Here is a 60,948-nt window from a genome sequence, read left to right as displayed (position 1 = left end):
AACGGCTGATTAGGCGTCGTATTCCACAGATACAACTGATACACATACGTCGAACTGCTAAGGGCAATATAGTAATTCCTACTCGCCGTTGTATTCGTAAACCCGCAATACAGCTTATCATCCGCAGCCGTAGGATCACCATAGCAGTAATTATTCGTAATAGAATACAACTGCCCCAGATTCGTGACGAAGTGGTCTCGGGGCTTAGGGAATTAATATTCGAGGTAATATCCGAAACTTGCACCGTCGGTGAGTTTATTGAGCTCTCGTCTGTGTTACCTGGCAATGTAGTGGTCTCTATCACAAACGAACATCCTTCCACCGGCTGGCTACTCGATTCTAAATTTGTTCCGGTATTCAGATTTGTGTCCGAAGTGTCTTGCATGCTTTCCGTTGTCGATTCAGCTGGGCTACTGGTCTTGAGAATTGAGATCATTTCCTGTTCGGATGTCGTGATGAGTTCGCTCAAGGGTGAAATTAACCCCGTTGTAGACGTTATTGCCATATTGCTAGATTGTGTGGTTTCCATAAGTCTAGTACTTTCGCCCCGGATTCTGTAGTATCCGTGCTCACAGATGACACGAAAGTTGTAGTACTTTCATTTTGCCCGTAAGAGCTTTCGTCTGAATCTTGTGATGAAGAAGTGCCACTAGACTCATTCACAGGACTCAATTCTATTGGTAAGCTGTTTTGTTCAACAGTCGTAATGCCGGAAGTGATAACAATAATTGACGACGTAGAATCGATATCGCTGGTACTAGAAGACTCCATCTCGTTGTCCGTAGTGGGAACCTCGCTCAGATTCCTTGATGTCAAAGATTCCGTGGCCAGAGAGGTCCCAGACAAGATAATTTCAGGGGACGTCGTACTTGAAACGGGAGAGATCTCACGATCCTAGCTTGTATTGTGATTAACTAGATTTATATATGCATGTAGGTACAAGAGACACATATTTGATTTCATACAAATCCCCCCTTGTCCCCAAACTTCAGTCTACAACCCGCCGGTTACCGAAGAAATCCCTCAAAAATTGGAATTCCAACTCCGTCTCCCCCCTCTCAACACCCCCCTTCACCCTTCGAACATTCTCCTCTTCATTTTTCATATCTAGACCGGGAAAAACGATCTAAACGGCACCGAATAGTTGTTTGTGATGTAGAAGCATGTAGGAGTCTGTATGTGGGCGAAAGTCGGAAGGTCTTGAGGCTGGACCAAGAATTGTATATGTGTGAGAGTTCGAAAGAGTGGTTTTTGAAAGTTCGCGAGGGAATGATCTGATAGTATTTTCTACCTTCGGCAATGGGATGTGGAAATGTATTTTTGGGAGTCTGTGAGGGGTCCGTCTGGCGGTCCTGCGCTCACGGGATGCGAAAGTGGTTCGTCTTTTGGGAGTCTCTGAGGGGATATAGTCTCATTACCTCTCACACCTCGTTTCATCGCTTCTTCCATCTCTATCCCCGCCGCCTTACGGTCTCTTCAACCTGCACTTATGACATATGAATATGAAATTTGTCTAGTTCCGTATGCCAGCTTCCACGGAGTGGTCGTACTTTGGCTGGGCCTTTGGGAGCCTGTGAGGAAGAAAACTTGTGAAGTAGAGGTAGCCCGTCGGAGCTTTCTTAACTAGACTGATGGGATGTGAAAAAAATGGTTTTTTGGAAGTCCACGGAGGAATCGCTGATGGGTCTCCTTTCCCTAGGCCGATGGGATGTGAAAGCGAGTCTTGTCTGATGTCGTGCCCCCGACCCTCACGAAACAGCGGGCCTTGGAATTGGGATGCCTGCTGTGGTTGGGATGGGCTGGATTTCTCGCTGTCGTTCTGGGCTTGGGAGCTCCCGTCCCAGAGCTGTTCCTAATGGGCATTATGTTTTCGCAATCCGTGGAAGGTAGATGTTGAGGTTGGCTCCATTGTGGATATGGTGGTAGTGCATCGGGCCTTATGTTAGACTAGTCTTTCGTTCTTGTATCCGGGCCCCCGCCGCCAGGAAGTTCCCATCCTCCTCAGACGTTCGCGAGCTATTCTTGGTAGCATCCCAGCCACCGAGCGGATTCCGTTCCGCCTGACTTCTTCTCCAAGTTTTCTCGGGAACTCCTCCTCCTCTTCCTCCTCTCCACGAACTTCTGTACCCCAAGTTCGAACCCCCTTACCCCACCACTATATCCCTAGATTTGTTTTTGAGCTTCCTGAACTAACTGCACCCCCATCACTCTTAAAAATGCCACCTAACCAATCCATCATTGGGGTCCTTGCGGATGGTTCCCCTCCGGATATCTCCCCACACGTCTATCCTCCCCAAGCAGACTAAACACCTCCAGCCCGCCATGCGAACTACTGCACCCCTAGTTCGTAGCAAACTTATGCGCCCCCGGTTTACTAACTCCCTCCTGCCGCAGGCTTATGCACTCGCGAACTATGCACCCCCAGTTCGCAAAACATGAACGCCAGCGTGAACCTTAACTTGAGCAGGATCATCCCTAAATATTATCGGTCATATCATCAGAAGTTCTAGCTAACTCATGTGGCTCTTACTTACCACCGACGCCTCTAGACTAGTTCCGCCACCGTAAACCCCTTCCTCAGCTGGGATCCCGTAGGTCCTGTACCTATAGGGTGATTAACAAGAAGGTCAGATACCTCGCAGAGGCTATCGATGACCGGCAGCTTCACCGAGGAGACGCTTTTGCAATGCTTCCAATGCTTCACGTCGTTCCTTGGTCTCAAACTGAAGCTTACCGGCTCCCTGCACTATGCCTCGTTGATGAACGATCTTCCCATCAACGCCTAATTTTTCCGTTGGAGCCTTCGCTTTCTTCTGCTTCTTCCTCGCGGGAGTCGCAGGTGCGTCCTTCTCGCCATTATCACCGCGGCTCTTCCTTTTTCGCGACTGGGTGCCAGACGCGGCAACAGGTGCTTGGCTTCGACGGCGGCCCCCTCCTCCCGGCGCTACATTGCTTCCACCATTGTGTGCACATCCTTGCACATCCGAAAATACAGATGACCGTAGAACTTCTTCCTCTCTGAATCCATCAGACGGCCGTAGTACTCCGAACCCAACTTCTCCCGCATCCGGTCGCACAGCGGCTGTGCGAACCGGATAAGCCTCTTAGCACTACCAGCAGGATCCGTCTTCCACAGTAATCCCATAAGATAAGTCAAGTTGGAGGCATTGTCTTCCCATTCTTGCCGCCACCACTTGACCATCTTCTCCGCCTCCTCGACAGAGTCCACCGGTAAATGTTCCTGGGAGAATTTAGCACTCTCGATCTTCACTCCGAGGTACCGGTCCCAGGGAAACCCTGCCGGCTGGGGGAATACTAGGCAGAACTTATCCTTCGGCATCAGCGGAGGTGCCTGCACACGTTGTTGCTTCGGAGCGACCTCAATAACCTCCACCTCCGGCTCGTCATTTTCCTCCTCTTGCCTCTCCTTACGAGAGCGCTTTCTAATGCGCGAGGCAGCCCCCGGAGGGCGTTCCAAATCAGCGTCAGGCCTAACAGCGCCCAACTGTGGCCTCGCCACGGGTGTGTACATTATGGTCCCGTTGGGAAAGACCGTCACTGAATACCCGTCCTCGGCAGGACAGGTGGTATTCCTCGTTCCCTCATCGTTACCGACAAGGGTTGACCTAGGTGTGTCGATATCACCCCCGCCCACCGTCGCAGGGGCATGATCTGGGTCTGCATCGTCCTCTGTGTTGGCCCATCTATAGAGTTATTGAGTAATTTGTGTTAGAATAAATAGGAGGATGTTGGTAACTTACCCAGTTAGAATCTCATCTGGGCTGGCTCCGGAGTCTCGAAGCTCAGGCTCAGGCGAGCCGAAAAACTCGCCGAGCTGGCGTTCGAAATCCTCCGAGTCATATGCCAGAGTGAGATCTTCTGGTGGTGAGTGGCGGGGTGCACCCTCGCACAAGGACGGCAGCTCTTTGCTGCTGAGGGAGAGTTCAGCTTCGGCCTCGGCAGTAGCCGCCTAGGCTGCTTCGGTGGTGAACTCCCCTTCCCCTGCCGTGGGTATGCCATCATCCACAAGCGCAGGGAATGGGGGCTCCGGGTGATCCCCAACGTTCTTCCCCCACACCGTCGGGTCGCCAGTAGTGGTTACGGGACCGGTGAGTCCGACGGCTGGTCCAGTCAGTCGGGGGCCCCGGGTGCCACCGCACAAGGCAGATGGACTTCGAGCATCGTCATTAGATGGGGAGCTCGTGCGACTTGATGTCAAAGACATCGGGGCTGTAAACTGTTAGAATATGCCTCTTGAATGATCGAAGAGTGATTAGAAGGATGATGAATGAGAAGAAGATGTGGATGAGAAGACGGAATGGATGAGTGGTTAAGCGAAGAAGAAGCTTACTCGACTTTCTGGAGGAAGAAGAATCGGTACCCATTGGGACTTTTTAAATTTTTAAATGTTCTATGAGGGGTAGGAAGCTGTAGTAGATGTGAAAGTTAGAACAGATCTCGTTGCAAGAGCGAGAACAGCGAGAACAACAAAGATGGGGAGAGCAAGGACAGGGAGGTCAATAAGGAAAGATTGAGGAGGTAGTTGCCAATGTGCAAGGGGATTGAATATATAGTGGGGTGGGAGAGGCATACAAGAAGATTGTTGGATGGAAGATCCGTTGCAGACGGAAAGAGGAGAAGAAGGGAAGAAAAAGAAGAAGAAGAGAGGAAGGGAGGGAAGGGAAGGAAGGGAAAGAGGAAGGGAGCGAAAGAAAGGAAAAAAGGGAAAGAGAATGAGCAACAACCAAAAGACGTTGCAGAGCACCCTCGAATGCATGTGTTGCCCTGTTAAACAGATCGATCTCACGATTGCAGTGTACTACGCAACCGCCGTGCTAGAATCCATTCAAAGATGGAATAAATTGAGAAAAACAAAAATTTACGGAAAGCAAATGCATATACTCTAACGAGATGCTACAAAGATCGCGAAAAGTGATGGGTCACGAAAATCCGTTGCAGAATGCCGAATTCTAGAATCAACCCTTTGCAACGGCTTCTCGGCGCGAATTTGATGATATGGTGAAGATGCAGACGGAAAGATGAATGCCATGATAGGATTGAAGAACTCACAGTGGTTGGTTAGCATTCCCAGACACTCTGTGTTGACCTTTTTTTTTTTTTTTTTTTGAGAAACCCGTCTATAAAAGAATCCTCCCTCTTTCTCCCGCTCCTGTGCTCCTCCCTTCCCTCTTTTCTTTTGTTCTCTCTTCAGCATGCATTCTCATCTACAGCTGCTCTTCCGCGTACTATAATATTTCACGCATTCAAACCACGTCATGGAGTGAAGCATTAGGAGGCCCCCACGGAGAATTCTTGATTTTGTAATAATTCATGCTAACAACCGAAATAGTATATCTAGATACAAACCGATTCCCCCCCCCCAACTCAAACAGTTTCCAACGGAACCTCATTGGCAGCAGCAGCACCGGCCCTATTAGCTCCTTCCTTCTGACGAACCCTAGCGCGAATATTCTCCTTCCGCCAGAGACTCTAAAGTACCAAGCATACGGTATGAAGGATTACATTTACAACATTTCAGAGCGGAGCATACTAGAATGATGGTTCGGACTGGGATTATCGTGAAAACAGCAATCGTGGAGTTGAGGACAGAGGTGTGATGGTTATAATTTTTATTCAACTCAATCTGCGTCTACTCTACCTAAACTACCTAGTACTAATTTCCAATTCCTATCGCAAGACATGGCTGTGATGTTGAAGGCGCGCTGGAATCACTACCGTAGCGCCATTAGGGCTGTTCAGGGTATCACGAGAATCGCGTTGAAGTTGTTACAATTCTACTTTCGTAAATTGCCGCTTTAGGAAATCCCACGCTTTCAACACATTTATGGGGGATGGTGACCCTTTAGATATATCTACACACTTATAATATCTATCAGTAACTACATTCGCGAGTCCATCTAGTCCCATGAGCCCACTGCAGGAAGCCCTACAGTGACCCTAGTGCTGATTTTTTTTAGTTTATCCGTTCGTTGTAGAGTGTTTAGATGCCTAGAGGTATCGTTTAAGCCCTATCGATGGGCTCTTTCGTATTCCTCAGGAGCTAGGTTAGCTCTATGTTATTGCAGATTCATGGACATTTAGTAGATATTGCATCGGTTACAAGATTGGATGTTGCATATATATTGGCTGTATGGATATATTTTTAGGCCATGGTAACTGCTGCGAAGACAGCCTCGAATCCTACGGCGAAGATACCGATAGATTAGGCACGGGACTATCAGTAGGGTAGTATAACCAGCCGATTTAACTTCTATTGTATACGTAGATATACATACTGTAGAACGTACCTAGGTTTGGGAAATGCCCCAGTTTACGTGGAATCAGCTGGGATCGAATGTAGATCCATATAATTAACGGTTGTCTCGTTCGCATGCAAAGGTCGTATATACATCGTAAAAGTAGACCGAAACGCCATCCCTAATTCAAACATGAACGAAATCCTAGGCGAGAAACGAGTTAAAGGAAATGAAAAAATGAAGGAAACGCTAAAGTAAAAGAACAAAAAAATAGAGAAGCGAACAGACTGGAAAGACTAGGGAAATGGTGAGATATTGGGAACTGAAGACCATTACGAGGAGCAGGGAACATCGCGAATGAATGAAGCGAGAAATATAGTTCGGGGAAGGGAAATGTAGTGTATCAAAATGCTCTAGTGCAGTTGACGGTAGAAGCTAGACGTAGAATCGAGCTTTATCGTAGATGCAATAGCTGTTCGTGATTGAATTGGAGTCTAAGGGTCTTAATAATAAATCTGTTAGCCACTGGCCATTTGTCAAGGGTGGGAATGTTTCAGCTCACCTGATACCGGTTATTCATAAGTATTTCCCATAGTGATATCTTCGTCTCCAGTCTGCTCTGATCCCTCATCCCTGAACTTCAACTTGACCCGACGTGGTTTGGAAGTATGCTTGGTGGGTTTGCCGGGAACGACATCTTTAGCATCGATGAGACCAGCCTCGATAGCACGACGCTCCACGATGATCTCTTTCAACAACTCCTCTCCAATCTTGTAGAGGAAATATCCAGAAATCCTGTAACTCCCCATCTTGTAGATCTTGGCAGACAACTCCTCCATAGCTTCATACTGTTGCATCTTGCTTTCCAACTTGTGAGGAGGAACTTGACCATCACGAAGGAGTTGATTGAGCGTAGTCGCATAATTTCGAAACGTAATGTTGATCTCATCAGTAAGGCGATTTTTGTCATCTGGGCGACGAAAGTCGATGCTCGGGGTTCGGCTGTGATGGATGTAACGCCAATGGAGAACCTTCTTTAGAACGTGGGTAACCCATGGTTGGACGCCTAGGATGTTGGCATAGGAAATGACGGGATCTCCCCTCGCGACCATCTTCATGTATCCATCTGGGTCAGCCTCGCGTGGTGGGACCTCGTTGGTGGCAAACCATTGGGGGACTTTGGCAAATCGCTCCGCTGGTGAGAGGTGGGACAACGAGGATGGACCTTCCGGTTGCCCTTCGAAGGCCGCGAGTTTCTTGTCAGCGCCTCGTTTGCTGGGAGGCCTGATACCTAACCCGCCAAATTTATCGCGAGACATCTTGATGTTAATATTCGGGATTCGATAGAGTGGGGGTGGGAGTAGCGGTGAGAGAGAGTCTTTTGCGTGAAAGAGTGAGGAACTGTTGGCGACGAAGGTACGAGGGAAATGGGATGTTTGTTAGGTATATAGAATGGGAGGAAAATAAAATATACTCGCCGAGATATGTGAGAATATAAGCTGTGGGAGTAAAGCCCATATATCGCCACCACCTTCACCTTGTCACAGAAAACAACAGAACAACCAACGACCGTACGAAACAGCAAAGCAAACAGAACGGAACAGCAAATGGGACTAAACGTCTAGACATTGGACTGAAAGGGACGGAGAGGGGAATAGAATTGATTCAGATATTGTGACAAGCGGCGGCCCTGTTGGCAGCGAATAAGGCTCTGAAGGTAGGCGATAGTCTCCCTAAGAAATATTAAAATAACCGCTAACTAAAGGTCCTCAAAGTCCAGAAGCCACTCCGTAAAAACTTCTTCCTCCAAGTCCCCAAACCGGACGGATTTTCTCTCCTTCTTCTCCTTCGGAGCCGTGTTGCCAGCGCTGGGAAGCATGGTACCCAGCGGCATGAAGATTTGCTGGAAGTCTACATTGGCTAGGTCCTTCCGGCTCCCAAGGACAATACGGCTCCTTCGATGCCCTCTGACGAAGGCCCCGGGGCCGCCAAACTGGGTTGGGATTTGGGAGGCTTGGTGTGGTTGGGGTGGGCGGGTTTGCTCAGTGTGGTTCTGGGCTCCGGCCCCAGAGCGGTCCTCGATGGGCATGGTATCCTCGCTATCATGGCGGAGAGGTGTCGGAGTTTGCTCCATCGTGTCTGTGATATACGGCAAGAGAGTTCCGAGCCCCACCGAAGTTAGTACTCTTTTCACCATACTATCAAACAGCACAAATACTTCAACGGGAAACTTACTTGAGAGGTTGATCTAGATAAATTGTTCCCTACCAACACGCAAGCGGGCACCAGCCTCCCCAAAGTTAGTGTCCTTTTCACGATATTATCAAAGGGTACGAAGGCTTGGATGGGAAATTTACGTGAGGGTTGATGTAGCTCGAATTTCTGACGGTACGCAAGTGGGCTCCGGCCCCCCTCAGGTTAGTACTCTTTGCACCGATGCTATACCAAAAAAACAAAGATTTTGATGGGAAATTTACGTGAGAACTTGATGCAGCTCGAGCAGTTGGCCCAAGTGGTCTTGTGTGTAGAGTGGAACAGCGGGGATTGTCTACACGTCCCCAAAACCACTCATCAGAGGACCGCCAGCCACCCTAACAGTTGTATATACTTACCGCTCGATGAAGACTTTTGGGATCTGAGGTTTTGGAGATGCAGGGTGCTGGAAGGAGGTGCAGTTGTGATAACACAAGTGTAGGTTTGATGAGGGAATGGTTGATGGATGGCAGCTAAGTTTTTTGATATAAGGCAACAGAAAACATCACAAGCGGCCTTCACGCTTTGGTTTATGCGGCTTGGAAAGACCCGCTTTCCAGGAATTCTTCGGTGGTCATGAGTAGGAGACGTCTACAATCCTTTCCGTGTGGCCGTGCGTCAGAAACATGACAAACTAAAAGCACGACCTTATTGCATGTTATCAATCACTAGGACATGCCACCTGCCTAGGTAGATACCTATGGCTTACGAAATACAGTTTGGAAATAACTTATTAAATGTTGGGGAGAATTTAGAAATTTATTGGAGCGACGACTATGCCAAGGACTACAATCCTAGGTATGCCCTGCCGTAGGTGAAGACTTCAGCCCGAGATGATGGTCTCACCGTGGGAGGTAGTCTAGCTAGATACAAGGATGAGGGGGTTACGACATGTGGGAAGAGGATGAAAAGGTATGTAACGTGATTCAATTCAATCGCCAGGTAACAGGATCTTGGGCAAAAGTTGAGACAAAGCTCTAATCCGGTATGACTCTAGTACGACGTCTTCTCGAGAAATATAAAACAGATGGCGAGAGGACCGTTCGATATCTGAACCCAACTCACCATTTCAAGAATAGTGTAATCGCAAGCGCGAATACCACAAGAAACAAGAGGAACATGATCCACATCCCGATCTTGATAGCCATCATGGCGGTTTTAAGAAGCTCTTCGGAATCAGTCTTCTGATCGTTAGCCGTAGAAAGTTCGGGCTGTTGTTTTTTGACGGTACTCGCCTCGCGGGGTTTCTCGACGGCACGTTCTTTATTGGTGGTGACGCCAGAGCCAGCGACGGGACCGATATCGAGAAAACTATCGCCAGCATTAGCCTTTTTGGCAAGACTAACTCTCTTTCTAGTCTTCCCAGGAGTCAAATGCGCATGAATTCTGAAAGAATCTTCCTCATTTTTGGCGCCTCCCTTTCCAAAAAGAGAGTTCTTGAAAACCGGACCCCCAAACAGGCCTCCGCGGCCGGGAGTCCCGTACTGAAAAGATTTGGTAGAGAACATCGTGGCTTCACTCTCATCACCCTCACCGTCCTCACCGTTTTCAACAAAAACCACCTTCTTCTTCGGTAAAGCATGGATATGATTCAAGCGTCCACGATTAGCATACTGCTGTGGCCACTTGTAGAGCAAATACCCTGCGTCGGCGCTTTAAGCGGACAATTTCGCGAGGACATTCTTGTGGGTGTTCGATTTCAGGTGGTTTGTGAGGATGGCGCTCCATTGTGGTTTTGGCATCCTATCGGCTTTCCCCAGAGTTGAGGATTGAGTGAAAACGCCTCTTTGATAACAGCAATGATGTGGTCGAACTCGGCTTTTGTGAGGTTTAGACGGGTGGCGATGAAGCCGTTGTTGTAGTGGGTTTCGACGGGGAGTAAAGCGGGTCGTCGGCGGTTTAAGGAGAAAGTCGAGGGGCCATCTGAGGGGAGGGTTTCGAACGGTCCGGAGGCGTTGCCAACGGATACATCTTCTCCGGAAGCGAGGTCGGCAAATCCGGAATTGGACGCCTCTTTTTGTTGCTTGATCTTGATACGACTGCTGGATTTTGTGGTCGACATTTTTAGAATTGAGGTTGTTCGAGGTTGTTGAGAGAGTGGTTAGGATTGATAGAGGGAGGGAAGCGAGAGATTTGACTTCACGGGTACCCTGAGAGAATACTTTAGATTGATAGGAATAAGGGAAGAAAGGGATGGGATAAAAAGCCTTTGAGGCTTTCGACAAGCCGGCGGATGTTGAAGAGTGTAAATATTTGTGAAAGAGTGAGAGCAGTTGCTACATGAGTAAATAATTATTTTACATGGCGGAAATACATCACGAACTATGGTAGGGCTAAGGCAACGGCCTTTACGAAACGGTCTACGAATATTCAGTGCTGAGAATCGCATCGGTGTGGCCTTGCGCCTTCAATGCGACGGTTGAATATGGGAGTTGAGAAGTGTCATAGCTTGTGGAGCGCAAGTTTAGCTTCGCTCACTATATATCAATGCTAGAAAACTTTTTAGATGTTACCTATTCAACTTTATTCCAGTACTTCAGCGTAATACAGTTTTGAGATCAAAATTTTCGACTTCCCGGGACTCGCGAATAGTCATCTTCGGGGATGGCTGTTGTTTCAAGTGGGTCTTGACGTCAAGTTACGCGTCGTACAAAGATTGAGGAAGAACCCTGAGCGGCTGGGAACAATTCCAGGAACTTTACGGCAGGCCTTCTTGGAAGGAACGATACCAGATCTTAAGCCCTTTCATCACAATATTATCTCTAACCAAGACACAGTAATTCTGCAGACAAGAGATAATGACGAGCATCAAACGAATGACGCAGTTGAAGCCGACTTTGATTTAATGTTCGACAATGAGTCAAACCCTCACGACGTCTCTGGCTCCCAAAGCTCCTAGGAAAACTCGCACCGACGCATAGTAATCTCAGTCTGTTGTGCCATTTTGGTCTTTGTGATGGTGTTCATTAGGGTCGGGGAGAAGGGGAGCGGAAGTAACTCGAGCATGTAATTCCTGAAGCCCTTGACGATGCCGTAAGCCAAGGCTAATCTCACGCCTATAGGGATAATCTATGATAGAATGACATGAGGCGGTGAATTTTATTACTTCTACCTAGAAATATTACTACACTCGATTGGACTTTCGGCCACCGTTGGACTAGATATCCATGCCCTTGTCTTATCGCCGGACACAGGCCCTCATCGCAAGGCCAGGAGATCGATGACTGGACCCTCGCCTAACTCTTGCAGCACTTTTCAAATGCTGATAACGTTGAGCTCTCTCTTGAAAATTCCTTTTACCTTCTCTGCTATGCTGTCCTATTACCGATATGTTCTGGTATCTCTTCGGTCCCTGGCAGTTTGTGGTGAAATCTGCCTTTGCCGTTTGTTTTCTTGAAGTCATATGTATTTCCCCGGTATTTGCCAGCCGTACAATTTCTCTCCTTCGTGGACCTCCCCCATTTCTAGAGGGAAAATACGATTGTCCACCTCTTTTCCGACTCTCTTTTCTTATACTGTTACATGTGAAGCCTGGATGTGAAGCTCTGAAGTCATTCAGTTTCTAGAAACAATACATGTCATGAGCGCACTCATCAAAACAAATGTTTTGTAGATTTGGAAACGCATCATGACGTCATGGTCAGGTTACACAGGCTCTTGGCGGTCCCCCTTGTCTCGTATACGGTCCCAAGCCACTTTTTCGATCGGCTGAGGAAAGCTTAGATGCACGTGCCAATTGCATGCCCATGAATAGAACTAGGCCTTGCAAAAGATATGCTGACGTCGTTTTATAGATTACTGATCTGGAACCAACAGATTCGACCCCGCAATTGAGACGGAATATCCCGGGATATTCGTGAGGGGGTCTGTGAAGAACTTCATAAAAACCTAGTCCCAATTTACAAACTTTGATAGATAAAGTGTAAATTATATCTCCTAGGGAGTCCACTTCAACTTTCAACAATTGATCCTAAATCAACAACAAATACGTATGCTTCCCCGCCTCAAAATGTCCCCCAAACACTACAAATTCATAATCCTCGGCTCCGGCCAATCCGCTCCACCCCTCGCCACATCCCTAACCACCAACTATGGCAAAGGCTCCACCCTCATAATCGAAAAATCCCTAATCGGCGGAACATGCATAAACTACGGTTGCACACCCACAAAAACCATGATCTCGAGTGGACGTGTAGCATACCTTTCTTCCCGTGGGAAGGATTATGGAATTTCCACCGCTGTTACTGAGAAGGGTGGTATTAGCGGGCTGGTGGATATGGAGAAAGTAAGGCAGAGGAAGAGGGATATTGTTAGTTCTTTTAGAGGGGGGAGTGAACGCCGGTTGCGGGAGGCGGGGGTGGTGGTTAAGTACGGGGTTGGGAGGTTTATTGGGCCGAAAGGGATTGCGGTGAAGGATAGGGATGGAGGCCAGGAAGAGGAGTATACCGCTGATACGATATTTATAAATACGGGGTGCAGACCTGCGGAACCTAGCCTTCCCGGTGTGCAAACGGTTGATAAGCAGAGGTTGCTGGATTCTACGTCTATCATGGAGCTGGATGAAGTTCCAAAGAAGTTGATTGTGGTTGGAGCTGGATACGTGGGATTGGAATTCGCACAGCTGTTCAGAAGACTTGGTGCGGAGGTTACGATTGTTGGAAGGGGGAAGCAGGTTTTAGCGAGGGAGGATGGGGATGTTGCGGAGGAGATGGGGAGGATATTGGTCCAAGATGGGATTGAACTTGAACTTGGGATGGATACGGTGAGGCTGGAGGGTGTGGATGAAGATGGGATGAAGGTTAGACTGGCGTACAGACCGGTCGGTGGAGGGGAGGAAAAGAGTGTTTCGGGGTCGCATGTTCTTTGGTCGGCTGGGAGGGTGCCGAATACGGATATGTTGGATGCTGAGAAAGGTGGTGTGAGAATTGACGGGAGGGGGTTTGTAGAGTGTGATGAGTACTTAAGGACTGATGCGGAGGGGGTTTATGTCTTGGGGGATGTGAAGGGGGGCCGGCGTTTACGCATATATCGTACGACGATGTCAGTATCACCCCTAATATCTATTTTATTATCTAGGTCTAGGATAGCTGCTAACTTTGTCTATCTAGTTCCGCATCCTCAAAAATAACCTCATATCCCCCACCTCCCCCAAACTCTCCACAAAAGACAGAATGGTCCCCTACACCGTCTACACCGACCCCCAACTCGGACACATCGGCTTCCACGAACACGAAGCCCGAAAACTCTTTCCAAACCGCAACATCAAAATTGCAAAAATGCCAATGACATGGGTAGCAAGAGCGTTAGAAACGGATGAAACTAGGGGAATGATGAAAGCCGTTGTTGATGGCGATACGGAGGAGATTTTGGGGTATACTTGTTTGGGGATCGAAGGTGGAGAGGTTATGAGTATGGTGCAGATTGCGATGATGGGAGGGGTTGGGTATGGGAGGATGAGGGATGCGACTTTTGCACATCCGACGTTGGCGGAGAGTTTGAATAATCTTTGGGGGAACTTGGAGTAAGACAGTATGGGATTTATATGGCTGAGGGATTTTAGGGGTATTGAAGGTTTTACGGTGATAGTATTGGGGCTTTAATAGTGAAATTTTCTTTGTGGGGATAAGTAATATCAATTTTATATGACAGAGGCCTTTATATTGCGTTCCAACCTGCTGCTCCCTCACATATCTCAATATCGCATAACCACGCTACCTTGACGGTATCACCATCCATCCACCCGACCAATCCTCCTTCCATCAAACTAAAGCTCTACGTTTAAAAGAATACGGAATCTTCTCTCGTAGCCTCTCACAACTTTTACTATTTACTATTAACCAATCTCAATCTAGGTACGTGAATATACACGCTCCTTGTTTAACGGGAAGCTGACGGTAAGTCATCACCAAGTACGCCACGGACCTAAAATCCAAGCAAAAGAAGCACGCAGCCAACCACAGACTGGCAAGCCAGCTCCTGCACGGCAATACCGTCCATTACAACACCTTCATTCCCAACAGGACTTCCAACAGATGGCTCTCTCATCTCCCAGGGCAAGGAGGCTCCAATCATGCCAAAGACCAAAACCCTAAACTCAAGGTCACCACAGGCCCAGGGACTACCCCCAGATTCTTCATCAACATCAACCGCCCAGCCGTCCAACGTGAAGATCCATTCTGCTCCACCCGTGCGGAAGCCGGAGACATCTCCACCCGGAAGAAGACCCACCACTTACACAAAAACTCCAAATACCTGGTCTATTCCCACAAAACAGCAGGAGTTCCATCAAAGCCGAGGATGGCTCTGATGAAGAATTTGAAAACAGTATTGCCTTTGGAGATACCTTGTCGATGATGATGATGATGATGATATGTCATCGAGCGACTGTGATTGCTGCGAGTGTGCAGGATGTCAACATGATGTCTTCCCTGTCAGTCGTCGACAGAGACTTCGACAGAGACCTCTCGGGATGGATCAGGAGGAAGAGATTAATGTTGGACCAGCTGTTGTTGCTCGTACGGAGGTTGAAGATCGTAGCAGTATAATAGATGCTATTTTGATCCATGCTTGCATCTCTATGGTTATTTTCATCTTGAAATCTATGCCGGGGTTCTTTTCTACGCTTTTTGGGTGGGATGGTTGGACGGGGGGATGATGTTGGTATTGGGGATGGGGCTACCGAATAGATTTTATTCTGCTGATAGACTTTTATTGTTATTATCCTGGGTTAGGAGAGCTTGTATTTTAGTCTGGATTTAGGTATAGGCTTGTGTAGGCTCGTGAAGGTAATATTAGTTATTTTGTGATCTTCAAATTCCAGTCTTTCAAGGATGGTGTGAGGACACCCATCCTAGAAATTCGATTTCGACGGGAATTCATTTGCTCATTCAATACTGGTCTCTCAAGGTTTAAGACCTAATTCAGACCCTTATATGTATTTGATATGATGTTAGCTTTTTGGCCGCGTTTCCAGGTGATTTTTGTTAGGGAGCTTGATACCGCAGTAGTTCGGACCTCGAAGGTCCTGTAGATTTCGTTTCCTTGGTACAATTTATATCCTCACTCGAATACATGATTCTGTCCGATTACGATACAACATCTATCCTCGAGCTATAAGATATATCGATAATAGATTCTCATAGATGTCCCCGGAAGTATACTAGTATCGGGGAATCGAATCTAGTCTACGTACAAGGTAATATTTTCTTTAGTAGCAAACGCGCTAGCGATAGATGTTAATCCTTCAATGCTTCGAAGTTCCTCCTGGCAAGATAGTTCAATTATATATACGCTGCGATTGACACTAGATGGTGTATTATTCTATGAATGCTATTATCTAGAGTGATAATATGCACAAAACCTATATAGATAGCGAGTCGTGGTATTGTAACGAGGAATGAACCCTTAACATCAGGGATTTCCAGGTGAATTCAGATATACCCAGACTACCTTACAGATGCATGGATTTATATAGTTAGTATTCTCCACATATATCTGTAGTGAATGAATCATATGAGAAGTCCTACAGTGAAGAAGTTGCAGTTGTCGGCGTGGCCCCAAAGTTGAGTCGACGCTACCCGACGATATAATATTAGTGCAGGCACAAAACCCACTATCTCAACCTAATCTCTTCAACTTCACTTCCAAAGCTAGCTTCGCCAACCCTATCCCTTCAATTCAATACTTCGAATCTTCATCATCACCAGTTTGTCGACTCCCATCCCATTGTCGATTTCAATCTATCTTTGAAGCCAGTGACTAAAAGATTCGGGTTGAACTAGATACCGACCACCCTTATGTGTAACTAAAATGACCTTCTCACGATCAACCACAGGTGGATGTCATGTCACACGCAACAACAGCAGCAAACTCAATAACCCGTCTCCCGCCAATCCCAATACCCCCTCCCAGAGACCCACTTCAAGCTATGATCAGATTGGAGGAGCCAAAATTATGCACTGCAGGGTCCCACCTCCTCCTTCCGATTCCAGACTCAGATTGATCCATGAGCGTCCCGAGACTGTCCCTCGCTGTTACGTCACCAGCTATCAGATACAGCAATACTTTCTCGAGGACTGCGGAGTTAGCACAATTTACTTCTGCCACATCGTTGAAGCTCTTGAGAAAGCTCTTGAGAATGCCCCTTGTCCCGCAAGCTTTGGTATCAAACTAGACCGTCTATGTCGTCTAGAGGCCAAATGGTGTCAACAGGTCTCACACGTTCTACGCCAGAACATTCATCCAAAGGTTTTGGAATTCCTTGAAGACAGGTTCACGAAGGAGCTTGGTTACTATCTCTTCTGCCTTGCCCAGAATTGTTCGGATACTATCTCAGAGGGGCCAGCTAAGAAGTCAACCACCAACACAGAGAGCCAAAGCTCTGCGACTCTTGAAGACTACGTCGTTCTTAACAGCGATGGTACTCTAAGCTCTGGTGGCAACAGAAACGCTCAAACCAATACCCCCACTCGAGAACCACGCATTACTTCATCTTGTGGTCGATCTCGTGCCTACTTCGAAATCCCAGCCCCTCGTTCTGAGAAAGCTCTAATCAGAACATTACAGGACTGCAGCTGCTCCCCTCCAATTACCACAAGCACGGAAACTGAAGATGACAACAACCATGTCAACAGAGAAGTTTTAGTTGATAGAAATCGTCAAAGGGAGCAAGGCCAGAAAAGCCTTCATCATGGATTCACTGAATCGCAGGGGTGGATTCTTATTTGCATTCTTGCTGGGTTGGTTCTGGGATACTTTTGTGACTTTCGGCCGAAGTAACGGGGTATCTATTCTTCGGAGGGGCGACTTTGCGTCAACTTGTTGGCAGGTTGGATAGGATGGATAGAATATTGCTTTGGGATCGCTTTAAGATATGTTTACATTCATGTTATTAGCTGTTTTCTTTCATAACGAGTCGACAAAATCCTCCACGATCGCTTGTGAAATCGCGTACTCCTTATGCTATACGCTTTTTCGAATTCTCGTAACTTACCAATACTATCACCATTCTACCAACAAAACATAGCGATACCCGCGTTAAAAACAGCTTAACGATCAAAGTGATGCTTCTCAACTTCGTGAACTCATAATACTATTATTTAGATAATATACATAAAATACACCTCCATCCCCAATTAATTCTTAAGATAATAATCAATCGGATACCCCAACCAAGCACACTGCTCCACATCCACAAACGCACTCGCCTTCGGCGGATAGTCAATCAACAAAATCGGTCCATTCTTCCCTCTAACCTCACTCCACCTCCCACTCTTCTCCAACGCAGTAACCGTATCATCATAACCCCTAGCCACCAAATACCTCTTAGCAACATTCGGCGTCCCCTTTTTAATAAACTCCGCGAACAATCCGGAGGAAACTTGGATAGTCTTCAGATCGTTCTCGTCTCTCAAGGCCTCGATGTTTGCGAATACATTAGGCATGTCGGAACCGTGAATGCGGTAGTATGGAAGATTGGGGTTGCCGTTGGGGTATCCTGGTGTTACGGCGGGGCCACCGAGGTTGTTTGGGTCGTAACCACTGTAGGTTCTATCCATTTGGTAGTAGTGGACTGATTTAAACGCGTTTGTGGCGTCGCCGGCAAAGCTGGTGGCTTGGTCCACGCAGCGGAATTGAAGATCTGTGGCGATACGACTGCTGATGTTATAACTATCCTTCGTGAAGTCTCCGGTATTAGGAGATGGGAAGAGGCCAGAGTCGATAACCTTTTGGGCGTTTGCGGCGGTAATACCGAGGCCTACTTGTAGACCCTCTGAGATGCTGTTTACGGGGGTTGTTGGATATGTATTGAATGATGCGCCGTCGTCACGGGTGATTCCCATTATTACGTCGACATTGGCGACTGCACCGCCGTGTTTACCGGCTACGTCTAGGATTGGGGTGTCGACGTAGTAGCCGTCTTGGACGATGTACCGCGCTACTGTGCTGGCGGTTACGATGGCGAGGGGGTCTTTGGTTTTTAGACAGACGATTTGGTCTTCCAATGCTGGTTGGGTACAGCCGAGGTCGGTGAAAATTTGTTGACCGGCCATGTCATATGAGCCTTCGATGGTGGGGTAATCGCTATAAGTACCCGCATAACTATATCCGATACCCAAGGCATATCCGAATCCCAAGTTTGACATGGAGATAGCGCCCTGGAAGTATTCGATCGCCGGACGAGATCCGAGAAGCACTCTTGTCGAACATCCACCCGCTGATTCTCCGTTTATAACAATTCTATTTGGATCACCTCCAAACGCTGCGATGTTATCAACCGTCCATTTTAGAGCAGCGATCATGTCGCTAACCGCGAAGTTGCCTTTAATGTCCGTTCCTGGAATAGCCAGGAATCCCAAAGTCGATAATCGATAGTTGATATTAACGGTTACAATATCTTCACGAGACGCCAAGTTACCGCCATCGCTGCCTGGATCGTTTCCAGTACCCCCCGTGTAACCACCACCGTGGATCCAGAAATGAACTGGACGGAGCCGTGTGGTTGATCCAGCCTTGGGAATATGCGGCGTTTGTATATTAACAAACAAACAATCCTCAGCAGTCGTCCCCTCCGCCTGCCACGGTTGAGAACACTGCTTGCGATACTGCGTAGCATCCACAACCCCACCGGGTGCAGACGGATACTTTGAGTACTTAAACCTCCCCGGAAACGCAACGTACGGAATCCCCAAAAATCTAAAACTCTTTTGATTTCTATAACCTATAAAGGTGTTTGCTCCGGATTTTATAGTGATTTTGTTGGAGGCTGTGGCGGGAGAGTAAACACTATTACTGTTTGAGGATTGGGTGCAGAGGACTGGGAGGGCGATGTCACGGCTCGGTTGGGTAGTTAGCTGGAGGGATCCGGATTCTTGGGTAGCCGAGATTACGGCGTTGGAAATGTAGTAGCGTTGGATCGGTTTTGCGTTACCGATAAAGGATTGGTAGGATAATTGGCGTTCGAAGTCGTAGCGGTGCGATTCGAGGGTTTCCCAAGAGATTAAAGACTCTCCAATTGCAGCGCAGGCGAGTCCGGCCTTTGCGTACGGTAGCTCGTCTAGTAGGATTGCACCGACGTGGTTGATGTCGTCCGTAGCATTGAGATTATTCTGATACAGTAGAGTTAGAGAGGTAGCATCGTTTGTAACAGCGATGTCGGTTGGTAAGGCGGCGACGTTTTTGTTGAAGAGTGTGGCGAGGGTGGTGGCCACTATTGCGGCGGAGGCTACGAGGACAGGCATTAGGGCGACGCTGCCGAAGAGGTAGCTGGTGTATCCCCGTGATGATAAAGTTGGAACCTGCTTGACTGGGAGGGAAAATCCGAAGAATTTCATCCTCTCTTTTTTCCAAGACTGGAACTTTATACAAGTTTTCTGGAATCTCTTGGCTTTGCTTTTGGGGATTGATTTTTCCGGGGGCACTACGTAGCAAAGTTAATATTGCTATAGCTATAGTGATCGTGATTGTAAATCGTTGAACCAGCGGTCCAATTTTGCAATTGTCGAGGTATGTCGGCTAAACCCGTAGCCGGGTAGGCTATTTGGAGCCTGGAGATGCTTGGGGTATCGGATGTCGAGAGTCGCAATTGGAGATATATAACTATCTGATATACGTATTATGTCCGTTCGCAATTGACACAGACGACCCTAGAAGTATTTCCGGGCTCTTCCTCGTATATCGCGACTCAAGATATTCCTGATCCTGGAGTTTGTATTCTTGGTAATGGAAATAGAGCGGTTGCGACCAATACCTATAACAAAAATATTTTCTTTCCAGAAAACTATCCCATGATCATTTGCCGGGATAACCTCGATGCCCACGAGTTTAATTCTATGGATCGGAATCAAGCTTTACCCAGACCGCTCATTGTCACAGAAAATTGTGGCCGATCATGGTCCAATAAGGCTATATCAACCGGTTTTTAAAACGCATGCACGATCGGGTGGCTTGAATTTAGCCGGCATAAATGGGAAATGCGGGGGACAACCTTGAGCCGGAGAAACAATCCTGGTCTTGTGGAGAATAATTCACCGGCTATTTTGAGGGTTATAGGCTGATGTACTGGAACTATTTTCTTTGAACAATTTGAATGACTTATTCTGCCAGTTTGGAAGCTCGGATCAACGGGAACGGAACTAGGTGTCGTCGACATGTCTTCTACAGGTGCAGAGAGATGGGTACCATGGTAGGGTTGGAGCGGTTTTTGTGTTGTCGTGTTGGGAGCTTGTTGGAGTTTTAGGCGGTTTAATTGGCTGTTGGATTGGGCGTGGTCCTAACAGTGAACGCAGGATCTTGGGCTTTGGTGGTGGTGGTTCTGGTAAAAGCAGTGGTGGTGAACGTGTAATTTTTATATATTTTTTTAATTTTTTTTGGGAGAGGGTGTTGGACGCAGAGTTTTGTCCTAGTACTGTAGAATAGGTTCTGATAGAGTTCGAGGGGCTACTCCAGTAATTAATATACGAAATTGGTTTGCAACGGTTCGTTGTTATTCACTTAATCTATGCTAACGTATAGTGTGCAGTTCGCTCGAGCTCGGGAAGAATATAATATTTTAGACGAAGACATGTGTTTGGTATACGTTATACTTGAGCTTGAGCTTCCTTGTCACCTTTTCTTTTGTTGATTTTCGATTCAGCGTACGAGACCAATTAGGCGAACAGCGGCAATAATTTATTACCAAAGACAAGGGGGTAAGCTTGATGTCGGCAAGTTAGGTAGCATCTAAGGGTATGCCTGATGCATAATGGAGCTCAAGGTTCGCGGACTTTAGCATTTCTCCATCTCCAACCATCGATTTCCTCAAGTCGCTTGAAACGGCTAAAAGAGGCTTAGTATACAACACAAAATGGAGGAAAGATAGGGGTTCAAAAAAAATTTTGGTAATTTATCGCAGACAAGTCGAATAGTTACAAACGACTTTTGCATCCGAATCACCGTCAATGCAATGCAATGAAAGGTAGAAGGTCTGGTGGAGCCGCCAATCGGGAACCGAATGTTGCAGCCCGACATACATATACGGCTTCACTGCGGTCATGTGACCGCAACACATCTTGATTCCCCTCGCATTCTGTTCCTGTCTATTTAAAGAAGACTTCCATCGTGTAGCTAGTATCCATCCACAGAGACACAATCCAATTTACAATTCACTTCTCCAAAATAAGGAAATTCTCCATTCCAATAATTTCACAAAAACAACCACGGAGCAATTAGGCTCTCACACCGAATTAGGCGGCAATCTACCACAATACACAACACATTCAGCGGTAGGGTCAATTATTCATCGACATGCTTGCGCCGCCAAATCCTCAAACTGATGCTGATAGGACCTACATTTTATCCCTATCACTTTTATTCAGAAAATGGCCGGAGAACTTCCAGTTCCCCTTGGTCGCCATACCCGGCTATAAACCACCGTCAAACACATTGTATTCAATCATCATTTCTTTTATTGTGGTTTCGATTACGGCCGCCATTATTATTGCGCGGTTTTGGATTCGAAGGAGATCTCTTGGGGCTTGTGGTATGGATGATTGGGTTATGTCACCAACTTTTGTCGGGACGGGCTTTGGATTTTACTTTTACGACTTGTCACTAAAACGTATCAGAGGTAACCTTCTTGTAGGCTGAACTCTTCCATCCCGCCGCTCAAGTCGAAGCCATGATTAACATCATTAAATAGGTAACATACCTACACGTAATATTTTCCTTCGCGGCACTCCACCTCTGCAGAATATCAATCCAGCACCTTCTCCTACGTCTAACACCACCAACCTGGAGGACAAGGCGATGGTACCTCTACACCCTCCTAGCTCTATCCTACCTCTTCGGTATAGCCGCCGTCGTTACTCAAATATTCCAATGCAGCTTGCCTCTATTTAACGTGCTTGGTCTCAGAAAGGCATTCGACGGCACCTGTGTCAGTCTATATTCGACTACGGTTTATGGCGTTTTCATGAGCGGTTACATCCTGTTGGACGCCTTGACACTATTCCCACCGATTTACATCCTCATCAAACTTCTGACTATGTCAAAAGCGAACAAATATAACCTCATTTTCCTGCTGCTACTAGGAGCTATTATGATGGTTCTTAGCGCCCTCAAACCCTTTGTTTTCTATAGAAGAATGATGGACTTGTATGACATTACATGAACCTCAACACACTTTGGATTCATTGGAATTATAGAACTGAGTTTCGCACTTATCGTCGCGTCTTTACTAGCACTTAACCGACATATCATGAGGTTCAAGAAGAAGTAGTTCGGGAACGGTGATGAAGTGTCCAGATTTTCGACTCTTTCAATGAAGTTCGGAGTAATCCGATTCACATGTAAAGAAAAAACACGCAGAAGTCCTCTAAAGTCGCTGAGTTATACAACCACTAGTGCAACTCTGGCAACCAATAAGGATGTTATGCACAGCTATTTAGAACTTGGGGATATGAGATCCGAAGAGCAGCTACGATGTCCATCTACGGAGGATATCGAGCAAGGGATTGCAGTTGCGAGGGATTTCCAAGTTACTTCGCAGAGGATATCAACAACCCAAGAGGAATGTGTAGACCTGCGACAACCAATTAGAAGTGCGAGTATGTCATCCACGACCTCGGAAGTATCAGTCATCGCTCCACCACCTAAGGCTCGGCTCTCAAGCAGCAACCAGTAATGACAGCGGATAGGCATCAGTAACTTAAAATGGCGCGATATCGTACAAAATACTGTCTTTAATATTTATTTTGCTGCTTTTTTCAAGATATACATTTCTATACATATGACTGACACATTTATATATCTCCTGCATGTTCATGCCGACGGTTATGAAGGATTTCCGGCCATTCAAATCAAGTCGTTGAGCTGCAATGCAAAATGTATTTTATCCCTTAGCATGCAAATATATAAGGGTAATTAATTAATAACGGAGTATGCTACCGAGGGTTATGTTTGTGACACAGTTTTCAAGGATTGGATATCGAAATATCTCGGATAAAGTCGAAAAAGGCTCACGAAAAGTTGATAGCTTTTTATCTCGCCAAAAAATTAAGCTTAAATAGTGGCCTCTAATCGATTAATCCCTTGTGGAGTATAGCACATGCACCCGTGCATATGCACTATCTGGCCGTTGTAATCGTAGCACAACCTGAGTCAAGCTTGATGGCTGATTCAAGAAAGCGAGATCGAGATAGTTGAACCAATTTAGTATCTGCGACGAGAATGGCAACCTGCAGGAGCCTTCTTTATGCATGGCTTTCAAACGCTTTTTCTTTTTAGCGCATAGTGCATGTGTTGTGTCGCTGGCTTGAAGATCAAAAGTCAACTACGCGTTAAACTACAACCAAGAATGATATGAGATTACCAAGAACCGAGATTGGTAGTGATAGCAAAGAAGGAGTAGCATCAAATTAAAAGTAGAGAGGTGGACCGAATCTCTAGGGTAAGGACGATGCAATGACCTAGCGTGCCTTAGTTGAAGCTACTGCAGCCTATTGGTGTGGCCAAACCATCTACAACCTTGCTTGCATAACGATAACGCTCCTTCCAATATGCAACAGCTTCAACTGCTACAGAGCCCCAAGGGACATGGCAGCTTGGCAACCCAACGAAATAGTTTAATCCGACCTCTTTCTAGAAACAAAACCCCAGAATCCATTATTTCGCAAAATCAATCCCATTGTAGTTTAATCCCAGAAATAGCAAGCTAACGCAGACGTCGGAAAGATTGGCCTTGAAGGTTTCCTCGACAAGCGCTATGAGCTGTTACGGTAACGACAGCCGGCTTGGCGTACACAGGCGAAGTGTTTCGTTTTATCGCAAAGCCAATCGATAGCTCCACCCATGTAAGGCTATCGGTCTGAGCCTTCCCGTTGTTGATACGATCCGGTTTAATGGTACTAGTTCCGTCCATGGTATACGGTCGCCACTCGTTTGGCCGTTGTGAAGGTGGCATTCGATTACGCATTTACGTTTTCGGAACTGAGCTCGCTTTGGAAGCTATTATTCTTAAGTTAGCATTTGGGGTAATACTTGTGTGGTTCTTCGGGGTATAAAATGGACGGCCCGTTCGACTTGGGACGAATTTTTTCCTCTAGAGCCTCAGTTCACCAGCTCGCAATCAGGTCACTCCTTCAGATTGGTTCGAGATTCATTCCTTTCCCCGACGATATCTTTATACTTTAAGTATATAAATACATTCTTTTAACGAACTACAAAATGCGTTTCCAACTCGCTCTTGTTGCTGGATTGTTGAGCACGTAGGTTCTATCCCCGCCGACGATGGTCTAGCTTTTTACAGTAATACTAATCACTGTTAAAACACATAGCTCTGCTCTTGCTTATGGCGATGAGGACTGGGGTAACAGAGCACCCAAGGCTAAGACTGTTACCAAGGTTATTACCAAGACATACACCAAGACCTATACCAAGACTTGCACCGTCACCAAACTTAAGAATGTGATAAAGACTCGGACTGAGGTCAAGACCGTAACTGTCACTGCCGCTGCCGGCAAAGATGGCGAAGACGCTGTCACCAAGGAGGATGAGCCAAACAAGGATTACGAAAAAGAAGAAAAGCCTGCCAAGGCTGCGGAGAAACCCGCAAAGACTGAAGATGAGGAAGGCGACAAGGAGGAAGGCGACAAGGAGGAGGGCGACAAGGAGGAGGGCGACAAGGAGGAGGGCGACAAGGAGGAGCCAGGTGAGTTGATATAATCCCATTTCGCGTCTCCACTAACAATACTGGTGCTAACTCTCTAAACAGCTGCCGATGAGGCCAAGCCAGCCCCCAAGACCCACATCATTAAGGCTAAGACTGATGATGACGGAAACGACGTCTTCGAGCCAGCCACCTTGAAGGCCGCCACGGGCGACACCGTCGTCTTCGAGTTCCACCCATCCACCCACTCCGTTGCTCGTGGTACTTTTGATAAGCCATGCCAGCCACTTGAAAAGGGCGGTTTCTACTCTGGCTTCTTGCGGGTTTCGGGTGACGCTAAGGTACGTTGGAATATCCGGCCTCAGCTAATTGAATTTAATACAATGGACACTAACTTTTATAAACAGAGCCCCACTTTCACCATTAAGGTCGAGGATAGCAACCCTATCTGGTACTACTGCACTGTCGGAAAACACTGCCAAGGTGGCATGGTTGGTGTTATCAACCCAGGTCCAAAGGATGACCTTAAGGCCTATATCGCGGCCTCCAAGAAAGCCGATTCCAACGTCTCTCCTAAGGAGGTTAACGGTGGCACCGTTGCTAACCCAAAGTTTAGGCGCATCATCCGCGCTTAGATTCTCCGATCATAGAAAAATAATACGCCAATGATCTTGTAACTGTATAAATCTTGTTGTGGATTTAGTCGAAAGACAATTCCTAGATTGATTTCTGACAAGTTTGTAGTTAGTAGCGATACTAACGATTAGCTGATCGAAATATCTATACGCTTCGAAGGCGCATATATATACACATATTTGATAAAACTTTTTCGTAAAATTGTTTCAACTAAGTTAAATACGCCATTGGCTGTGAGAACCACGTCGACTTATCGACTGCTCTTTAATCAACACATGCCCTCCGGTTGTTACACCAGTCGCCTACCCCCCAAAAAGGGCAACAACTTTGTGGTAACACAAACCTAAACGGGGTAACCCTGTCTTTGATCTTGGGGTCTCGACACTCAAAACCACCTCCTATACGGGCTTCCGATGTATAAATGAAGATAGCTCCTACTTCGTATCAACCCTCTCGATGTTTAAACTCCTATCCCATTGCCCAATGCCCTTTCCCTCCGGACAGGTGTTTTCCCGAATCCCAGGTGTTTAATGTTTGTTGGAGGACGAGCCAAGATCTTGGCGATATCGGCTGCCCAAGAAGAGAATGGCATCGTGACAATCACTGCCTGGTCGGAATCATGCACTTCAGCCACGCCTTCGCGCCCTCACGAAAGGACCCTAAAATGCATGTGGTGAATGCGATCACAGGGCTGAAAAACAGGACAATAAAATGGCAAGCTGGTCCAGAGTTTGCGATCCGATCGGCCTTTGCCACCGATTTCTTAATAATACCGATCTTGGAGGCGTTTGTCTCAGAGTGGTATACAAAGTCAACATGAAGAGAGCCATCATTTAGTATTCATGATGAGGAATTCGGTATTTTATTCATTACTTCTCGCTGGTATCGCGTACGCGACTCCATTGGACCTTGTAGAACTAACAGGTATGTTATTAATATTACATCCCTAATTCCCCCAACTAACGCCATCATTACATAACTATTCCTAACATAACCAAGGTGCCGGAGGATGCAATGCGAACAACTGCCTCCGCGCAATCCGAGGCGCTACTTCAATCGGCCTTGCCTACTGCTCTTCATATTTCGATATCCGGCCTGAGGTATCAATCGTTTATGAAACCATTTTCACTATCACATTCGGTAAAACTACCGAATATCTGTCTACATTCACGGATACGGTCACGATCACAACTGGCACCGCTGAAACAACGATTACTGCTGCCCAGCTCCCGTGATCAAGCGTGATGAGATTTCTGAGAAGGCGGTTTCGAATATTGAGAATAAATGTTCTTCGGATGGGTTCAAAATCACGAGTGCGTGTAATTGTCTTTTGTCCGGGAGGCCGAAAAGTACTACGACTTATGCAGGCTATCCTTGGGCGTCGGAAACGGTTCCTACTTTGGTATGTTGTCCTAATTCTTTTTACTCATCTTATACGTGGGGGCATGCGGGGACAGTCGAAAGCGTGCTAACATGTTACACAGACCCAGGAGTTATATACCGTCGTAACAGAATATGCTGAAGCGAAAGTCGCATATCTCCCACTCATCAAAAACGCAAGTTTTGACGACCCAACCGATCTATTCTGCGACTAAGCAACCCTCGGAAATAACACTAATTCTGATGCCTGTACCTACGAAGTCGCTTCAAATCAAGGTAGCTCTACTTCTCCGAACGCTCTAAAGGTCAACTAGATTAGAGAAAGGAGCGTATTCATGTTCCAACAAGGGATACTACTCGGGGTCGGAAAGGGGTACAGAGTTAAGTTCCAATACAAGATTGATAGCTCTTCCAGAGATACTGCTTGGATTCCGTTTCCTTTGGGTTCACCTCGAAAATGGTAATGGGGGCGACGAATGAATGGCAAACTGCCAAGTCTTTCACCGATGGGGTTTTTGAATTTGATACCACGGCGATTAAAGTATCGCTGTACTTGACTCGACTCAAGCTGAACCTGAGGATACTGAGACCTTTTACTTTGATAATTTTCAGTTTTGGGAAGTGGATGAATAGGTGACTAGATGACAACAGATGCAATTTCCTTGTTATTAATGGCATTATACAGAGATAGATTGGAGAGGAAATACCATGATATTAACATCAAATGTACTAGTTAGCAGCTAGAGACAAGCCAGCTATAATATAATTAATGATATTAAACTTGTCAATTGCAATTTCACGATCTTCGACATCACGTGGAACCCTCCAAAACCTCAATACTATGGCTTATAAGTATAACTATCCGTGCCTTTCATTTCTGAATGTGTATGATACATCTTTTACCAAAATACACACATATACGATATATATTGTTCCCCTATCTTCCGATTTGAAGACTACTCGTTCCCTACCACCTTTCCTTAGGCATTCCAGTTACCGCATGGTCCCCAATTAGAAGCAGCACAGGAGGCCCTAGCACCATATCTGCAGCAACTTCCACCCTTACCACACTGATAAGCATCGGTAGACTTTCCACCAGTTCCGAAGGTATAAACCTGAAAGCATTTCCCGCAGTATACACCAGCCACATAACTGGTTCCGATATTCTTGCTGCAGGTACACCCGTTGTAGACGCAGGCACGCTTGTCGAGGGTGTTGTCCATGGCGACGTCAGCGAGAGCTTCTGAGACCGGTTGAGCTTCAGCGACGGCTTCAGGGGCGGGTTGTGGGATAGCAGAGGAGAGGGCAGTGGCGATGAAGCCGAGAGCGAGAGTCAAGGTTGTGAAGCGCATTGTAGGTGCTGCATGGCAGGGTGTTAGAGTTTTTAAGTATTAATAGTAGGCTTTGAGGTCTAAATATATACCTGTTTATCGGAAATTATACTATTATATTCTATAAAACTTTCTTGATTTCTGTATGTCGTGATTATAGTGAAGAATTGCGAAGCAAGGAGGAGGGCTTTATATAGACGAGGTCTTCAATGCTTTGTAGGAAGAAGGTATGTTGACAATGGCATTGATACGTAGTGAGATAAATTCGATACACACCAAACATTCAGAGCCCCCAGACCCTTCTCCCAATATTGCCTGTATACATGTGAATCCTATAACAATTTATTATTGGAAAGCGGATGTCGAGTTTCCAATGCCACCTACAAGGATGAACCTTAGTAACATGCATATGTAACATAAAATATCCTCTGTGACAGATGTCATACCCTTGAGACAGTCGGGACATATTCGGCATTGAGCTATCTCTATGTGCGTTCCAGGGGCCCTGGAGATATTCAGTCCGGCGATATATCGATAACAGCTCGTAGGTATATATAGCCTCCGGATATTAAGCAAGAGAAACTTCTGCGGGGCCATAAAAGTTAACTACCTCTTGCAGCTCCGGCTTGGCAATTGGAGGCTGCGTTGAGGTCTTGACATGACAAAGATCTTGAGGTCTATAGACACATGATGTTTCGAAAACCGCTCTTTGAGATAAGGTCTCTACGGAAAGAATTCAATTTCTTTCTTTTTGTTGAAGTCACCTCTTAGTCTCGCGACGCGTGACCCTTAGTTTTTGTCGCTAGTACTTTCCAAGATATCCGATTCTGTGGCAATTGTCAATTATCTTTTGAGAGTGGTAGACAAGGAATTCTCCGCATAATACAGCCAGGTTTCTTGGATATTAGTAACTATCAGACAACCATCTGGCGATCACACTCCACTAACCTTGTCCATGATTTCAAGACAGATTTATCCTAAATTTTATAACGTTACGTTATAAAACAACCTAGTTGGCCGAAATATGCGTTGGCCCAAGCTTCCGTCAAACAAAACCCCCGTACCCTGTCGGTAACGTTAGTCTGGTCGATACATCTATCGACAGTTTAGAAGTCTCATCATGTTCGGGCCGGTCGGGTGTTATGCATGCGTCTGGTGGGGCAGGGACAAGGAAGTTTAAATAGACCAACGTACTTAGTGAGTTGTCACTCTTGAAAGAGTGGACTGGGATGTATAAATAGCTATAGCATATATATCCCCTTACACCTGATCGACTCGCCTCCGGTAAACTGTTGCACAAAGATTTCAAATAACTTAACTTGGTCAGAAATAGTATTCCGAAAAGTCACGACATCAGTTTTTAATATTGAGACTATGGCGTTCTTATGGTTATCGAGGATATTCCCTTGTTCTTGGTTTTGTTGGGTACTCGTCAATTGCGAATTTACGGGCGGAATGAGATTTAAAATGTTTAATCCGCTCGACTGTTCAAGGTTGTGATGCTACGATAAAATCTTGTCTGTTGGGTCACTCGAATGCCCAACCGGCACCTCTGGTCCCTTTGCACTTCTATAGCTTTAGGGATCCACATAGTTTTATTCTGATGTAACTATTATTCATTAGGGTCCAGTCCTCCGATCGATGGTAGCGTGACCCTCGGCTTCCCGGTCGCCTAGATCATGATATCATTGCTCTCTCATACAGAATGAAGCTGTCATATCATACCTAATATTCTAAAGAATCGTTTTCAGTGGCAGAAAACGATTTTTCTAGATCCAGATTCCAATAGGAAGTCTCTATATCACTATTAGCCGAGATTCGCAGAGTCTAAAGGCGGGGATGATGGTTGGGGTAATAGTCCTTCTTCGATTTCGTTCGCCATAACAGAGCTGGGCATGGCTATTTAAATATCACATAAAACAACAAGAAATGGTATACAGGGCCCCGTGGCACGTTATCTGAATTATTTTCTTGCCTTCTATGAGTTTTAGATAAATTTATAATTTGGCTTCTAAAGACGATAGGGAGTGGAGTGAGTGAAAATATGCCGTCATGTGTAAGCCACAAAAATAAAAATTGTCCCCCAACCCCCAATCAAGTTATGCTCATATCGGAACTTATAATGTTAGATTTATTGTGGATATTCTCATGCTGTTCGTTGAATCGATGCTAACGACTCACCGAATCTAGGACGTCGTTTGCTTTTCGAGCGAGTAGACTCGCCGAGGTGTTGAAATTGTGGTATTTCAGGATTGTGGTTTCTCTGTCCACAACATACAAGGGGTCATACCTTTGTTCCACTCGAAAACTGTGAGAAGTATATTGAAGCCATAATACTGATGAAGTACAAGTTTGGTACTGTTGGCCACTATTTTGCACTTTCTGACATAAATCACACAGTCTGCTCACCGACCTGCAACCTCGCCATTCTCATGAAATTTACAATATAAATAGTTTGCATATAAGTTAATCTGTTAATCTACCTCCTGCTACGATTACATGGCCTTAATTATAAAATGTAATCTATTTATATATGAATAAATAATATAATTCCCCTCACTCTGGGAATTCCCTTTTTTGTGTTGAAGCTGTTACAATATTGGATTTTTCGATTTTTGAGTTTTCGAGTGGAACAAAGGCATGTCCCTATGACCCCTCGTAACAACACGACAAGAGTTTGTACTAGTACCTTTATCCACATTGAAAATACTGTGATAGAAATGTTGACATACATAGAGAGGAAGCCAGAAGGCTGTGAAGAATCACCGTACATCAATGTGAGAGAGCGGGGTTTGAACCAATGACACGTACTCTATCGCGATTGGCGTGATATGATCTCGGACTCCCGAAGCATTAAACATCTGTCCTTCAAATTTTTTTAATTTTTTTTTTAATGAGTTCTAGCCTATCCATCACAGTCAATATCGACATCCACGAAACTCGAAAGTCCGGACAAATCTAGTTTTGGACTACTCGAAGGCTAGCGCGTGCGTACGTACGACTTTACTCAAAATCGGCGTCCAGGGCGGCCAGTGGTCATAAACTCAAAACAAATGGATCCAACTCCTGGTACTTTCCACAATACGGAGGGAAAAATCGCGGTTCAGGCAGCCGCTCTGAATAACAGCGGGTAAGTTAGTCATTGGCTAAATCTATCATGCATCGATTATTGGTCTGCTAACCGTATCCTAGGGTTATTAATATCAACAGTGCCGATGCTGGTATGTGAAAATCGTGCTGAATACGTTCGAAATCATGATATGAGCTTGGCTGAAGGTACCCCGATCGAAAGCTAACTATATTGAATGCGCATGAAATAGCTCCGTCGCAAGAAGCCAAAAAAATCAAGATCCTTAGTGCCTTGTATAAATCGACAGAGAAAAACCGAAAAGATCGAAACCCTGACCGAGTTCCCGGAACATGCGAATGGTTCACAAACCACCAAACCTTTCAGGACTGGAAAGCTAGTCCGACGTCGAAAATGCTTTGGGTATCGGCCGACCCTGGAAGCGGGAAGTCAGTCCTGGCGAAATATTTGGTTGATTCCATCCTTCCAACCACCGAATCAAGAACGACATGCTACTTCTTCTTTAAAGACGATTTCGAGGGGCAAGGAAGTGCTATCACCGCTTTGTGTTGTATTTTATTTCAACTGTTTGAGCGAAACAGACTACTACTCTCCGAAGATATCATCGAGCGCTTTGAAATAGCTGGGGAAGGGTTTTCTAGTTCATTTAATGAGCTCTGGAACGGTTTCCTAGCAGCTGCAAAGAAGCACAATGCTGGAGAGATTGTTTGCGTCCTTGATGCACTTGACGAATGTAAAAAGGATGAGCGGTGCCTACTCATCGAGAAACTGCAACAACTTTACAGGGGAGGAACCGAATTCAACCTTAAGTTTCTAGTGACAAGTCGCCCGATCCTCGAAATCCGGCATGGCTTTCACCAACAAGAGATTCCAGAGTCGTCCCTCATCCATTTGAGTGGGGAAAGCGAAGCCGAGATGAATAAAATTTCTCAGGAGATTGGAATCTTTATCGAAGCTAGAGTTAAAGGCATCGGAAAGAAATTTGGTCTCACAAGCAAAGAAAGGCATATTTTGTTGGAAAAACTTACGAGCGTCCCAAATAGGACGTATTTATGGGTTTACCTTACTCTCAATCTAATCGAGAGCGACTCAAGCACAATGTTCAACGTTAGTGAATATAGAATACTCAAGATTACTTCACGCCTCCCGACGACAATTAACGAAGCCTACGAGAGGATTCTTTCCACTAGCAGCGATGTGGAGCAAGCAAGACTGCTACTAAAGATTTTAGTTGCTGCGGCACGGCCTTTGCGGCTACGCGAGATGAGTCTGGCGATGCAATTGGCCCTTCAACATGACCATCATTCTTACAAAGGACTTCAGATAAGCTCGGAACAGTCGGAGCAGTTAGAGAAGCGGATTAGTGACTATATCAGAGATCTTTGTGGCCTCTTTGTCGTCGTCATAGAATCGGGTGTGTATTTCATCCATCAGACTGCAAAGGAATTCTTAGTTGAAAACCAAGAGGTGGATGAAGATGAAGAGAAGGCCACTCAGGCCACTGGCGAAAGTGTCCAGTGGAGAAATTCGCTGCGGGTGTTTGATTGCCACAAAGTTTTATTCGATGCTTGTGTTCGACATCTATTCTTTGTTGAGTTTGAAGCAGATCCACTTACCGCGGAGCAATCGGTCTCAAAATATGCAGAAAAGTATACCTTTCTCGACTACTCCGCTAATCACTGGGTGGCCCACCTCAAAAGCGCACAGATCGGCCTTAATGAGAGAGAAGTCAAGCGGATCTTGGGGCTGTGCGAGGCAGCTTCAAATCGGTGCCGAACTTGGTTTAGAGTTTATTGGGCAAGCACAAATGAAGACTTCCCCGAGGGGGTAACCACTCTGATTATAGCGTCATATTTCGGACTTCAAATTGTTGTCAAACTTCTCTTTGTGTCGCGATTAGGGAACGCCGTTAACATAAATGCAACAGACGGTAGATACGATCGGTCGGCGCTATCTTGGGCTGCAGAACGTGGATTTAACGGCGTTGTTAAGGAGTTGTTGAAGGTCCCCCGTTGGAAAGGGATTCCGTCAATGCTTAAAAGGAAAGCTGAGGTCAACGCGGTGGATGTATACGGGCGGACACCGTTGATCTACGCAGTTTGGAATAGACATATGCCCGTGATCAAGCAGCTACTTAAAGCAGGGGCCCGGATCGATGTGGAAGATGATATTGGAGGGACTCCACTTTCTTACGCTATCTGTAGCGGGCGCGACGATGTTGTCAAGCAACTCCTAAAAACAAGCGATGGGATCGACTCGAAGGATTCGATAAGTGCGAAACTGCTTTTATCAGCTGTGGCGAAGGGTCGAGATGATGTTGTTGAACTGCTACTGGAAATGGGCGACATTAGCCCCGACCTACGGGATGACGGGGGCGCGACACTGCTAATGAACAGTGCGAGGAGAGGGTATGATAAAGTGATTCGACTGCTGATAAAGCACGATGCAGATATGGAAGCAACGGATTCTAATGGTCGGACAGCAATGATTCGTGCTGCATCTAACGGAGCGGGAGAGGTTGTCCGGTTGTTGGTAGAAAACGGAGCGAATATAGAAGCAACGGATTTTAATGGTCGGACAGCAATGATTTATGCTGCATCTAACGGAGCGGAAGAGATTGTCCGGTTGTTGTTAGAAAACGGCGCGAATATAGAAGCAACGGATTTTAATGGTCGGATAGCAATGATTTATGCTGCATCTAACGGAGCGGAAAAAGTTGTCCGGTTGTTGGTAGAAAACGGCGCGAATATAGAAGCAACGGATTCTAATGGTCGGACAGCAATGATTCGTGCTGCATCTAACGGAGCGGAAGGAATTGTCCGGTTGTTGGTAGAAAACGGCGCGAATATAGAAGCAACGGATTCTAATGGTCGGACAGCAATGATTCGTGCTGCATCTAACGGAGCGGGAGAGGTTGTCCGGTTGTTGGTAGAAAACGGAGCGAATATAGAAGCAACGAGTTTCGATGGTTGGACAGCAATGATTCATGCTGCATCTAACGGAGCGGAAGAGATTGTCCGGTTGTTGTTAGAAAACGGCGCGAATATAGAAGCAACGGATTCTAATGGTCGGACAGCAATGATTTATGCTGCATCTAACGGAGCGGAAGAGGTTGTCCGGTTGTTGTTAGAAAACGGCGCGAATATAGAAGCAACAGGTTCCGATGGCTGGACAGCAATGATTTATGCTGCATCTAACGGAGCGGAAGAGGTTGTCCGGTTGTTGTTAGAAAACGGCGCGAATATAGAAGCAACGGATTTTAATGGTCGGACAGCAATGATTCGTGCTGCATCTAACGGAGCGGGAGAGGTTGTCCGGTTGTTGGTAGAAAACGGAGCGAATATAGAAGCAACGAGTTTCGATGGTTGGACAGCAATGATTCATGCTGCATCTAATGGAGCGGAAGAGGTTGTCCGGTTGTTGTTAGAAAACGGCGCGAATATAGAAGCAACGGATTTTAATGGTCGGACAGCAATGATTTATGCTGCATCTAACGGAGCGGAAGAGGTTGTCCGGTTGTTGTTAGAAAACGGCGCGAATGTGGATGCAACAGATAACTATGGGTTCACGCCGTTGTTCAGGGCTGTAGATTCCAATCATTACAATTGGATTTCTTGTGAAAGCATTGTTGGCCGGCTCATAGATGCGGGTGCAAACATCAAAACAAGAGTTATTCAAGGCGAGCCATATTCGTTACTATACAAGGCTATAGCAAAAGGGGAGCCATGGCTGATCAGGCTACTATTGGATAACGGAGCGGATATAGAGGAAAAGAGGGAATCAGGCCCGACGCCATTGTTTTTTGCGTTACGGAAATCAAACTACGAGGTTGTGCGGATGCTACTCCTGAGAGGTGCGGCGAGGGAAGTGAAAGGTGCGAAGGGCCAGACTCTCAGGGCATTTGTTAACGTCAATCATGGCGTTCTAATTCCCGATTCCAAATCGTCAACATTGTCTAAGATCCAGGTACAACATGTACTAGGTGGGCGGTGGATTACCATGTCGATCAAAGATATTACTGGACCCGACTACCTTCCATCAGAATAGACTAGATCTGAATGTCCTTATGGGAAAGAAAGACTTCACGCTTGAATTTGCTGTATAAGGTCGGATCTTTAATGATATACTGAAGTGGAAAATGTACAAATCACCAAACGTCCTAACAGTGGACTGTCAATATTTAAATATTTGAAACGATTATTCTATGGTCTCTATAAACCACCATCATACGCCTTGGCTTGCCTCGACGCTCTTTAAAGCTTGTTCGTACTAGGGGCCCTAGGGGCTTCTCCTCAAGCTGACATTAGTATCCTTCAATTGATCTTAACACCTCCCAATACCTTTTTACCGCCTACTTTTTACTTGCTGCCGTGGGCGCATTTCGTTCACTTGGGCTCGTCCGACGAACTTAAAATTCGTACGGTGTCGGCGGTAGTCTGTTCGCTTCCTATCTCCGGCGGGTCACAAAAGGATTGTTCAATGTCATTGCAAAATGTCATGATGGCCACGCCGATGGACTATATGTCCACGGCGCTGGTTTCATACCATTCGTTGGCTTTAGAACTCACAAGCCCCTCTACTTCCGGCGCGACGTAGTTCTCAGTCCCGATAAACTCACTTGATATCTTTTGTCTTGGTACCTCCAAGATCCGTTAACTTGACCAGGACGGGATTTTCGCCGAATAGTAGCAAACTTTGGGGCTTGATATCTGGGTGGTAGATTCCTTCATTGTGAAGGAATTTTGTCCCCTGCAACATTTGGTTGGCGACCTGTATCTTTTGGTTGGTGGATCAATCGACGTAGTCGTACTGAGACATGTCACCTCCCGGGGATACCGGGAGGATGACGAAAGTCTCTTTGGCCGTATTCATAATACGTCCCAGCGAAATGACGTTTTCCTATCGAAGTTGAGAAGCTTAGTATAGCGAACTAGTATATGTCATAGGCCTATATCAACGCTATACGCTCCACAGCTCAATGGTACGGTATCCGCCGACGTGATGGGCGTTTTCAAACCTTTGAGATTGTTGTTCAACAGCAATGCAGGCAATATTTGATATTCTTCAAGATCCGAATCCCTTGGGATGATCGCAAAGAAGGAATGATCTCCGGCATAGATCATGCACACATTTTCAAGAGCGGTGGCTGCGAAGACTCTATTCAAGTCTTATGAATGTGAATTGACGATATTCTCGTCGTTATCAACAATGTTTCCCATGACACCGTAATTTTCGATCATTAGAATTCCAGATGTTTGGTTAAACTTATACCAAAATGAGTACCGTGGATGTATTCATTAGGATTCGTTTCATCAGTGAGCGAAACATCAACTATCCCCTTACATCCACTCCCGAAAACCCATCCTCTCCAGATATCTTCCGGGGGACGCTCGAGTGATAGGGCAATGGTGTTTTTAATGGTTTCGCTTCCGCATGAACTGATCTCCCGAACATGCTTCTTATTCAGTGGATTTTGGATAGACTCCTCGAATTTAATTTCATTGGCCGGGAAAAGGTACAAAACATCAGTTGGCTTGACGCCAATATATGTCTCGCGCGCTGATTGCATTTTGGAAACTTATAATACATTAAAATGATATATCTAATCAGTAACGATGTTCAACCTATGATAGAATGAATATGGAAATAGGAAAAATGGGAGGTGGTGAAGCTGAGATGTTTGGGATTGTTTTTTTTACTATCACTGCACGACGACTTTGACACTCCGTGTTGAGTATACATAGCACGTCGCAACCCCGACTCCATAGCAACTCTCTGGTATCCACAAATCTATGCCATACAAACTACGCTAGTTATGCTTGACCTTAACACTCTGGGTTTCTCTTCCTAAGCAGCCTTGTGTCCTCGACGCGCCCTCGAACCGGATATAGGACTCACTCCATGTCATCCGTTTCAACAGAATTTCGATGCCTACTAATACAGTTCCAGGGTTCACCACACTAAGCCTTGACAGCAATCCGTTCGGTGACATTTATTCCAGTTAACCAGGTTGCTGTCATGCTCTGAAATTCGATATTCGACTCTACGCAAACGTCGTCTAAGTATACTAGTGCTCATTCTAGTTCTCCCGAGAGCAGAACACCAACCGACCTACGAGTTATTAGCCATTCATGGCCGTACTAATATAACATAGAGGCATTGCAATTACCTCCAATCGGTTCAATGTTATGGGATGATATATGTTGCCTATGGAGTGATGCAACATAATGCAATCGATTGAGGATAATGAGGTGGGTGTCTTGAAGATTAATTTCTACTCTAAATACGCTTAAAGAAAACGACTAATTTTATCTACTAATGCGTAACAGCTTCTTCTTAAATCTCGTGCTCATGTACAGTCGCAGCGATCGGATGGAACTACATACAGGCGCATGTCGGTTTCCATTGTCTCATCTATAATGTGTTGTCTCGGATCACGCACTAAAAAGGATGAACATCTGACAGAAGACTTTGAAATCACCGAGGGCAATATTTCAGAACAAAGTCTTGTTGACAATCCACCATGTCCCGTAAATTAAAAACAGCTACCGTGGGCGAATTGTGACCTTTTGAGTCGCGCAACATCGCTGTGACAAGACCGCTAGTGTTTGACGTTACAACTATGTGTTGTATTTGTTGCATTAATTGTGTAACCAGGCAGTCTAGTACCAGATGTACGACGAACGATATGAATACACCTTTGCGTCAAAAAACATTTGCCACAACGCAAAAAATTCGACTTCAAAAAAATTTACCGCGAAATCAAAAAAATTAAAACTCCAGCCCAATTACGGCTATTCAATTATTTTAATTATATTTAAGGTTATGTAATAAAAACTGGGATATCTGAATTACCCAAGGCATTCAATAGAATATTATTAACATGTAAACGCTCAAAATCATACAGTTCGAAGGCAGCGTGATAGATATTAAACTGACTAAATAAAAGCCTGTTATCAACATAATTTAGAGATAGATTATAAGTATATCAATCGTAAGTAACAACTAATTGCTTAATAACAGAATCTATCGACATGGTTTAAGTTTCGATGATTAACAAATAAGTTATATTAATATAATTTATAAAATTAGAACTTAAACTTATAATTATACAAATAATTTGCTTTTTATAGCTTCAAATATTATCTGATAATTAAAACATCTAAACAAAAGTATCGTGGATTTTACTAAATAAATATCGGCTTATAATATCAAAGTTAATTATACACTAATACTTTTAATAACGACAATAAATTAGATTCAAGGATAGAATATTAATAAACTCGTTAAAACGATTAACTAATCTTTCGACGACTAAAAAATTATTACTAAATTAAATATTCAGAAGAAAATAGCGAACGATTTAAAAAAGATAGAAAAAAAAAATCAGTTCATTCACTATTCATTTTATTATACGCTGATTTCGATCTAACATTGCGTTCGAATTTAAAATCATATACTCGATGTTCGAGATATTCGAAAAAAACTACGTATAACATTAAAATAAAACTAACGTAAAAAAGATTTATCGTCTAGAAATTATTCAAAGTAAGTTACAAATTTCGACAAAAATTTCACTAAGGGTATAGAATTAATAAGACCTTAAAATAATACATCAGGAAAAAAACATTTTTCCATCCTGCCCATCCTAGCAGGGGGGTTTCCATCGCGGTTTTTTCTGCTATATGATTGGTTCAAGAAAAACCACAACAAAAATAAGCGAATTTTAAACCAATTATATAACTTAAAAATACTAAGATGGCACAGGATGGAGCGCGATAGAAACTCCCCTGCTAGAATAGCAGGATGGAAACATGTTTTTTTCCTGATGTATCTTAAAGTCTAACAATTATTTCTTGATAATTCGGGCGCTGATTAAATATCTCTTGAATAAATTCATTATTAGATTTAGATAGGTTTCGAATTAAAAGCTTCAAGAGAGCTACATAAACAAGATTAACAGGTTACTAGATAATAAGAATAACTAATGTAGTGATAACGTAATAGGCGTACAGCCGGGTTAGTCCGTACCGCTCTATAAATAGGGGGTACGATGTGTTGGTATCTAGAACAATCGATCATTAACCATACAGACACAGACCTATATACATTCCGGACTTTATAGGGTAGATGTAAACCTTTACACGTTATTAGCACGACTTCCAAATTATTGGAAGAGTCTTTACCATCTATACATTTTTAATTATACGTTATATACCCTGTTGTGTAATTCAGGCGACTTTAATTCCTGAACGGTATCGATACCTGTTTTTAACTGGAGGTTTACCTATATAAACGCATTAAAATGTCGATCTTCCCCGCAGAGCATAGGCTGGCTCTAAACGGTATTAACTATCATACTTGGTATGAGCAGATTATACTGTTCCTACAGTTTTAGTCGAAGTGCGGCTATATTTTGGCCGATTTCGTTGCGGATATGCCGATAGAACTCTTGATTAATATCTTTGAGACTGCAGCCACTACAGTACTCACTATATCTACTACAATTATGATTAATAAGGCTGTAGAAAACCTTGCTCTTATACTTATAAAGAAGTATAAAATAGTAAAGGCTATTGCTGAATAGTATATATAATAATCTGTATACGAAGTAATCCGTTCAACGCTCTTTAGCTATACGCTAGAAGATATGATGGACATAATTAAGAAGCGTTTTTGTTTGGATAGCCGTATAGCTATAAGCGTACTTGAAACTCGTCTTAAAGTTCTCTCCTTTAAGATCGATAGACGCGATACTTATACAGGTGTATAGAAGTACTTTAAAGACGTTATTAATATACAAAAAAAACGCCGTTCTATTGCAAGCGGAGAATTTAGTGACTTTATTTTAATAAACGTAATACTCGGTGCTATCTATGAGTCCTTAAACGTAATTATTAAGATTTTCGCTTGCATGTTTATTGCGATTGTATCTTTTAATAAAAAGGATTGGACGTTTAGTAATTTTCAAAGTTTTATGCTTCGCAATTTACTTATAGAGAGGAACGCGAAGGAGACACGGAAAGGTATATCTAAGCCTAAGGACAAAGGTATATAAAAGCTACAAACTATAGTCGTAGGCGTAGTAACTACTTATTCTGGGAAGAATAAGAGGAAGTTTAAACGTACTATAGACTTTGATACGTCTTAAGAATTAGGATAAGGCAATAACAAGAAAAGTTATTTAGATAAAAATATACGAACTTCTAAATCAGGAGATTCTATACAGCTTAATTTTAGTACTAAGGCAAGCAAATATAATCTATATTCTATTTACGGTAAGACGAATCATCCAGAGGATAAGTATTATATAAAATATCCTCATCTTAAGTTTAAGAACTAAAAAATCAAGATTAGAATTAAAGTCTATACTGCTGTATAAGAACCACGTAAAGTATTTACCTTGTACACTGTAAATATGATCAGAAGGCAGAGGAGCACTACCTCCTTAATTATATAGTATATAGATTTAGGCGTAAATAATTAGATCTGTAATAATATAGCCTTATTCACGAACGGCAGTTATATTCCCTTTGTCTATGAAAGGGATATTAAATTGGGAGATAACTTTATAGTACTTGCTATAAGTTACAGTAAAGTTATTATAGAGATACCTTCTTGCTTCCTAATAGTACAGGATGTTCTTTATACTTCTAAGATAGCACTAAATCTTTGCTCTGTTAAGAAATTAATAGAGAGAGATATAAGTATACTATTTAGGCCGCATAAGATTATTTTTAAAAAAAATAATTTTGTAATTGTAGAACCTTCCTTCGATCCTGAGATAAGACTCTACTTACTGAAAAGTATAGATGAGCTTAAGATAGAACAACTAGATAATAATACCTTCTTAACTGAGGCTATTGCTTTAATAATTACAGTGGTACTTACGGAGATAATGCCTCCTACGTCTTTAACTAAAGTTACAGATCTATTACAATGGCATAGGAGACTAGGTTATGCAGGTTGAAGGGCAGTACATAGGATTATGGCTTGAGCTGGGGTGAAACTATCTTTTAATAAACAGAGCAATCCGATTTACGAGCCCTGTGCCTTAGGAAAAGATACTGTACATCGTAATACAGAACTTGTTACTGATAAGAAGACACGCCTCTTTAAACGTATTTATATAGATATAGTAGGGTTATTCCAAACGGCTTTACTATATCGACGTCATCTGGATCTTACGAATAAGATGCATGAACGGGCGAAGTATGTACTTATAATCGTAGACGAAGCTACTAGCATGAAATAGATACGTTTTTTCGCGGAACGTAATAAATATCGAGTACGATTTATACAATTTGTCATTTAGATAAAGGGCAAACTAGGGCCTGGCTCTAGAGTTATAGCCGTACGAATAAATAATACTAGAGAGTTTCTATAGAAAGATATCTAGGAGTTTTATTTTAAATATAATATAAAAATAGAAACTTCGGCTCCTTATACACACGAGTAGAATAGTATTATAAAGCGTGCAATCAGATCGTTACGGAAGCTAGCAGCAACTATATTAATTAAATTAGGATTACCAAAAGTCTTCTAGCCTAAAGCTTTATCTACAGCCTGTGCTATTAGTAATAGGTTGCTAACGACCAAATCTACGTCCCTATCTAAATAATTTAACTTTATACCAGTAGATTACAGCCGTATACATCCGTTTAGTTGCCTTGCGTATATTACAGTCCCAAAAGAACGACGTCAGAAGCTTCTTATTTAGTATAAAGCGTGGAAAGGCATCTTTTTAAACTATACCGCTACGCTAAAATAGTATAGGATATAGAATCTAATAAAACGTATCATCTTAATCATACAGAATATTATTTTCGTTAAAAGTTCTATACCTGCAAAAGAAGACTTTAATAGTTATTTTACTAATAAGAAGTACTAAAAGAAGCCATATACAGGCTTAGCCCTATTAATTTCTGTACCAACAGATCCTAAAGATATAACGCTTATAAAGGAACTGAATAAGAAAAAACTATATAATGAAAAGAATAAGTATATTAATATCGTATTATTGGAAGGAATAATACCCAAATAATTAAATTTTATGGTTTATATCGAAAGTCCTAAGCCTAGCGTTTAAGATCTTAAGAATAATGATGAAGAGATTATATTACTTATAATGAGAATTATAAATAAAATTATTACTTTATGATGTAGTAGAAGACTCTAGAAGATCGAAGCTATATGTAACTCTCGTGTAAATATAACTCTATGTTTTAAGGGCAGTAAAGACCAGAGACTTAAGAGTTCTACGTTAGTAATAGCAAATAATACAGCTATTAACTTCAATTTATCCCAATCTTATAAAGAAGCTATATTCTTAGCTGAAGTTAAACAATAGTCTAAGGCTATAGAGAAAGAGCTTACTTCGCTTTTCGAAAATAATATCTAGAATAAACTTACAGAAGTACCAACAAGTACGAAGCTTATAGGCATTTGTTGGGTATTCACTCGTAAGCGTACAGAAACGGGGATCCTACATAAAGCAAGGCTTATAGTAAAAAGATATAAGCAGCGCTTCGGTATACACTACACGGAAATTTACGCTCCAATAGTTAATTTACATATAGTACGTATAATATTAATATTAACTGCAGTTTTAGACTTAAAACTATACTAACTCAATATGAAAATGGCCTTTCTAAAAGCAGTTCTACTAATCGCAGAGAGGATTATTATAGTCATATCTAAAGATTATACGGTCTTAAAAAAAGCTGTAGTATTATTATTATTAAAATTACTATATAGACTGAAGCAGGCCCTTTACTTATAGAATAAAGATCTTAGCCATATGTTACTAAGTAAAGACTTCTTATTTAAAATAGAAAAGAGCCCTGTAGATAAATACTTATACGTCACCGACGGCATAATAATTATCACCTACGTCGATAACTTCCTTATATTTGCAAAAGATCTATCGATAATTTAGAAAGTTAAAACTGCTTTAATAAAGAAGTACGAGATTAAAGATATAGAAGAAGTAAAATGTTTTCTAAGCTTATATATAAGATATAACCGTACTACTAAAACGTTACAGATCAACTAAGAAAAATACTGCAAGAATATATTAGAGCGATTTGATATATTAAACTAAAAGAATAAAGAGACTCCTATAGATCTAAGCATACGACTTTCAAAGGATAACAGCTAGCCGTTACTAAAAGAAGAAGATGTACAGATCTATCGTAGTATGTTAAGATCTTTAATATATGCCGCGTAGGAAAGTCGCATAGATTTATCCTATACTATTGCAAAGTTAGGACAGTATTCTAGTACGCTAATAGAGGAATACTGGAAGGCTATTATCTAGGTATATTAATACCTGGGTGGAACTTATCAACAGGCTCTATATTATAATTAAAATAGCATCTTAGAAGAATAACTCTTACTATCGTTAGAAGGGTACAGCGATGTAGATTAAGGTTAAATCTACAGCCTAGAATTTATAGCACGCAAGTTGACTTCAGGTTATGTGTATCGCTTAGTAGGAAGCGTAGTGTTATGGTTAAGCAAGCTTCAGACCTTTATTGCGAAGTCTTTAACTGAGGCAGAAGTAATTACATCAAATCATGCAGGCATTAAAGGGGTGTGGTTACGGAAACTTCTAGAATTAGTATTAGTAAGGTTTATATCGAACGTTCAAATTCCTTTATCTTCTATAACGTTCTTTATGGATAGTACTTCTATAATAACGATGAACAGTACTGGTAGAAATTAATAATATATTAAGTATTATGACATTCAGTACTTCTAGATAAGAGGTAAATTGGAAAAGCGTATCTTTAAGCTGGTACATTTTAGAACGAAAGAGCTGATAGTAAACGCGCTGATTAAGCTACTGCATCGTACGGCTTACGATCTCCATTTTAAGAATACTAACTTGTTTTAAATAAGAAGGATAAATACGTCTTCATTAATATAAATACAAAATTTCAGAAGAATAAAAATCTCTACCTTTTAAAACAAAAATAAAAATAAAACGATCTTATTCTAAGATAGCTAAATAAAACCCGGAACGTTTCTCTACGCTGTGTAAAAACTTTACAGCCTAAAACGTATAATTAGCTGAAGTTTATGTATAAGGGCATATAATTACTTACGCATTAACTCTCGTACGAATACAAACGATCTTAGCAGCTACTGCTTGCAAATCTGGTGTAGTACCAGCAGAACCAGCTGGGGCCCGTACCGCATTAACGGCGTCTAGTACCTGTTAATTCGAAACAACTCTAGGTACTAGAGCTGGGGGTAGTACTGCGGGGATCGGGGCAGGAGCAGGGGCAGCAGGTCCTGGAACTAAAGCCGCAGCTAACGCTGCATTAGCTGCAGCCAATTATACAGCCAACTGCACTGCGTCTAAATTCGCAGGCAGATAGGGTAGCTAAGGGATCTGTACGCCTGTACCATTATCAGGACCTTATACACTACCTGCTACAATACAGTCATCACTAACGGGAGGGAGGCCGTTAAAGTCTATATCATGAAGTTAGCTAGCTAGCGTCCTAGCAATACTGGCATATAGCTGTGGAGCAGTAATTTGGTAATATTACGGATTACCACGTATAACAACCAACTAAAGAGGATTATAAACAACGTAGTTTATACTAGGCCTAGAGGTACCAGGTGCTCTAACGTTATAATCTTACAAAAATGATTAGCTTCAATCTAGAACACATAAACATAAATAATGTTACTTACTCCAAGTACACACTGTGTTCACTTTCGCACAGAATGCACACTTTCCTGACCGGGTATTTGGGGCTACGATACACACACGCTGAAAATCGTAGCAGTACTAACAAGATATGGCACAGATGTAATAATTTAAGTATATAACGATAACGTTATAGCGCCCTATACCGCTAAAGTCACCACCCTCACCACCTGCACCTGCGGCTGCACCACCTCTCTTACGTTTACCGGCAGCTGAAGCCATAGGGACACGAGAAAGGTAGGAAATAATTATAAAAATATATAAAAGAGAGAAACCTTCAGTTATAAATACAAAGAAAAGCTAGAGAGTGATAGTAAAAGAAGAAGAAGAATAACTAATAACTCAACAAAGGAAACAGTTAGTTAAGTATTTATTTCTATACATACTCCATAATTCTAGAATCTACTACATTAATTATAAAATCGTACGATTTTAAGCTAGGGATATTACAGAGTTAATTCTTGTTAACACCCATACTGCCTATACCGTACATGTTATAGAACTGTACAATTTCATAAAGTATAACTATTAGATAAGATTTTATAAATAGAACTATAACTGTTTTATACGCACCACCGTATACAATAGGATATGATGTTGTGCTTATTATGCACAAAACTGTATTAACGCTTATTGTCTACTGATATGCATTAAGGGGTGTATAGCCTACACTAATACTATTACAGGTTTATTAAATTTTAAGGTATATATATATGAAACGTAATAGTTATTTAAGTCTAGTAGGAACTATTGAGCCTAAAGCGTATAGGTTTAATAGATTAGTAGAGTTTTCTTCCTATGTTAAGTTTCTCGTGCATTATTTAAGAAGTTATATAAGCTATTATAAGCACAGGATAATACTAGTACGCTATATAAGGCAGCAATTGTCTCAAGATAGCCAACTGTTTAGTTCCGTTGGTACGTTGTAAAAGCTATGCTATAAAATTAACTAGTTTGTATGTTGTAAAACTTACGTTCTGGATTTATCTTCCTGTCTATACGCTTTATTGCGAGCTGGGGTGTAGTGATAACGTAATAAACGTACAGCCAGGTTAGTCCGTACCGCTCTATAAATAGGAGGTACGATGTGTTGGTATCTAGAACAACCGATCATCAACCATACAGATATAGACCTACATACATTCCGGACTCTACAGGGTAGACGTAAACCTTTACAACTAATAGACGAAAAACTAATACAACTATTTTTCTATATTTTTTTAAAAGAGGCTTTTTTAGAGTTAAAGTCGAAATTAATAAAATATATATAAACCGTAATACTTAAAGAGAATGTTTAAAAAAAGAAAACTTAGCGAACGTCTACAAAGAAATAAGAGTCTATTTATCAACAACTTAATATTAAAGCTTAAACTTCAGAAAACATATAAAAAGAGATCTGCGTTAATTTTATTAAATTCTCGATTAAGTATAATAACGACGAACGACACAAAAGAATTACTTTTAAAGCACATAAAGATGAAAAAATTTTATTTTAGTATCAATCTCTTTTTTCTCTTTTATTCTTCTTATTAATTATTCGTATATATTCTTTTGCTTTGTTGTAGCGTTTTGTCGTTTATACTTTTTTTTGTCTCGTTCCTTTGTTATTTCACTCTTTTTTAAAGTTTAGCGAACTATGAAATAATAATGATTATAACTTATTATATAAAATACGGCGTAAACCTTGCTAATATCTCGAACTGTTAAATTATCGCCTATTATATTTTTAATAAATAGTCGTACTATTTTAATAATACTAGTAGAGCTGCTAATATCGCTATTAAACTTCATATTAGTACTCTAGTTATTATTAGTACACGTACTAGTATTGTATTCTCTAAAAACCTCGTCTTATATAGACGCATAATATCTTAAAAAAAATAAAAAATTAGCGTTTAAAATAGAAGTATATTTTAAAAATAAAGAAGCTGTTACTTAGCTTAATTTATTATACTACCTTCTACTATTAACTTTATTTTAGATAATAATTTTAAAAAGAATTATTTCGAGGTTATTTTGCTGAAAAAATATTTTAGCGTTAAATAATCTGTTATCGTTAACGATAGTATAAATAATAATATCATTTTATTGCACAAAAACAAGCATATTTTATAAAGCGACTACTATAAAACAATTATCAGAGACTTGAATAGCTAAAAGAATCTTAAATTAGTTAACTATATAATCGATGTAAGAAATCGTATAAAAACTAATCGAAGTATTAAGATAATACACAAATATCACAAAATGAGAATAATATACTAATGTAAATACAGATTAATACTTAAATTATTATTTAGTTTTTAAATACATAACAACAAATATAGCGGTTTAAATAGACAATTAACAAAAGAAATAACAAAGTAAACTAGACAGGAGTTAAATTTAAACTAGATATTTAAATATATAGAGTATTAAATTAAACAAGAATTAAGTCTATACAGAGTGTTAAACTAGATAGGAGTTGTTTTTACATAAGTTGAAAAGTCTGTGTAAAATAAAAGCCTAAATAGATTTTATACTGCACTTATTAAAATAATAGTTATAATCTTGATTTGCGAGTTTCGAAATCTAAATCTGGATACTTTCTTATTCTAAGTCTGTAGTTTATGTTATGTTATATAGTTTTTCTTTTAATCACAGTATCGCCTGAATATTTTTTATGATTATTTTGAAGACTTTTTTAATAGTCTGAATTTTTGCTTAGAGTTTATTATGCTGCGATTGCTTTATTATAATTAATAAAAACTGTTTTATATATCTTATCGAATTTCTAGATAATTATATAAACTTTGTTATTAATAACGTTCTTTTATTAAAAAAATATAACTTTGACTATTTTAAAGGCTAATATTGTGCTACTTGCAAAGCCAAAGACCTGAAACTTAGATTTAGTATTGTTATATTTATTAATGTAGATAGTCTTCTAATTCACCGAAAAAGCTTAAGTTGTAAATAATTAAAGACTTTTAAAATATTATAACCTTTTAAAAAGCGATTTTGTAGCTATATTTAAAAAAATAATCTTTTAATTATCTTTATTTTTTTAAAAGATAAAAAAGACTCTAAAAACGATATATATTTGAAAAAATATATCGCCTTCTGCGACCTTATGTCAAATGATAAGAAACAAGAAGCGATTAAAAGAAAAGTTAAAACTTTAACAATTTTAATTATCGAAGATTCTTTATTATGTTTTATATTAATGCCGAAATACTTTAATATTAATTTTGATAATATTAGCAGCTTTCTTTTAATACTACTCTTTTATAGTTTTATTATTTCCATCGAACTTCAAATTGATACGCATACTCTACGTGTAATTTGTAGTAAAACGGCTAGAGTTTGATTCTAACGTTCATGTAGTTCTGTTAATATTTATTATAATTAGTTAAACTTTAATAAACTCTATTAACTTCTAGTAAACTTTATTAAGAATATCTCTTTTTCTAATAACTCTTTCCTTTGTTATTGCTTTTTTTTCTTTTAACTATAGCTTTTGTAAAGGATCGAGATTAAGATTATCGTATTATATATTAATTACTAGCATCTTTTCGTATATCTTGTAAACTTCGTCACCTTTTCGAGCTTTTACTTCTTATTTTAATTTTTCGTATAGTTCTTGTTTCTTTTTTTATAATTTAGCCTTTTTCTATAGTTATTTTCTTTCATCTCTAGGTATTTTAATCTCGAGAACCGCTTTAAAGCTATTTTTTTATTCTATTTTATATAACCTATTTTTTAATATTATATATATTTCTCTGTGAACGCTCTTTCCTTTAATGAGACTATTATATTTTTACGATAGGCAATTCTAAATTAAAATTCGCCTATAAAGAGCATTTATTATAGAATATATATATATATTCTAATCGTAGACCTCTAACTCTCGTAGCATATTTTTTATAATCTCAGAATTAATCGGCAGCTTTTCGTTTAAATAGTCTTTAGAAAAATAGTAATAAAGATACTATAATTTACTTATTAATAAATAGTACTCCCGCTTTTTTTGAAATAAAATTAAATATTAATTATATAGGTTAACGAAGAATTAAACGTCTTTTCTTAAAAAATTTATATAGACGAAGCGTAAAGTAATAATATCCTACTTAAAACTAATAAACTCTTTATTATCTTTATATTAAAGAAAAATAGCGTAATAATTATTTATTATTAATAAAGTCAATCGATCTCACTATAATTCAATACGAATGTTATAAATGTTAATCTCGAAATAATAATAATTTTTAACTTTTAATACTTCTTCTATAGTTGCCATTTATAGTCTGACTTGTCTTTCCATTATTATCACGATTTCGGTCCCTTTATTAGTTCTTATTAAAACAAATAAACCGTATTTCTGAACTACTAATAAATAAAAGTACAGAACGGCCACTACTGCTCGATTACTGATATTGACGTAAATAAAAAAAATGTATTAAAAATAAGCGTCAATAATCCTATATATCTAAAACTTAAAAATGGACAATTTATCGTAACTATTCGCTAATCACATAATATTCAACTTAAGAACACGAAACTTAAATCTATTTCGATATAAAACAGTCGTTTTAATTTTATATCTTTTTAAATTAAGCTCGTAAATAGCCTTCCGAACGACTTCTTTAATAACAAGAACTTCTAATAATGCAATCTCTTTAATATAAACGATAACGTATTAATAATTCTTTCTTTTTAACCCTTCTTTCATAAAAGTTTATGCTACGATCTCTTTCACAGCTTTAAAGTTTACGAACTTCGTCCCAAACGATACTCTAAAATAAAGCCTATAATAATATCTTATCGACGAAAGCAGTCGATTTATTAATTTCAGCCATTTCGGCATCAAATCATCGAGTATCTTTAATTAAGTAGCCCCTTCTTTTATAAGATCTTTGATATTATTCAAAAGTTCTTAATTTTAACTTAATAAGCCGCTTTCGTCGACTATCTTTTATATTTGTATTTTAAAAGCCTTTTACCTTTAATCTCTATTTAGTTTTCGTAATTAATAACCCCATTAAGTAATTTTATAGTTAAGACTTTGAGTACTTAAACTACGCACCTTCGAAGCCTATAAACTTTTCAATTTAACTAAGATATCCGATCTAATAAAATTACTCTTAAATATAAGATACTTAATAAGATTTCTGTTGTCCTCCCAATTAAATTAGCTTTAAACGGGCATCGTAGGCTGCTATCGATAATACAGAGAGAGGAGACAATGAAGCCTAAAATAAAAATTTTTAAAATCGAATTTTTTGCGTTGCGGCAAATGTTTTTTGGCGCAAAGGTGTGTTCATATCGTTCGTCGTAAGATGCCAGTCCTTTCAGGGTAAGTCTGATCTTTTTTGTAGGCAAGTTATTGGCCTCAGTCATACAATACCGTGCTGTGTAATTAACTGACTGTTTTCAGACAAGTTTGATATCAAGCTCAAAGCACATCTCAGTCAGTATTGCGTTGTCATTAAACTAGTTTCCGGCCATCTGCTGGTTTGAAGAATACTCTGTTGCTAATTTACATTAATGCAGGACAGGGATATCCGATACTTTCCACGGTATTCAGGAATTGAAGGGACAGCGGCATCATATTTAAGCTGGGAAAGCCGTCAAGTTGAAGGAGTGTCCATCCTGAGCAGGCCAATTAGTACCAGAATTACCAATAGCCCAAACTACATCATGAACAACAGCGCCGAAAACGTCGTAATTGTAGGTGCTGCCGTATGTAGCAGTGCAGCCTGTAAGCTGAGAAGTGACAGGGTCAATGGAGCAACCGGTAATAGGGTTGCTAATGTTATCGAAGAAGATCCACGCAATGGTAGGAAGACCCAAGATACCTGGGTTGCCGACTGGGCTTTGGAGAGTGCCGCTGGAGAGGGAGAATTCAACAGCCTCGCCGGCAGTGTCGACGAAGGCGCCGGTGGTGTCGTAGGCTCCGACGACCCATTTGCCGTCTAGTGGTCCACCTTGGACCTGAAGCTTGAAGGCATCTTCGATTGCGCGTTTCTCGACAGCTCTGTTAGAGGCGTTAGTATTAGGACTTCGAAGATCAAAGCTATGTAGGAAGCTTTTCGGCAATCAATCACTTACTTGGCTGGGTGCTTCAAGTTGGCAGGAACGGCGACTAGAACCTTTTTGTTAGAGTTCTTGAATATAAGACAATTGAGGGGTTGTAATGATTCTCACGGGCGCTGGCAGCAGTAGCTCCGAAGACAATGAGGAACTTTGAGAAGAACATTACGAATAAATTAATGGGTTTGGATTGCTTTGATCCGTAGAGTTATATAAAGTAAGGATACTGAGGTTATGTGGATTATAATCTTTTGCTGTTCGGTATCGATGCTGAGGATGATCTCGAATGATGAGCTTGGGGAGGAGAATATGCCTTCTTTTTATATTGCAAGATGCCCATACAATGGCAATAAGAAAACATTGAATCCATCTTCTCCGTTGCGCCGTCGACTGCGATCGCTGAAGCCTCGAAACCCTCAAAGTCGCTGTTGAGCCGTCTGTCCTAATTGCAATATTGACGCACGAATCTATGCACCTCTTGTTACATAATAGGAGCTCACTGCTCAATTGAACCCCTAGCCTTGATGGCGTTCTGCATGGACTCTCGTATGACTCTCTATATTCATCCCTGCTCTATATCAAAGCAAATCAAAGCTAAAGTTTCATGCATGTGTTTCTAAAAAGCTCGTAATGGACCCACAATGGACCCTTGAGCGATCTCAACGGTAACGGGCCGTGCAGAAACTTACAGCGGAACCATTAACCGACATATTACCCTCACTCAAGGTAGTTCTACATAGTAAGTCCGTTGTGTTATCGATTAACGTGACGATTGTGGGGACTATAACCAGGCGCTAATCCTAAATGGGCTGTAGGCATAAGACATACATCTAATGCACTCTCATCCCATGACTTTAGATGACTTCATTTGTACTAGCGTCTATCACGAAAATAGGTTAGAAGAGAGCCAAAGAGCTGGGGAGCCTGCTTTATCCGCGGGAATTAAGTTTTTACCGTTGAGGGGTTGACCGTGGTACTTTTGCGTGTGCATGTACACACTTATAATACATACCTTGTACATATGTAGATGTAAAAGATATGCAAGGACTCGTGGTACGTGGGTAAAAACGTGGATGAAAGCTAAATATATACTAGGATACTACGGAGTTAATTATGTCCGATGAGTTTGTAACCCGTACCGAAGCTGTGGTGTATCTCTGACATTATCAGGGTTGCTGACGTCAGATCTCAATATTGTCTTCAAAATACTGGCCATCTTCACTGAAATTTTCAGAGGGCCGTAAATCTTATTTAATTTCCAAGCAAATCAGCGCTCGAAAATCGCCCCCGTTCATTGTCTATTCACACCGAAGTCTGGCTAGAAACCTCCAGCATGAGACTTGACGAATTTCTGGCTTCTTTTTATGTTTCCAACCTGCAGAGCCAAGTGAACGCCACAAGAACGCCACATCTCTCTCAACCAATCTCACTGGCCAGAATTCACCGGCTTACAACGGCCCAGTGCGAATATGGATCGCTCAGGATCTCTATTATAATGATACTTTCACGATAATATCACATAGTCACATATGGAAATGCATGTATAGGATTCCGCCATGCGGTAGGTGTTATGAGATCGGCACGGGATTCGTAACGAGAGAGTCCACTTCCATGAATTCGAGGTTAAGCTTTTGGCTTCTTAGACGAATCATAATATTTTAGTGTTCTAACAAATTTTGGGGATAGTCCAACTGTTCTCAGAACGCCACCGGATACGAGACCGTCAACCCGTTAACCGACCTAGAACGTCACACAAGAAGGGTTGGTGTGCGTTGAGGGATAAAAATGCAACAACCTCGCAACTTGGTTGCCTTATCGTGAATTCAAACCGTTGTACAGTTAGTATCAGACTGTGAAAACTGCACCTAAACATTTCTGGCAAATAGTCGCCCAAACTTCCCCTTCCTCATCGCTCTTTTCTATGAGAATCGCCTTTTCATGGCCAGCCAGCACCTCACCGGCCGTGAAAAGGCGAAGCGAATGGTGGCGGGAGAAGAGTGGAGTCCTGACGGAGAAGCCTCCGGGTCGCAGTCCGCGGGCGTTAAAAACAAGAAGCAAAGAGACAGAATTCAAGCCTCTGAGGCGTTCTCGCTCTCCTCAAGCGATTAGGCATGATATCACGCCTTCTGAACGTCCCGTCATCCATAGAGCTTTGGGAACGTGAAGACACAACGCACCTGCGTGAGCTCGCCCGATTCTTCCGATGGCTAGTTAGCCGAATTTGGATAGCCCATTAATAGGTGGCGCCTTGTCTAGTCTCACACTCACATGAATAAAATTGTAACGAGGGCCGTAGATTGAAGGAGGTACGAGACAAGGATACAGCTACGAAAAGTTGCCTTGAGTTCTGTACAGCCCTCTGCTGGTAGACTGCTCTCGTGTCAATCGTAGTTCTTGAGAATTCGATTTCACTCATATCACACTTCGATAACTATGAGTCCATATCTAAAATTTAAAATTGTATAGACACGGAAATAATCTCGAAATTTGCCGCTATATTTATGTAGTAGCCTCGGTAGGATGGCAGCTTGCCTCGAGAATAAGCAATAGTGAGCAATACCGTATATCTGGGACAATGGATGTACCTACATACCCTAATTTGACCCAGCTTCCCCTGCCCGTGAAGGGACCTGCCGCTAGCACAAGGGGGCTAATAACTTGCTCGGCCATAAAATACAAGGTACGGATAACTGTTAGCTAGGCGCTCGCTTCCAAGGATGCTAAGGCATCGTATTTGAGGGACTATAGTTTCGTGCACGCATGGCTGGGGCTATATACATTGAAAAACATATTAATATTAATAATATTAACGGTTACAGAAAAAGATGTGACGACATGGTAGGCCATTCCGGATAACTCAGAACGATGCCGGAGTCTTTCTTTTTTGCGGGTTTTGTCTTATAGTTACCCAGCGGCGGCTTTGTTCAGAGATATCGTTACATATAGAGCGAGTAGTACGTACTTCATTCCGACTTATCTACGACCACTCTCCAATAGTCAGTGATGCTATTCCATCCTTAATTCAGAATTGGGAATCAGGTAAGTTGGTTCCTAGATCTTGGATTTTCCGCATGAGGACATCTTTCCCGCATACTATAGTTTCAATGTACTAATGGTCCAAGAGTTCCTCTAGGACTTGCGAAGAAATGGCCCTGGAAGACTCCGTCGGGATTTTTTTGACTTCTAGACCAGGTCAGCCTCGAGGGTGGTCATAAGCTATAAGAATTACTTTAATGCCTCCTAAACGGTTTCCCGAACAGATCACAGGGCATTGCGAATGCGGCGGAACAGCGTCGAAATTTGAAAGCGCTGTACCCAGCTTCGAATTCGATGCAGCTAGGCGCGACATAGGAAGTCCAATCGCTTTTGCACCGCGCGAGTTCAGCACTCTTTCCGGGAAGGCTCTGGCGGCGGAAACTCACAAGTCTTCAGTCTCAGAAATTTAATGAATTCAATTACGAATACAATAATATTGTACCGAAACGCCATCCGAGTTTAGTGACTACGCTCGTCTTAAAGCCCAAACACTATGCCCATTTTTTAAGCAGGGTATTGTATTAATATCTATAAGTCGATGGTGCATACTGACAGTTAGGTGTCGTTATCAGATAGATTATTGACGGGAAAAATGTTCTCAAGATTATGAGCATACTGGGCCGTGCTAACTCTACCTCTAGAAAAAGCAGTGTAAGAATGCAATCTTGCGAGCAGTAAAACCACGCAAGAACGCGGGTAGCGGATGAAAGTATCAAAGGTGTTACTTAACACACCTTAAGGAACATCTGATCTCGCATCGGAATGCCCCGAACTGCGCTCGGGTGGCGTGGATGATAAGGGGGGGATTAGGCCTACAAGGTATAAGCCTCCAGTATATACCTAAGGAAGCCTCGATATGGGCATCACGTAATACCAATATAAGAAGGGTCCCTGAGACTACACGTACCATTCTCGGGGCTGGTACCACGGCAATCGTTGGAACCATTGTACATGTACTCCGTATTTTGGTTTCAATACAATATTGCAATGCTACTAACCACTAGCTACTCCTACTTCTATGTATACGTTCGAGATACTATTGGCAGTGCCGAAGCTGCGAATTAGTGGCTTTACCTAATTGATATTCATCGCAAATTTCAGTATGTAATTACAAGTCTTCTCCAACTTTTCGTCATGAAAGTTCTATCATTACGAATCCAAATTGAGCCAGGAAACCCATAGGAATTAAGTCGTGACCCAATCGATGAGTAAAAACTTTTCTTGTTTTTGTCCTTTCCAGTTAACAGCATAACCAAAGTCATTGGTTCACAAGATTTCATCTAGCTATTTAGCGTCGGATTTTAGAGTTTGTCATTGCGAAGCCACCGGGTGTGCAGATCGCACGAGGATTTATTTATAACGTTTGAGCTGCAGGGACTTAGCGTATGCACAGCTAGCCTGAATCTCGAAAGTAAGCCGGCCACCTCATTAAAGAAGCTTGGCCGCAAAATATCGGAATATTTATCAGGATTTATACATTTTACATGTCAACTTGAGCTGCCCCGAGCCGCGGGGGGGAAGGAAGAAAACAAAAGTTCCAGAATTTATATTGAAGACTGCGATGGATTGGATTCCGCAAAGGGAACGATTTAGAGGAGCTCTCGCCCGATAGCTTGGTCTTGTATTCATAAATACACTTCCCTTCAGATGAATCGTTGCAACCGCTATGCCATACGTTGGGGACTTTTCTAGATTTCCGGTTATGATATTCTAGACCTAGATCTGTGTATGCTTTATTGGACCAAAAAAATTTGACATTACAATGCGATGCCTGGTGACAAATTATCATAATTTGACTTATTTATGTCTCGATACTAGCAATTGTACTTGCAAATGCGCATGCATCGATTCTGTGGTCGGAACATGGAGACCATAGTCCTGATATCAACACAACGGGGTGCGAAATGCAACAAGGATGCCCCGATGTTAAGTCACGCCGCTACCATGCCCAACGAGAGTGATGGTAGGTAAAACCTAGATCACAAGACCAACTACCCCCAAGTATTTGAGGCTCGCGTAAAGATTTTTGTTGTGGTATGGCCCAAGCTTACGGGTAAACAAAGTATTTCTTTCTTCGCAACGGAGACATCACTTTAGAGGCTGTTCATTCTAACGCTAATCCCCAGAATTTCAAGAACTAGATCGAACAATTTATCATTCGGAATTACGCTGTATTTAAAAAGCAGCATAGCACGATAGAACTCTTGAGCATGGATGCCACGTAAAAAGGTTTTGTAAAATCACCAATGTTGCGATGTTTCGACGCAGTAGGCAAAATGGAAGGCTATTGCTGCCATTTGGGATGTCCATGTCCGAGACCGATGTCACCATGACTTCCTATTCTGATCGCAAAGCGTTTTTGGCACCATTTGCATGATCATATATGCATAAAATCCCCAATGGCATCATTATGTGGCCATATTTCCGATAATATTGACCGTTTCTGGATGAGACCATGCATCCCAATTGACAACACAAAAGTCCATCGTTCAAATATACTCTTCAGACCTCTCGAAAATTTAGAGTCTTTCGGCCCGATTATCTATTTTCGGATATAATCTGAAAAACTATCTTATTTGTTTTTCAGGTTTAGTGAGTGACAGTAAAGGGTTTGGGAAGCACATGCTGAGATTTTAGGATGATCGAAGAATACCTTTTAAGTCGAACCTGCATCTTCTCTCGGGTAGTGGTAATTCCACTGGAGAATTAGAAATCATATCAGGCCTAGGCCTGCCTAGCTCTTGTGGCTCGCAGAACACTCTACAAGGCCGCCTGTACGTACGTATATGCTGGGTTTAATTTTCTTGTTCGTTCTCTTTTGCGAACAACGCTAGTGAATGGTATTCTAAGATCGGGTTCTATATTTAGGGTTCTAGCCACAACTTAAGTTTGGGAAGCGTCAGGGTATTCGAAGAAAATAAGGTACTTTACAGGAAAGCTATAAGAAGAGTGACTTATATGTGGTACAAAAATAATCGAAGATGCATATGGCTCTATTTGCCGTCCTGCCGATGCGGGATCCAAAAACTCGAATTGTCCTTGCATGTGTACCTTAAGCACAACATTTCGATTCAACAAATAGTGGTGTGATTGTATTACTGATACCTTTGTATCATTAGCGTAAATCTGGTTGTGGGGCTGAAAGGAGCTTAATTATCAACATTCAGCTATTTCGGAATTTGTTTGCGGCCTGTTTCTGTATTTCTCGAAACAAGCATTTCGCAGCCGACTGTGAAAGGAATATGCATCCGCTATGGGACAACAAAGCTAACTAGATGCAAAACTAAGCAGTAATTAAACAAGGGCGGGCGTAACCGAAGTTTTGGCTGTGTAACCGACTTTTGTTCGGTTATGATTATCGTTACCATACGTGAGTTATGCTGCCATAACTGGCAACCCGAAACGAAGAACTCATGAACTCCATTATCAACATGTCGAATTTACTTCCAATCCTGTTTTGACGATCGAAAGGTATAAATTCAACATGAGAGCGGCTACAAAACCATAACTTTTGTCTAGCCAGCGCGATACAGTCTCTAGCTCGGACATCCGGACTTTCTGTCATATTTTGCAAACTTATTGAGCAAACGTCTGATAATTCTCAGCAGCGCCTAAAGTAAGGCTATCGTAACGTCATCGAGGCCTTGACCAAAATTTTAATAAATATATTTATTCAGAACACTCACAATACAATCATGAATCTCCTCCTCCTCGCGGCGATCGGTTTGAGCACTCTCTCAAACAGTACTCGCTAGCCCTGCTCCAGCAGCAAAGCCCGGGGGCCGGGAAATTTATGCTAAAACAAGCACTGCCATCGAGAAAAATCCCGACAAGGCATTATGCGTGGACGTTACCTACACACCAGATTATAGCTTTGAAGGTCGGGCAAATCTTACATTTGCTCGAGAAAACCCTCCGAAAGCCCCCTATACCTCTCTCCAGATGATCTTTCTCTGTCCCGACTGTCCGATCACATTTGCTACGCCAAGCACTGGTATTGACGACAGAGTTTTCACCCCGTTCACTCTACAGGAGGTCTCTTTTCCGGCTAGTAAAAAGTCGGACAAACGCAAGATCAGTTTTCGGGTCGAATTTATCCCTCCAGCAAAAGGGAAGGTTTCAGCCGATTATCAAATTACATTTTATCAAAACGGCAAGCCAGCTTTCAAACACATATATCAGAAGAAAATATCTCCCTCTATTCCTATAAACTATATTGTTTTACAGAACGAGAAGGGTGGCGACAAATGGTGCGACGTGAAGTACGAGCTGATCACATTACCTAAAAGAGAGATAGAGGACGGTGAGGGTGACGAAGATTAATTTGAGAAGATATAAGTCAAGGGACCTAGGGAATTTATGGTCAATGAGATAACAGAGCTAACCCCATAAACTCACCTCCCCCGTTCCCGTATCTCGTAGATCGAACTCGGGCTGCTGCCTTAACACACTTTTTTCCTTTTCCCGTATCATCAATACACCTACCCAAATTTCTTTCCCAAATTGTATATAGAGTACGGTAGCCTTATGTACTTTTTTATTTTTATTTTTTGTTTTGTACCTAGAAATGGCAAGCTCGCTACCCTGTCGCGATATCAGAAAGAATGTGTTCTGCATATGAACTTAGACGACATACCAATGCCACGAACCTATATAACCCATTCAATCTAGAGCAAACGACTAACTCGACCGGTATTGCGCGACCAACAATATAGGCCATGTAACTCGGGTTCTTAATTTTATTCTCGTAATGTAGGCATTTAGTGAAAGCTGATATACGAGACCACCATCGCCCGTCAGATAGATAGTTGGCTTTATATTGCCATTGTTTCACTTTAGTAGAAAGCAAAATTTATTTGGTGTGTAACGCAACCATATTTGTCAACGCGTCTACTACAAACCAACCTGCCTTACCTCCAGGCTACTCTGTTAGAGATATATTCTTAAGTGCTCAAGTCAATTTCAAATTCCATATTAAAATATTAATCCCCACTATTAAATACTATGCCAGGAAGGTTGTGTTCTCCAATACAGTTCTTATCAGAGTTATCCAGCAATTTTCATTCCCCCCATCACCGCCCTGATCCGTATTCCATGTTACTACGAAAACCCCGTTTCAACATTAAATCAATAAACGCGTTCTAGCAATTTATATTAAGGACCTAATTAACAGCAACCTTGTCTAGCATAAGCCTATATAGGCTCAGGATAGTCTCAAGTGCCAGCATGTAGGCAGGACCTTTCATTCAATAAAAAGAAGACATGATAAGGTTTAAATTTTGAAATATTTCTGATAAGTATACATGACGGCCTCGCGGTTTCTTCGGAACTAGACTAAACTCATTCTGACCTCGAGGCTAGCTACCTGTCAATCAATTATCTCCAATTCAAATCCAGCCAGGATACATTTTCTGGTTTTCCACCTCGCTGGTTGATCTTGGAAATGAGAGTATACCCTTTGATGATATCCGCGGTAAGGTCACTCCCCTCTTTGAGGGCACGTTGAGCATGTTTGCCTTGTAAGCACAGTATTTGGCTTTTTCGGTTTATCCAAGAGCCTTTAGGGTTGACATGAACAGAGCTTGGATAGCCTTGTTCTTTTCGGCAACAACCAGAATTGGGAGCCACTCATGCTGGAAGTTGGTCAGGGCTGCGATTACGGAAGCGCCAGTGGTGGTTTTCCCCGTTCCAGCACGTCCAGAGATAATAACAACATTGGTGGAATTTTCTTCTCTGTAGGGCATATGCTTGAAGGCTAGTCGTTGGAACGGATCTAAGTGCTTGACATGAAGGCAGTCTTCTAGGTGAGAATATATTGTCTCTCTCATTTCTTCATTACCACTTCCCTATAAAATATCATGGTATGCAATTGGCGTATCTTCCTTGATGGCTTCCATCAAGCCTACAAGTGCAAAAGTTTGTTGACAGCTTCTCCTCTGAGAAGTACAAGGCAAAAGTTTGTGCAGAGATTAGTCCATTGATAAGATTGTCAAAAGATAATTAACTTACTGAAACTCTCCCGCTGATGAAGTCTCGATCTTGGCCATATGCTTGTCAGATATGTTGGAAAATGTAACCTCAGGCAGGCCACTTTCATTGTACTCTCGACTTGGCCCACACTGCAAAAGGCCGGAATGGGTTTCCCATTAGAGAATTTGATTACGAACCGTGCTTTGCCTTCTAGTTGATGTACTTCGTGGGTATATTCTCTACCGCGAAGGTAAGAAACAGCCACAGTGTCATCAGAATTTAGCTGTAACCCAACTTTTCCGCCCAAACACTCCATAAGAGTTGCGACTTCAGGCTCGAATTCTTCTTTTATCACGGTCTCCCAAGATTTTCGATATGCAATCTCGGATCGCATAACGGATGGACCAAATCCACCAAACGCACTTTTCTTTTCGACATAGTTTATAATAGTACGTTTCCTCGGGAGCGTAAGCAAAATTCGTTTACTTTTTTCGGAACATCCAGGGTTGATTTGTCGAAGTACACTTCTAGAAAGCGGCCTGCGAGAATATCTTGGA

At 42.3% G+C, this 60,948-nt stretch overlaps 16 protein-coding genes across 16 annotated transcripts; 8 read left to right on the top strand and 8 right to left on the bottom strand.

Moving 5' to 3' along the window:
* Positions 1-2,645: 2,645 nt before the first annotated feature.
* On the bottom strand, positions 2,646-4,385 carry DFL_003748 (uncharacterized protein; the record flags this gene model as incomplete). Its single annotated transcript, XM_067632729.1, has 5 exons — positions 2,646-3,018; positions 3,093-3,704; positions 3,762-3,970; positions 4,079-4,230; positions 4,352-4,385. The coding sequence occupies 5 exons, from the start codon at positions 4,383-4,385 to the stop codon at positions 2,646-2,648; spliced, it is 1,380 nt and encodes a 459-aa protein (XP_067490969.1).
* Positions 4,386-6,829: 2,444 nt separating this feature from the next.
* Positions 6,830-7,576, bottom strand: DFL_003747 (uncharacterized protein; the record flags this gene model as incomplete). Its single annotated transcript, XM_067632728.1, has 1 exon — positions 6,830-7,576. One exon carries the CDS (start codon positions 7,574-7,576, stop codon positions 6,830-6,832), a length of 747 nt encoding a protein of 248 aa, XP_067490968.1.
* A 440-nt stretch (positions 7,577-8,016) lies between these two features.
* On the bottom strand, positions 8,017-8,391 carry DFL_003746 (uncharacterized protein; the record flags this gene model as incomplete). The annotated part of the gene is made up of 1 exon (XM_067632727.1): positions 8,017-8,391. The coding sequence occupies one exon, from the start codon at positions 8,389-8,391 to the stop codon at positions 8,017-8,019; it is 375 nt and encodes a 124-aa protein (XP_067490967.1).
* A 1,180-nt stretch (positions 8,392-9,571) lies between these two features.
* Positions 9,572-10,018, bottom strand: DFL_003745 (uncharacterized protein; the record flags this gene model as incomplete). The annotated part of the gene is made up of 1 exon (XM_067632726.1): positions 9,572-10,018. The coding sequence occupies one exon, from the start codon at positions 10,016-10,018 to the stop codon at positions 9,572-9,574; it is 447 nt and encodes a 148-aa protein (XP_067490966.1).
* A 191-nt stretch (positions 10,019-10,209) lies between these two features.
* Positions 10,210-10,572, bottom strand: DFL_003744 (uncharacterized protein; the record flags this gene model as incomplete). Its single annotated transcript, XM_067632725.1, has 1 exon — positions 10,210-10,572. The coding sequence occupies one exon, from the start codon at positions 10,570-10,572 to the stop codon at positions 10,210-10,212; it is 363 nt and encodes a 120-aa protein (XP_067490965.1).
* Positions 10,573-12,519: 1,947 nt separating this feature from the next.
* Positions 12,520-14,035, top strand: DFL_003743 (uncharacterized protein; the record flags this gene model as incomplete). Its single annotated transcript, XM_067632724.1, has 3 exons — positions 12,520-13,423; positions 13,516-13,550; positions 13,619-14,035. 3 exons carry the CDS (start codon positions 12,520-12,522, stop codon positions 14,033-14,035), a joined length of 1,356 nt encoding a protein of 451 aa, XP_067490964.1.
* A 2,284-nt stretch (positions 14,036-16,319) lies between these two features.
* Positions 16,320-17,288, top strand: DFL_003742 (uncharacterized protein; the record flags this gene model as incomplete). The annotated part of the gene is made up of 1 exon (XM_067632723.1): positions 16,320-17,288. One exon carries the CDS (start codon positions 16,320-16,322, stop codon positions 17,286-17,288), a length of 969 nt encoding a protein of 322 aa, XP_067490963.1.
* A 356-nt stretch (positions 17,289-17,644) lies between these two features.
* On the bottom strand, positions 17,645-19,750 carry DFL_003741 (uncharacterized protein; the record flags this gene model as incomplete). Its single annotated transcript, XM_067632722.1, has 1 exon — positions 17,645-19,750. One exon carries the CDS (start codon positions 19,748-19,750, stop codon positions 17,645-17,647), a length of 2,106 nt encoding a protein of 701 aa, XP_067490962.1.
* A 2,044-nt stretch (positions 19,751-21,794) lies between these two features.
* On the top strand, positions 21,795-23,172 carry DFL_003740 (uncharacterized protein; the record flags this gene model as incomplete). The annotated part of the gene is made up of 3 exons (XM_067632721.1): positions 21,795-22,127; positions 22,189-22,643; positions 22,893-23,172. 3 exons carry the CDS (start codon positions 21,795-21,797, stop codon positions 23,170-23,172), a joined length of 1,068 nt encoding a protein of 355 aa, XP_067490961.1.
* A 1,541-nt stretch (positions 23,173-24,713) lies between these two features.
* DFL_003739 (uncharacterized protein) lies at positions 24,714-25,790 on the top strand (the record flags this gene model as incomplete). The annotated part of the gene is made up of 4 exons (XM_067632719.1): positions 24,714-24,754; positions 24,824-25,197; positions 25,261-25,496; positions 25,563-25,790. 4 exons carry the CDS (start codon positions 24,714-24,716, stop codon positions 25,788-25,790), a joined length of 879 nt encoding a protein of 292 aa, XP_067490960.1.
* An 846-nt stretch (positions 25,791-26,636) lies between these two features.
* On the top strand, positions 26,637-27,026 carry DFL_003738 (uncharacterized protein; the record flags this gene model as incomplete). The annotated part of the gene is made up of 2 exons (XM_067632718.1): positions 26,637-26,715; positions 26,791-27,026. The coding sequence occupies 2 exons, from the start codon at positions 26,637-26,639 to the stop codon at positions 27,024-27,026; spliced, it is 315 nt and encodes a 104-aa protein (XP_067490959.1).
* A 1,125-nt stretch (positions 27,027-28,151) lies between these two features.
* DFL_003737 (uncharacterized protein) lies at positions 28,152-28,523 on the bottom strand (the record flags this gene model as incomplete). The annotated part of the gene is made up of 1 exon (XM_067632717.1): positions 28,152-28,523. The coding sequence occupies one exon, from the start codon at positions 28,521-28,523 to the stop codon at positions 28,152-28,154; it is 372 nt and encodes a 123-aa protein (XP_067490958.1).
* Positions 28,524-31,555: 3,032 nt separating this feature from the next.
* On the top strand, positions 31,556-35,637 carry DFL_003736 (uncharacterized protein; the record flags this gene model as incomplete). The annotated part of the gene is made up of 3 exons (XM_067632716.1): positions 31,556-31,632; positions 31,695-31,723; positions 31,823-35,637. 3 exons carry the CDS (start codon positions 31,556-31,558, stop codon positions 35,635-35,637), a joined length of 3,921 nt encoding a protein of 1,306 aa, XP_067490957.1.
* A 2,180-nt stretch (positions 35,638-37,817) lies between these two features.
* On the top strand, positions 37,818-38,129 carry DFL_003735 (uncharacterized protein; the record flags this gene model as incomplete). The annotated part of the gene is made up of 2 exons (XM_067632715.1): positions 37,818-37,841; positions 37,920-38,129. The coding sequence occupies 2 exons, from the start codon at positions 37,818-37,820 to the stop codon at positions 38,127-38,129; spliced, it is 234 nt and encodes a 77-aa protein (XP_067490956.1).
* A 12,776-nt stretch (positions 38,130-50,905) lies between these two features.
* Positions 50,906-51,551, bottom strand: DFL_003734 (uncharacterized protein; the record flags this gene model as incomplete). The annotated part of the gene is made up of 3 exons (XM_067632714.1): positions 50,906-51,329; positions 51,404-51,437; positions 51,500-51,551. 3 exons carry the CDS (start codon positions 51,549-51,551, stop codon positions 50,906-50,908), a joined length of 510 nt encoding a protein of 169 aa, XP_067490955.1.
* A 1,619-nt stretch (positions 51,552-53,170) lies between these two features.
* On the top strand, positions 53,171-53,494 carry DFL_003733 (uncharacterized protein; the record flags this gene model as incomplete). The annotated part of the gene is made up of 2 exons (XM_067632713.1): positions 53,171-53,202; positions 53,272-53,494. 2 exons carry the CDS (start codon positions 53,171-53,173, stop codon positions 53,492-53,494), a joined length of 255 nt encoding a protein of 84 aa, XP_067490954.1.
* Between the last annotated feature and the right edge of the window lie 7,454 nt (positions 53,495-60,948).

Source organism: Arthrobotrys flagrans (genome assembly GCF_004000055.1).
Source record: "Arthrobotrys flagrans strain CBS H-5679 chromosome Unknown unitig_0, whole genome shotgun sequence".
NCBI classification, from domain to species: Eukaryota; Fungi; Ascomycota; class Orbiliomycetes; order Orbiliales; family Orbiliaceae; genus Arthrobotrys; species Arthrobotrys flagrans.
The sequence above is the reverse complement of the archived record's forward strand: the minus strand, read 5'-3'. Positions and strand labels throughout refer to the sequence as shown.